The sequence below is a fragment of the Prinia subflava genome, chromosome 3 (assembly GCF_021018805.1).
Source record: "Prinia subflava isolate CZ2003 ecotype Zambia chromosome 3, Cam_Psub_1.2, whole genome shotgun sequence".
Lineage (NCBI taxonomy): Eukaryota > Metazoa > Chordata > Aves > Passeriformes > Cisticolidae > Prinia > Prinia subflava.
Genome location: NC_086249.1, coordinates 7,299,938 through 7,372,026, shown reverse-complemented (window position 1 = coordinate 7,372,026; position 72,089 = coordinate 7,299,938).

Genomic DNA, 72,089 nt, shown 5'->3' with positions numbered 1-72,089 from the left:
CCTCTTACTATTTAAAAAAACATAGCTCCTGTCAAACTTCATCCCAAAAATCTGTCAGTTCATTAGGTAATCTAGTTGTCAAAAACCCTGAGTAAAAAATGTAGCATAACTGAAACACTTTATTGTCTTACTTAAAATACTCAATACTCCATTAGGACTCACAAGAAATTTGCTGAGATTTCATCAGAGGTGGAATTTCATACAAGTCTTGTTTGCCCAAAGCTAATCTTTCTAGATCAGCATATACCTATTGTTCAGTGTGCCCTGCTCCCTCTCTGAAGAGGCTGGTTGTTTACTCGGTGTTGAACCTTTTCTTTCTAAATGGTAATGAATAATTGCCCTGGAGACAGAGATTATTCAAGAAATGAAATTTAGTACAGAAAATGTAATGAGAGTCTGCAATGTCCCACGATGTTTGTAAAAGATGCTCTATAGCTAATTCTCTAAGCAAACCTCTCAGTTTATAAATTTAGAACATTACCATTCCCTCAAAATGTGCATACACCAATTTCTTTGGAGAGCATGCTATTACTATAACATGTATTCTATGTGAGTTTTTAATTGAAAATGTAATAGAAGTTTTAATATTCTGAATGCATAAAAATCTCAACATTAAAATGTGATCAGTGACACTTACAAGCCTCTGGCCAAAACGCTGTAGTCGCATCCCTTCCTATCTTCATTTCCCCAAATTTCTTTTCTCTCTCTTACAATGTAGTGTAAAGATAAGCTAATATTAATTTACAATGGAACATTTCTGTATTAGAGATAATTTGCATTCATTTGCTTGCCCTGATTTGCTTTCACATCTTCTTGCACTTTATGCCAATGGCCTTTATGGATTGTAGTTGGAAAATTCATACAGTACAAAAGTGAGAGGTTTCTGGCACATTAAAGCCAGAGTGATTCTTCTTGCTGTATCTATAGGTCAAAGGCAAGTAGGAAAAAGAGAGTGACATACAATTAAATTGGAGTCAGACAGAGGGCAGTCAGAAACTACTGCAAAATTTTGCCACAGGAGGTGAACATATTCTTTAAACTATCATTAAGTAATTATTTTCAAGCCCATCCTACTGCATACTTAACAGTATGCACACCAAAAATAATATATGATTAATTATGTCTGTCATCTTTCCTTGGGTCAACTAGTTTTTAATTGTACCCTTAACATTTCCAGTAATTCTGCTGCACCCTCCTTTTGTCAGGCTTTGTATGTTATAGCTTTTCTCCTTGTAAAAGTTTAAAAGTTCAGCAACAATTGCTTGCTGAACTACTTCAATTATTACCTTATGTTCCTTGGTTTTATGAAGTATTGACTTTCAATCAGAGGTTCAGTTATAATAAGATTCTCTAACATATTCTGAAGCGGAAAAAGAAGGTTAAAATAAGATCCTTTTCTAAGAATTTAAAAATTCATGTATATTCACAGGTTTACACGTTCCTTTTTTCCACCTTAAACAGAAGATATTTTTCTGTTCACTGGTGAAAGAATGTCAGTGTTAGAGACAAAGTCAAGGTGAGCAAGTTAGGTGTTGGTCACTTCTCCAAAGTAACAAGTGATAGGAAAAGAGAAAAAAGCCTCAAGCTGCACCACAGAAAGTTTAGGTTGAATATTAGAAAAAAATTGCTCCACCAAAAGGTTTTTCAAGGATTGTAACAGGCTGTCCAGGGAAGAGGTAGAGTCACCATTCTCTGAGGCCTTTAAAGACAGGTAGATGTGGCACTGAAGGACATGATTTAGCAACAGTTGTCAGTGCTCTGCTAACAGATGGTCTTGATGATCTTAAGAGGTCTTTTCCAATTTAAATAATTTGTGATACTATTCTTGGTTCTCAGAATCACTCAATAAGGGCAAAGCACAAGCAGTAGAGAAAGAAATCTTATCAGAAGGAAAGACATCAGCAGGACGTTAAAACCTGAATGTCTTTGGGTGCTGGTTGATATCACTCCACCAAACAAAGTCCTGAAGGTTCAACTGTGTCACTTCAAGTTGCTGCTATGCCAGATGTCTTCTCTGTTCCTAGTCAGAGACTACTGTCCATCACCCAGCTGTGCTTGGTCCGTTTCATGATTAACCTTAAAAGCCTTTGGCACTGCTGGGATCTCTGAGGAGAACACATCACAAGACTGAAGAGGTCAGAAATGCAGTAAACTAAGAGATAGATGGACATCTCTGCCATGGAAACCGTGACAGTTCTCTCTTGCTGGTCTGCTCCTGCCACAAGATTTCTGTGACAGATTTCCCACTTTCTTGTGATCCTCTAACTCACTTAAGACTTGGCTTTCATGGTTTGCTTCTCCTGATGCGTCTTTGGCAGTTTAGTGAGGAGAAAACCTGCAAAGCTCATCAATCATCAACACTGTGCTGAATAAAAGGCACACTGTCATGAATTTTACACTTTTATGTCCATCATGTACCATCGTATACCATGGATGTGTGTATTTACCAGATTAACCCAGATTCATTCCTAGTACAAAAAAAGATTTGGATGGATATTAAGACAAATTCAGCCTGATAAAATGCAAAATCAAATAACTAATTAGCAGATTTATCTGGCATATAGGTAAAGCCTTATAAATTAAGGGCCTTGTAATCCTTGTAGAATCATGGTTCAGGCCTGCTACTTTGGCTAAGTGGAAAAGAGCTGTGGGAGGGTGACTCAGCTGGAACAGGGGCAGAGAGAGGTGAGAGACATGAGAGGCTTGCTGTGTGATTCCTGCACGGCCACATTATGCTGTGTGGTGGTTGGTTGGCTTGGGCTTGTTGTGCCTTAAAACTATGTAGCTGATAATGGGCTAACTCTTTAAAAAGGACTGGGTTTTGCAATAAAGCTGCTCTCCTTTGCACCTGCCTGGGGACTCTGCTTCGCTCTGCTTCGTACAGACTTAGAATAAAATACAAAATACAGAGTTAGAAGGTTTGCCTTTTTAAGTGATTGCCAGCATATCTTCTGTATGTAATTGAGTTAAGAACTGACAAGGAGAGTTCTGTATTCTTAGACCTGCACGCCATTTTTTCAGAGAAGTTACTTCCTCTGTACTTTAAGCCCTAAGTGGGGATCTCTAATTTGGAGAAACTTAGTTATGAACTCCTTAATACACTAAGAATTCTACTGTGCATGAAGCACTCTGGGGACTTCCTGTAACTTAGAGTATTCATAATTTCTTTTAATTAGGCTACTAACTTATGTTCCTTTTATAAATGTAATGCTGTCTGCCACGGCATAGATTTTGCAGAGCAGAGAGGTTTCCAAAATGCCATCTGAATCTTCAGAGGGCAAATAGTTAGCACCTAACTAATTAGACATTCAGACATAAAAATTAGCCTGTTTTTTGATAAATAAGAGGAAAAAATTTATGATATGTGGCTTAATCCAAGTTCAAGGCTTATTTCTTTGCTATTTAACTTTAGAACTAGCTACAAAAAAATTTCAAAGATAAGTGGAAAGATGAGTTTTCGTTTACTGGTGGTTGACTGACTACATCAGATAATCAGAAAAGCCTGTTCAGAACGAGAACCAGCACTCTGGTCTGTGCTGCTGGAAGACCTCTCTCGCAGCAGGCAGGTCTCAAATGAAACACTAAAAAAATATTTCTGAGGGATGACCATAACTGAGCTAAATCAAAGCACAGACAAGCCCTAGAGAGGTTTTACCAAGTAGCTGGGTGTTAGCTTTGTGGGTGATTACAGCTCTGGACCTTCCCTGATTACCAGCTAAGGGATGTCAGTGTCTGGGAGGGTGTGGAATGTCTAGGAGATTAATTGAATCCAGAGCCTTGTAATCAAACTCACTTTCTCTTCAATCATTATCAGCACCACTGCAAGGCCAAGTTACTTTCTCCACTGTGTTACCTACTCACTGCTCCTTCAAAAGCAAAAGATTGTGATGCAAAGCTAAAACTCTAATATTATAGATGCATTGTCTCCTCTTCAGGTTAGGAGCAAACTAGATGATACAGGTGATCACACAGATAAGATTGTAATCAGCAACTATTTGATACAATTCTGAGGATTTTTAATTTGTTATACAAATCCCATCATTTCCTCACCAAATAAGCAAGGCATATGCACTAAGGGACAAGCTAAAGAACATACATTCCTCAGAACAGTTTTTGTTTAAGACATCAAACCATGGGTCAGTTGGAAGTGGTGTTCTCATAGGCTTCATAAAGTGCCTTGTGAAGGTGCAATTTTTCCAAAAGTTGCTTAAGTAGGTTTATGCTTAGTGATGAAATCATACACTTTTTGACAGTAACAAAATAGGGAATACATTTTGCCTTTGACCAGAATTGAACTTAAAATGTTAGTCCAACAGATACTCCACCCTGAAGACCCTGGTTTCTTGTAGAAGAACCAGGTATGTCAGGCATCATTGTTATTTATGGCTCTGCAGATTATGCTAGATAGCACTAATATAATACTCAATGGTTTTGATAGGATGAAATCCATAATTGTAACAAGGTATTAAAAAACATGACCAGTTTAAATCCATCAGGAATGTGACTGAATGTAAAACAACTGAGGAGACATAGTTCTGAGTTGTTATAGAGGGATATCTCATACTATAACTTCATGTCTCTGAGGAGTACCTACATATATATTGGTTAATTTATTCTGGTGGAAGAAAATTTATTTTGATATTATTTAACATCTTCAGAAAGTTAAAATGGCAGAATTGAAGTAAAATGGAAAATAATGGTCACAGTTACACTTTCTTGCCTTGACAAGAAGGGATAGCAAATGGTAGTTACTACTAGTGGTATAAAAGACCACTGTAATTGAAAGGAAATATAGAAATACTGATATGACAACATGTAACCACAATGTGAGCCAAAAGTAAATTATTCTTTTATTTTTATTTGTTGCTAGGTAGCATGCAAGCTCAAAAATTACTAAGCAAAACATTAGCAAGATATTTTTCATTAAACACTTAATATTGAAGTCAGCTGTTGGAAACAGAGAAGCAAACTGTGTGTGGGAGAAAGCAGATGTGTTCCCTCTCTGTGAGGTAGGCTGAGAGAGCTGTAAAGGGTCTACAGTCTTTGCAAACATGGCCAAGAGGTCACAAGCAAGCAGGATGGAATTTAGGAAGGGTACTTTTTCTGTTAGGTATAACTGGCAGATGCTGTAGAGGAAATAACACGACATACAGGGAGGTAAGGAGGACAGTGAGCTTGGGGAACAATTCTGCAACTATTCAGCCATTGCCCTGGCAGTGGAACTGAGAAAAATGCACAGTTGTTGACAAAAAAATAGAAATAATTGCCATAATGTGGACAAAACAGAAAAAATAGAGATCAATTTAGTTAATATACACAAAATATAATTGAAATTTCTGGCAAAGGACTTAAATCAACAACCTTCCAAAATGGAAAAAAGGTTAGAGTTATATTAGTATAATATTTGCAAACAGTACTGCACCACACCCACAAATGCTGATTACAAAAATGGAAAAATTTGAATGTTGGGTTGAAACTTACACTTCCAGCAAACATATAAAATTGTATATAAAATGTAAAATGTAAAATTGTATAGGATGTATATGACATTCGGGTCTCTACAGGCAATCACATCAGCCAAGAAAGGATCAGATGAGAATTTACAAAAATAGTGTTATATTCATACACACAAATAATTACTTGCCAAAAACATGACACGAGTCAAATCAAAATCTGACAGACTAGCACCAAATCTTTCAGACCTCCTGTGGAAAAAAGACAAGCATGATTAAATCTAGTGTTCTTGCATGCGACATAGCCAAAATTTCATTTTTGTTGAAAGATGGAAAGATGAAAGTTCAGAAATGCACTTCTGTCCTTGATGGTCTCAATTCTCCAGCTTCTTTTCTTCCCTACATCTACTTTACAGGAAAGACTCAGTTTACCCAATTTTTTTAGCAAGAGTATGTCCCAGCCTAGAAAGAAGAGCGTACATCTGGCAAGGCAGAGAAATGCTGCCTTGAGAAATACTGGCAGAGAAATACTGGCAACGTTTTCTTCTCATAAGAAAAAAAGGGTTCTTCCAAACTGAGGTAAACTGAAAATAGATTTTTGATATTAAGGACAGTGTGGAAGATAATGTACAAAACAGGCAAAAGCACAGCATTTTTTTGAACACATTATTTTTTTTTCAAAATATTCACTCAGCATTAATTAGAGCTCAAGCTGTTGGCTTCCAGTCTCGAGTTCAGCCTCTTTCTCTCCCTTTGCCACCCACTGTGGCCTGTTATTTCCATTATAAACACCCATAAATCTCACCAAGTCTAATGGGCTTATTGCAGTCCTGCATATGCATCAAGGGGAGGATGAATGTCTCTACTTGTGCCTTTAGATACCCATAATTGTTTAGTAACATAATGAGATAATGTTTCTAAAACAGCAAAAAACAGTGGGTGTTTTTCTACACCCTTTAACATGATCTAGAGAGCTTTTCAGATTAAATCATTCCAGATTTCAGCTGTGGTTACTAGTTTCTGCAGGCAAAGTAAAAGCAAATTTGCACCTGAAGACAGTAAAGGTAGGAAGCAATGGAGAGCATGTAAGAGCTTTCTCCTCATTCCACTGAAGAACTACAAAAAAATGCTCTGTCACCAATAAAGTGAGCATATAAATGGATTTGTGAATTTGAAGATGAAGATGAATGTGAATTTGAAGATGAAAAAGTACAGAAAAGGATGATCCAGAAAATATTTTTTTCTCCATGAAAAATGAACAAAAGGACTTGTTTCATTAGATTAGAATAGTGAAGGATGAGGAGGAATAGGATTTCTGCCTTTAGACACAACAAGGAAATGAACACAAGGGAGAGAAAAAACCCATTTGAGCTAAAGGAGTACTTTGGCACAAGAACAAATATACATAAGCTGAACATGAATAAATTTAGATTTAATTTAGAAATGGGCTCTGAGCCTTCCTGCCTATCAGATTTGGAAAAGGTCTTTCATTGAAAATAATACAGACAGAAAGAACTTGAATACTTATAAGAAAAACAAGTAAGTTTTTAAAAGAATTGAATAGCATCGTGCTGCAAGAGATTAATTTCATAACCTAGATGCTTCTTCCCCAACTTCTTTGTGTTCCTGTTTCTTCCCCTTTCTATACTCACCATGGAGACCTCACAAAATGAAGATATAAATCCAGAAAACAAAATACCCCCCAAACACCTGGAACTCAGTGAGACACACCTAGTTATAAGGGATAATGGCACCACACTTGCTATAAAAGTGCTATGAATTAATAATATTTCAAATTGACTAATAACATTTCAAATTGACCTGCATGTAACACTGGAAAAAAACTATAAATTGTGTACATCTTGGTAATTCTCTTGGTATCAATTGGCACTGTCTCAATCTCAGGCCATGACAAACATTGTCCTTCTAACTTAAAAAATTACTTTCAGGGTCAGTAGGATCTGGCCCAGTGCTTATTAAAACAGCAAGTGCATCTCTTTGTACGTTTAAAAGCAGATCAAAAGAAGCAGGGCATTTTGTTGGCAGTAGTTCCACTTACTGGATGTCATCAAATTGCTGATATTTACTATTTAAAAGACATGAAAATAATGACAGGATTTAAGTGTTCTCTAAGTACTCAGTGTTAGCTTTATGCTATAGTTGCTTGAAAAGACACAAATACCATTAAAACCCACCAACCAAACCTTTATAAATTACTGCTAAGTGTAGAACAATGCTCAAGTTAATTGACTTTGCATTTTCAGCAAGCACTTTGCCAAGTAATTATTATTTATCTAACAATGGTTTCAATGCAAATTGATGGTGCATATTTGCTATTAATCTGAAGTCATTGCAAAATACAAACAACAATTACTTTCTGAAATTACCACAGAAAACAAAGAGAAAATAATTTTGTCACTGGTTTACACATTTAATTTATAAAAAGAGAAACAAACAAAGAAACAACCCTAAATATTACTGTTTCTCAGCCCTCAGTGCCAAATTGCTATGTTAAAAAATAATGAAGCTAAGCCAAAGAAAAAAACTTTTATGTGTGTACCTTGCCACAAAAACAGATGCATCAAAGATCCATATGTGCTACAGTACCTCAGTTTTCCCTCATGCTTCTCTGGAATAATCCTGGGAAAGCTGCCAGATCTCAGAATGTTGCACTTCCCAGACAAGAGGATCACCAGACCATGGAACACCAAACCTTATTTAGAAGAGACAAATACATTTAGAATATTAATTACTTCTCTATAGAAGATTACATTTAAAATATCTGGGGGAAAGATTTAAAATATGGTTGGGAATGATTGTTTCATATAACTAAAATGTTTGCTGGGAGACTACACTCTATAATCAGCACTTATCTCATTGAGCATAATCTTTCAACAGCATTGAAGCTGATAGATCGAGATGGAGCTCTTTGTCTACACCCTTTGAGCTACTCCAGCTTTACAAATTACACTGTTCCCCACCAAAACTCAGCTGGGATATGTACTAGCCAAGAACAAAGCTCCAGTCAGAATTTAGATAGGGAGAGAATAATGACTTGGAATCAAAATTAACAGCAGAGAGAGAAACCTGATCCTTAAAACAATGGTGTAGGTAAATAACTTCACTATATTGAGATACTGCTTATAAAGAGACACTCCTAAAGTAAGAAGACACATTCCATAGCATTTTTAACAGATCAGTGACCTAAACAGAAATTCTTAGAATTCCTTTTTGTCCAGCCTACCATACGGGAGCAGGAGGGTCAATGGTTGAACTCACATTGCTGTAAACACAGCCAGAGGTTCTCAAAGGAAAGCAGTACCCAGATTCAGCCCAGTGCTTGGGAGCATCCCTCTGGGGCTGTGATCACTGCAACACTGCAGGCTTGTACACGAACCTGCTCATGCTAGAAAGAGCAGACCCACTCTGACCCATTCACCCCTATGATTCTCTTTCAGTCAGGCCAGGAACTGTGCCTTGAGCAAACTCAGGGCATTACCCCACTGAAAAAACCTTTTCTTCATTATTTATTTATTCATCTTCTGCTGAGGTATCAGCTGTCTCCCTTCTCAGGGCACCTGCTCTGACCTCACTGCAGATACACCAGATAGTACAAGCCTTCTTGGAGAACACAAGTGAAAATTCAATCCTGCTCTTTCTGTGAATCATTTTTAAACTTATTTTGCAACTTCAAACACTTTGTTATATTTGAAAAATTTCTAACTTACCTTAGAACTTCTATGGAAAATAAAATTTTAAAAAGAAAAAGAAATTTAAAAAAATAAAGAATCTCTCATCTCTTTGCAATTCCAGCTTTCTGATCAAATAGCTCCTTTTTCAATGGGTTGTAGTACCCTGAGTGATACTTTTATGTTTCCTAGCCAGCAAAGATATAGATTAATTTCACAATACAGCGATCATCTCCAAAACAACATCTGAAAAGTTACAATACTGAGGGATAGATAACTCAAGATATATAGCAAAACCCAATCTAGGGATTTTCAGATAAATCTACTGAAGAAGGTGTCTTGGTTTAGGGGGGAGTGAGATTTCCAGGAAGTTGTGGGCAAACCAACCAGTGGTCAGGGTCAGGTTTTATGCTGGCACCTGGAGTAGCCACTGTGAGGTTGGACACGCCTCTGAGACACAAGGAGTTAAAAGCAAGGACTTTAGAGGGATTGGCCCTCTTTGGTTCCTGTTGTGAGGTGAGCACACATCTCTCCCTTTCCCCCCAGCTCGTGGGGCTGGGTGGAGGAGGGGAAAAGCCATGCGGGGCCTCTTCAAGATGGAAGGGTGGAAAACTGTGGAGGTGCCCTCTGTCCCCGTTCCCCCACCCAGGAGAGAGAGAGAGAGAGAGAGAGAGAGAGGTTAGAGGCTGCCGCTTCAGAGCTGCAGAATTGATATTGGCAGCAGCCGGCAGAGAAGAAAGAGCGGGGAGTGGGGAGAAAAAGTTCCCGGCTGTGTAGAGATGTGCTGAGCCTGCGACCCTGCCGGGAGCCAGGAACTGTTAACTCTTTCTTGGCAGACAAAAACTTTTCTAGACATTGATTCTCGTGGCTGGTGGTTTGTAAGAAGAGAGAGAGAGACAGCCTGGGACTGAGATGACAAAGGAAGATTACAAGAATCCCAGATGGGCAGTGATGAAGAGGAGTGGCTTTTTGGGCTGGACTTTTCTTGCATAATGTTAACCATAGACTGAACTTGAGTCCCTTTGAACATAAACTGCATTTGGGTGGATGCAGTCAGCTCGACTTTGCTGCAGTGACTGGCACTGTAGGAGCAGAGCGAGCAGAGAAGAGGGGGAGGGTGTGGTGGTGCCCTCTGCCCTCAGGGGAGATCTCTGTTCTTGGAACCCTCGGCCCCAGGGGAAAGACGGGGAGAGCTCGGCATGCAAGCATCCTTAAAAGAGCCCTGTATGCAGCTTTGGTCCATGGACAGTGGTGAGAGCACTGGACATGGAAAGGAGGGTGTCACCACAGCAACTTCTCCGGGTGGTGCCATGGGGGACATGGAAACACATAAGGGGTGGACCTGTGTTTTCTGGGGGGCAGTCTATGGTGTGAGAGAGACTCCTCTCTCCCTTGCTGAACTGAAGATTAGGGTTTTTTTGAGTGGTGATTGTTTGATTCAGAACCCAGGGTTTTGGTTTATGGAGGGTAACGTGTAAGGGGTGAAAATTGGGGAAGGAGAAGAAATGTTCTGGGAAGTTTTCATTTCTGGTTTTTTGTGTGTTTAGTTTTTTGGTTTTTGTTTTTGTTGGTTTTGTTTGTTTGTTTGTTTTTGTTGTTGTTTTTTCTTTTCTATTTCTGTTCTTATGTAGTTTAATAAATTTTTCTTTCTGTTTTCAAGTTTTAGTCCTGCTCTGCTCTGTTCTTGATCACATCCCACAGTAGTTGTTAGGAAAAACATATATTCATGGGTGCATTAGCATCTGGCCAGTGCCAACCCATGACAGAAGGAAAAAAGAGGAGCATAAAGCCTTGAATAGTCATTTTTCTATCAATATATCCATAATGTAATATATATTAGTGGCACAATCCATGCCTGACATTATATGGTTGAAGTAGCTTTGAATTTGACTTTTATATATAAATATACAGTTATACACAATTGTACACAAACCAGGCTGAATTCACCACTCCATGCAAAATATTAAGCACATAGACTAGGTGTGCAAACTGAAACATTTTTGTGAGATAAAATAAACACATTCAGCCACAGGAAACTAGAACTCCCTGTTTGGGGGTATTCCTAGTGCCTCCCTGTTCGTTATGAGAAGACACATTCTGCTGCCATTGGTTGCACTGCTTTGCCAGATGAAATCCAGCCATTCTCTGAAAAAACCCCAAACAGAACACAGAGCATGACATGCAAGAAACTAAGGTAGAATGTGACTTCTAGGAGACTTTTAGCTGGCATTGGAGACAAGACATTGATTAAACTCCTGTTTTCTCCCTGAAACAACAACAGGACATATCTCAATATTGGTACTTCATTTACATTTCTGATGAGTTGGCTAATAGAGCAACAAGAAGAGGGGACAAGAGGATGCTTCCCTGGCTTTCTCTGATGCCTGTATATGCATGGTTGGATGTGGGCTGTGAAAATTCTGTTTGAAATAATGCTTCCTCAATTTCTCTTTCCTACTGCATGATATGCAGTACTTACAAACTTCATCCTGGAAAACGGTTGCTCTCATCTAGAAACCTTCAGACAAATGTGCTTTGATTCCTCAGCCAAACTGCATGAAAAACTTGGAAGAGAGGTTTGTTTTCTTCTACAAGTTTATTTGTTTGTATTTCCTGAATAGCAAATACATAGTACTCACAAGGAGTGCTGGACAATCTCCCTGGCATTAATACATACAATGCCTGTTCACCTGCATGTTAACTAAAATACTGAGTCCAGATTAACTTCTAGTTTGCAGATCCTGGATATATTTAAGCAATGTGAAAGGAATTCTGATGAACACTGTGGCCCATTAGAGGCTATAGTTGTCACGAATCACATGATAGCAAAGAAAAAAGCATATTTTTTTTTACTGTTATAAAGACTAAAGGATGAATGTAAATTTTCCTTCTGCACTGAAATTAGGTTTTTTGTCATAAAATATTATGTGAATTATTTTAGGAAAAAGAATGCATTATAAATGTACATAGTAATTTAAGCATTTTCTTAATCCCTATAAGCTTAAAAATCAGTTATACACTCATAATACTGGGATTTTACTTGGCCTATGCTGTAACAAGAAGTAATTTTTAATCATAACATAATTGGTTCTATGTTTCTGGGGTGATATTAGTCAGTGTCAGCATTATGGAGAGAGATATGAACATCAATTTTTTTCAGGCTGCTCTCAGGAAGGTCTAAAAGACTGAGGACAAAAACGAATGAGATTCTCTATCTGAACATATGTTTGCATTCTGTTTAGTGGGGTTTTTTGCACCATTTCTAAAATAATTAAAAATAGATCACAACAGTATAAGGCAGAAGCAGAGTGCTGAGCTAATATTTTGAATAACCCCCTATGCTTTTCTGTCAGTGTTTCAGCTTTAGCCCCCTGAAGCTCAGGCCAGATTTCTGTTTCGTTAATGGCAGAATTAAACCACAGGGATACTGTCTGTAAAAGAGGTGTTCAGATGTCCTTCTAAATATTCAGAAACAGGGTACCATTCAGTTTCTTAGGAATTACATATTTCCACTGCATAGTTGCTGTTGAAGCAAACTCTATAGCACACAAGTATAAGTAGTGTATCTCTGCTGAGCTTGTGACGAGCTGAGTGAGCATCAGCTGCTTGTGAAACAGAAATCTGTGGACTGTACCCAAAGTAAGCCAAATCCTGTGCCTTGCTGCTAGCAGCAATTTTTTCCTGCAGATATTATTTGGCAAATCCGTAAATCTAAAATTAAATCTTATTTTTGCAAGTAGAATTGGTTTATGCTAAAATAAGCTGAAATTATGTTAGGTGATTATCCCTGAGTTTGTTTGGTTTTTTGTTTGCCTGTGAAATACAGGCATTGGTTTAACACATTTCCATTCCATGCCTTCATTCTCAGGATGTGGTTAATAGTGATGGGCCAGCTGGCTTTCCCTCAGTGAAAAATTTCTGAACAGATTCAGAACCAAGGCCCATTTTAACAGCTCCCATACCACTTCTACCAGTTTTAGAGGTTTCCACCAAGACTTTCTCAGCAGGGTACCCTGTCACATGCTCTACACATCTGTGTTCACATAAAATTGGGCCCATCTCTAGGCACAAATACTCCTGGCTCCTGGTTTAGCACATCATTGCTCTCTTATATCAGGTTTTCCTGGAGTAAACACCTATGTCTGAGGGGAGCTATGGCAGATAGCCATAAACTCCTCTAAAGGAACAATGAGAAATATAGACTGTGTGCTTTATAAAGCTCTGCATGATATCTCTGGGCAGATCTCGTGTACTCCAAATAAAAGTCATCCTCACACCATGTTTCTCCTCCTTTTGGCCCAGCAGCATTAAATGGAGAAATATAACTCATACATATTTTTCTGAAAGGAAAAGTTTGTGAAGAGCTTGTATTATGGTGCAAAACCCCATAAATCATATCAACACTGAAACAGACGTGGTATAAGACATTTATGTTCGTGTGTTGGCTTCTTTTTCTTTAGAAATGTTTATTGTTAACTGAAATCCAACTAGAAAAGGTAATATTCCTTTTGGAATGATATCCACTAGTTACAGAAAAATACGACTGCAGCATGTAGGATGGGTGTTTCAGTATGTTTTATGTTTTCATAGTATGCCTTTATATCTGCATGTATATATATGCGTGTGTGTGTGTGTACATATATATATTTATGCAAGCACACAAGCATATACATTTAAAATATTCCTTATCCATTTCCTAAGAAACAGATTTCAAAAAATACTCTTCCTTTTTTTTGCCTTTTTCCCTCTGAAAAAAAAAAATTCTAAGGGCAGAGAAGCATGGCCAGGATTTAATCAAATTTAGGACCTGCAGGAGTAATGAAAAATAAAGCCTTAAGAACCATTGTGCTTACAGGAGACAACCAGGTTGGAGGTGTGAGTGCCCTTGGTGAGCTTAGCTGTCATGATGCTACATGATGGGTTTCAACACAACCAGCTTTTTCCAGGAGGCAATTTAGTTGTTTCTGCACAGAAATCAAGCTGCTTTTTGGGTTCAGATTTCATAATGTGTTCTCAACAGGACAAGTAAAGTGGACCAATCCTAAGTGCCTTTTACCATCATGAAGAAATACTGCACACTCATGAAGACTATTTGTTGCTGGGGGTTTTTTTCCCTCGGAAAGTCACTCCACAAAGCAGATGTTCTGATGATCTAAACATCTTCAGCTGTTAAAAGTAATTCACGAAGACTTAAATTACAATGGCAAAATTTGTATCCTTTTCCTTGCATCATGCCAAGTGGCATATCTGTAATAACTCTAACTCAACCTGCCACACAATTGCTTAACTTCATCTGGATATTATATCCTGCACATTAAAGGAATGATCCCATTCCTTTGATATCTTTAAGATGCAAAAGTTAAAATCAGATTTACCCGATTTGTGATCCATTGTAACACAGTGTCCATGGAAGTTTAGAAATGAGCCAGACAGGTGCTCAGTTTTCAGGTGCTTGTTTTATTCTACTTTGTTCACATTTGTCTCTTTGAGTTTTGAGTGATATATGAAAGCCCATAAAATTGGACCAAAGATACATGTAAGTGGTATTCAGGTTTCATTTCTAAATGCAGACTTTGCCCTTCTGTGGATCTGACAAATGTACCTCTCTGTCTGCCAGCCATTTCCTCTGGTAAAGCTTTTAAAAGGGCTTTTACCAATCACTGCTGGCATTCCTAGAAAAAAAACCTCCGTGCAGCATGAAGGGAAGCACCTGAATGTTTCAGTAGCCTGAAGGGATATGTCAAAGAAGAAATGTTCAAACAACAAGATTTATTAAAGTAAATGTCCAATATCTACCACAGAAAGCTTGACATCGCTTACCCACAGACCATTTGGGAATATTCCCTTATTCTCTTTCTCACTCTCTTTTCTAAATTGGGATTTATATGTAGAAGGAAGGGATGATGACTGAGGTCTGATATGACATTTATCTTCACAAGTGAGAAGACTAATAAATCATCAATGACATTACCACAAGTGAGTTCTGAGGTCTGCTCACAAGTGAAGATAAATAACATAACAGACCTAAGTCAGCATATATTACATGAAATGTCTAATAAGTTTCACTCTCAACATAGCTGGATTTGATGAAGATGACTGAACTTATGTTGCATTTCAAATCCACCATCCAAAGAAGAAGAAATTAATTTTTCCAGCTGAATAAAATCACCACTAAAACAACCTTAGTATACGTTCCAGCCTTTTGCCAAGCTATCATGCTACTGCTCTGCAGAGCTACAAGGAGCCACGTGGTAGTAAAAATCAATTAAAAATGCCATTACAAAACACAGTATCAACTCATCTTCAGTGCATGAAACATACCTGACTTTCATGATTTAGGCAGTATCACATGCTTAAAAAGCCATGTCTGCATGTTCCTGAAATAAGTACAATGAGCTTTTATTTTAGGCTTTGCAAAGGATTGCAGGTTTTCACAACAGCTTGTGGCCCTCTGTAGGGTCAGTGGTGGCAGCATGGTTGAAAAGTTGAGAGGTTTTAGGATTTCTAATTTGTTTAAGGCTACAATAGTCCTTCTAGAAAGTGAGATCTACAACTGAGATATGCCAAAAGCATTTCTGAACCAGTGGCTAGCAGTGGATTTTTAGGCAGTGTACCATAATAAACTGGGAAAAGAGAATAATATTTCTTCTGGCTTTTGAGTAAATGATGGCCAAGAGGGTCCCTGAGCTGGACATAACATCTGGATCATCATGTTGAGGAGGGAGATGTTTAATTTGTATTACAACATTTAAAAACCAAAGTTGGATACTAACCTTAGCTTATCCTTGTGATCCTACCAACATTCTGCAGTGGAAAGAGACTAATTTGCAGCTGAATTTTGTCTTGTGTGGAATTTGCAGGTCTCAAAACTAGTTTCTGAAAATTTGAGAGTAACACAGTTGTAGGTCTGTGAAGAGTAACGTTGCATAAATGTACATCCTAAATCTTGTCCAGGTGCATAAATCATCATGTCTTTCCCCTTTCTCACACAGTTTACAGATATTAAAATGTCTCCAAGTCTGTTGTCAGGTTTTAGTCTAAAAATCTCCTGGAGTAACATTCCACTGAGAAACAATTTCCCTGCAACAGTATTTGTATTTCACATTAATTCAGTGTGCTTGTAATCAGGTGCCCTCACAGTAGAAGATGGTCTGAGTGGCACAGCAACTAAAGAAAACTGCTTTTCACATTTCTCATAATGTGTTACATTGTGGCCAAGTTCAAAATCAGCAAGAATTCAGGTAAGCGCTAATCAAAGTATTCAGCAGCCTTCAAGTATAAGAACAACAGAAATTAAACAGTCTTATGAGTGTAGGAGTGTTATGCTTATGAGTCTACAATTTAGTTTTCGTAAAGGTAATTGGAAACTAATATTAATGAAAACAGTTCAATTTGCTTACCCAAAGCAATTGTAGAGAACTGAGTAAATGGGGTAAAAAAATTGGAACAAAATTTAAACCACTTGCAAACAACATTAGAAGAGATTAATCTGTTTTCATTACCAAGGTTAAGACATTAAAATACCTGGGAAAGAGGAAACTAACTGAGAATTTAAAATAACCATTTTTATTGATATTCCCGATTTTTACTGTTATTAAGAATTTTTAAATTAAACTTTTCCTTTTGAAAACATGTGAATAGCACAGAATTGTCTCAGAGAGAAAGGGAGGAAAAAAAGTTGTTGGTATACACTTAACACTGGTCGGTGAAATCCTATGTAGCTTAGGCCAAGCATTAAAAATAAACTAAATCAATCAATATTTACACTTCTAGATTTTTTTTTCTTTCATACTCTTTGAGGCCTTCAATAGTGTTCAGGTTATGGATTAAAACTTGATTTTTTAAAATAAATTTGACAGCAAGATATACATATGGAAACCAATTCATTGAAAGATAAGCAATATCAAGAAAATTCTTGCTTAAAAATAAACAATGAGCAATATTCAAAATTTAGCTGGAAAATTGCTATATTTCTTCAGCTGAGATTTTCTCTATATGTATAAAGATGTGAATTAGCATATATTAGCATATATTCCTATTTTTGCTATTAAAAGTTTTTTTAAGAAAAGCTTTCTGTTTCTGTTATGAAAACAACCTAGTTGATAACCAGCTCCTAGGGTTTCTCTGGAAGAACTGCAAGAAAAGAAGAGGGTGCTTTGAAAATTGCAGTTGTTGTGAATGATAAAAGAAGAGGCCCTATGAGAATTTTCAATATTTAAATAACAATTTATTTCTTCCTTCATCTTCTGGCAAAAGTAAACAACAGTAAAAGTGCTACTTAATTCTTTCCCACCCTTCCTCACTTCTGGGATTGTGGCAATCATGGAATTCACAATGCAGGAAAATAATGCCTTTAAGAAAATATATTAGATCGTTTTCCTGGCGTGTTTAACTAAGTCATTAATTATAGAATTACAGAATATTCTGTGTTGGAAGGCACCCACAAGGATCACCGAGTCCAGCTCCTGTCCCTGTGCAGGACACCCCAACCGTCCCCCCACGTGCCAGAGAGCATTGTCCAAACTCTCCTCTAGCTCTGTCAGCCTTGGTGCTGTGATCACACCCTGGGGAGCCTGTTCAAGCATCCAGCCACCCTCTGGGTGAAGAATCTTTTCCTGTTGTCCAGCCTAAACCTCCCCTGGCACAGCTTCAGGCCATTGCCTCGGTCCTGTCACTGCTCAGCACAGAGATCAGTGCCTGCCCCTCTCCTCCCCTCCCAAGGAAGCTGTAGCTGCACTGAGGTCTCCCCTCAGTCTCCTCCAGGCTGAACAGACCGAGTGCCCTCAGATGCTCCCCACACAGCTTCCCCTCCTTTGGAGCCTCTCTAGTAGCTTAACACCTCTCTTATGTTGTGGCACCCAAAACTTCACACAGTACTCGGGGTGAAGAGGAGCAGCTTATGGATACTCGTAACAATTCAACAGGGTGCCCTTGGGACTGAAGCTCACAGCTCCAGGGGGAAGATGAAATATAAACTTTATTTTTAATACTGATATATTTCCTGCAATTTTCATAAAACTCCTTTATTTGGCTTTTGACTCTGCCAGTAATGAGGCTTCCCAGAAATATATTTAAAAAACAAAAGGGGAAAAAAAAAAAGAGAAAACCCACAAATTCTGTTTTGCTTTTAATGATTTGAAAACTGGTCTAGAAGAACAGCATGGAGATCACTTCTTTTATATGGCTGTAATATCTATGCATTTCACTAATTAGGATTATATTTAACCTGCCTAAAGATATTTCTTGCACATTGCACTATTTCTCACTCTCTCTCTATTCCATTATTCTTTGTCATAGTTTTCCTTTATTGTGCAATGTTTTGATAAACAGATTATTGTTTAAGCCAAACTCCAGCTAATTACTTGTCTAAATAATGTCTATTAAATGGAGAACAGAAAAAGAAAACAAGCAAATAACAATAAAAAACCCCAAACAAGTTCCTTTGAGAAAACTGAAATTAATTTCCTGCAGGATTTTTTATTTGCTACTTCATTCTTTCATCACATACATATAACTGCTTTCCTAATGGAAGACTGTGAGTATGGACCAGTCTTGATTTCACACACAAACATACAGACACGGATCTGAGGTTTGAGATTTTTCATTCATTTTACTCTTTATAGAAGAACAACTGCAGTTGGAAAGCCATTCTAGTGAGTCACCCAGCTCAGCTCAGCACAGCAGAGGTACTGATTTGGTGGCTTACACACATCCTGGGTGTGTGGTGTCTCGTCTAGCACTGAGCAAACCACTGATGACAACTCTCAAACATGCCTTGGCAGGCTGTCCAACTGCTTGTCTATAGTCACAGTCAGAAGCTCTTTTTCCCTCCTCCTAAACTTTAATTTTCACATACTGAAAGGAAAATTTGTGCTTACATAAATTCAGTAGGTTGGTAACAGCTAATACTGAGTTAATACCATCAAGCAATTCCTTACAGGGAAACCTGCAAGAAAGATGAAGAAGGACTCTGTCATTCTTATGCTCTCTACAAGAGCATGTAGTGACAGGACAAAGGGGAAATGTTTTCAAAGTGAGAGGAGACTTAGATCAGATATTAGGAATAAACTCTTTACTGTGAGGGTGGGGAGGCCCTGGCACAGAGAAGCTGTGGATGCTCCATCCCTGGAAGTGTTCAAGGCCAGGCTGGATGGTAATCTGAGCATTGGTCTGGTAGAAGGTGTCCCTGCCCATGGCAGAGGGATTGGAATTAAATCATCCTTAAGGTCCCTTCCAATCCAGGACATTCCCTGATTCTATAATCTTATGGATATATCTTCTTTTTCTTTTCAAACTTTGCAATTGAACAATGAGGCACCATACATGTATTGCACCTGTAATTTTGAGACATACATTTATGGCATTTAGCCAGCAGTTTTGACTAGTTTGTCATAGTTCAATAATTCAGCTTTAATTCTCTTTCTTAGGGTTACTTTTGATACGCGGACAAAAAAATTGCCTTATACAAAAACACTTTGAAAGAGATAGACACAATTTAGAGTACAATACATGATTTCCTATTAATAACTCAAACTATTTGTGTCTGTGTATCAAGCTAAGCATTAATGGTCTCACCACCACCAGTGAGACATCTGGTGAGCCTCTGCTGCCCAGCCGGATTTTGGTCAAGTAGACAAGGGTCAACCTCCACTGTCCCTTGAAAAGGATTGGCTCTTGATGCTGCTACACATTCGTTGCCTGCACGTCTTGTCCCTACCGTTTATAAGTGGTTTCACGACAGGGTTTTGTTCTTTCAAGCCATTGAGCTGCTAACTATTATTTTCTCAATTGTCTGTCTAGGTTTTGACTGGCCTTATGTTGTTTGGCTCTGACATACCTCCCTTCCAACAACAGTTTCTCAGTAAAACTGCACCAAGGTCACAGAGTTGTGCTGCAACAAATCAAACCCTGAATAACAGGCAACTCAGCCCTTGGACTGAAGGTTATAGAGGTTTTAAAGGAGATTGTTTCATTGTCTCGTTCTCTTACATTTACCATACGTAAAAACTAGCATCCCAGCACTTGTCATATCATGTACTGTCCCTATTATAATAAACTTCACAGGTTATGATTGACTTCTGTCTAGGGATTTCTCCTCTGTGAATCAGTTACATGATGCTTTTCACTTTTGGTACAAAACACATCACTGGGAGGCTAACTTTTACTTCACCAGATTATTGTTATATCCACTGCCTGCAGGTCATAGCCCATAACTTGGAAAACATTGCCTGCTGCCAGAACAGCCTCTCATAAACTCTGTTAAAACACAAAAAGAGACAAGATCAGGCCTCCTGAGTCCTAAGAATGAATTAGATATTGAATCTGAAAAATATTAGAAATTCATTAAGGAAGCAGATATTTTCAAAGATCCATTGAAATTAAGCCACGAGTGTGGAAGTTTTTCACTAATTATAGCTGGAAGGAAAGCTGAAGACATTTTTACACCTAACCTATATAACTCCACTTGTAGCTAAGTGCTCAATTGAATTTCTTATTAACACAGTCACTAGAAATCAATTAATCAGCATCAAAAACAACCTTACTGTCTAGAACAACTTCAATCCAATGCTTTCCTTCACTTCTGAAAAAAAATTGAATTACCTCTTACAAACTGTATTTCTTGCAAGCTCCCTTTTACCTTTAAAAAAATTTTACTCAGCATTTGAAATGTGGTGCTTTTAGGAAAAAAATATTGGTGTTTGCAAGCAAATGCAGTTATTTAATATAATTGCTATATGTTTGTTAATATTTGGTAATTTCATTTAAAATACCACTTTTTAAGTTACTTGTAATTTTGGCAAACTTACTTAGGCACATACCTTTTCTGGATCACATACTGGATCTCATGTTCACACAGGTATATCAGAAAATTTCACATAATTAGTTTAGCAATTTTATAGGGATGAAGGAAGTGTTGTTTCACCTTCCATCCTCTCTGCAGCAGATAGGTCTCTCATGTTTCTGAAATTTGGCATAACAATTCCCAGTCTGTCAAGAATTCCATGTAAGCATTTGCTCTGTGTTCCTGACCATCCTGCAGCTCCCGAGCTGGAGTATCCCGCCTTGACCCCAGGGCACACCACAGAGAGAGAGTCTAGGGCTGGGGATGGGTGGGGTCAGAAGGAGGGAAAGGGAGAGGAGGGAGGGAGAAAGTCGGAAGCTGACTGGGATGGAAAACATGGGCTGAACTCCAACCATGATGTTTCCCTTTATCTGTAGTACTCTGGCCTCTTTAGTTACATAGTGGGTACCTGGAGATAATTCCAACAATTCTAAATTTACTTTTGCACTAAATTATGATGAAAATCACAACCCCTCTATTGTGTGATGTGAAATATTAAGAAGTATTTAGACTCAGAAAGTTATCCATAAGACGGAATTTTAATTCAAGCTAAGAGCATCCTGTATTCACCTGAGTATATGCAAGTCACGCAGGAACAAAGTAAAACATTTTAATATTGCTGGAACTGCATTTTCAACCAAAAATTGTTGTTGAACTGATTTAGTATGTACCTATATAGAAGATTAAAATTTCTTTTTATGAACAGTTTTCAAGTCTGCTGCCTTTAACCTATTGTATTTAATAGAGCCTCTGGCTTCTTTCATTCAGGTTGCAAAGCCCTTCGTCTGGCAGAATTTCCCATTCATGTGCTATAAGGCGTTTTGCCAGCTGGATGTTAGCAGAGTACACAGAAAGGAACCAGCCAATTCCGTACAATATTTGCTCTAATCTTTATTCTCTCTTTCATATTGCTTCTTTTCCTTCTGTTCTCTGCCTCCATGGAATTCTAAATCTTCATACAGGTCTCAGGTTGTTGATAATGTGGAGTTATTATAAAGCATAAAATCCCCTTTTCCTAGCATCACTCTCCAAAGGAAAAGACTGACTTTAAAAGTCCTACACTTAAAAATCTCCAACCCAAATCTCACACCCCTCCAAAAAAACCAAACAAAACTAACCTTAAACCCATAAACACACAAGAACTAGAGTTTGGAGATTTCTATTTTGATAGTCTGGATACACTTTACCTTTTCTTTTTTTTTCGTTTTTAATTCAGTTTAAAAATTTTAGCAGTACCTAGAGAGTTCAGAAATTACTTTATCTCTTTTTACTCTCACTTTATGACTCAAATTTTAAAGAACTGTCGCTTAGGGGGGAAAACAGCGTTGAACACTTTAAATCATGAAAATGTATGAAAGCTCACAAGATTGATCCCTTAACTGTATTTCATTTTTTGAAAACATCCATTCCTGTTTCTGTTGTCACTATCAAATATTCAACACTTAGGTAGTGTCTTGCAAGCATTAGGAAAATAAGTAATATTATCATATTTTACATATGTAGGAATGATTCAGAAGAAGAAAATTGGCTGAACATGAGCTAGGAATGTGCCCAGGTGGCCAAGAAGGCCAATGGCACCTGGCTTGGATCAGCAATAATGTGACCAGCAAGACCATGAATGTGATCATCCCCCAGTGCTGGGCTCTGGTGAGGCCACACCTCAGATCCTGTGTTTAGTTTGGGGCTCCTCACTGCAGGAAGGACACTGAGAGGTGTTGGAATGTGTCCAGAAAGGACAAAGGAGCTGGGGAAGGGTCTGGAGCACAAGGCTGATGAGGAGCAGCTGAGGGACAGCTGGGGGGCTCAGCCTGGAAGAAATGAGGCTCAGGGGAGACCTGATCACTCTGTACAACCACCTGAAAGGAGGGCACAGCCAGGTGGGGATTGGGCCCTTCTCCCACTTAACAAGTGACAGGACAGGAGGAAATGGCCTCAAGTTGTGCACAGGAGGTTTAGCTTGTCTATTAGGAGAATGAAGAGGTTGTCAAACAGGGGAACAGGATATCCAGGGTAGTGCTGGAGTCACCATTCCTGGGTGTGTTTCAAAGACATGCAGATGTTGCACTGAGGGATGTGGTTTAGTGGTGGCCTCAGCAGTAGTGCATTAATCATTGCACTCAACAATCATAAAGATCTTTTCCAACCTAAATGTTTATCTGATCCTATAATTCTAAGAGCTAATCCTTCGTGAGGGCTGCAGCTGGGACCAGAAGTGCAGCTGAAACTGGACAAGAGACTCCTTGTTTCCTACTCAGCCCCAGTGTGCTGGCAGGAGATATGTGCTGTGTCCTCCTCATGGGTATGTCTCCAGCCCTGTACCCATTCCTGGCACTGGAAATCCAACACCAGGCACTTCTACCCACTAGTCTGTTATAAGTGGCCTGGACATGCCCAGGGAAGGGCAGGTTCACCACACATAACCACAGAGCCCAATATTTCCACACCTGTGGTAGTGGATGTTTCTTAACACACAGTAAATCTGTCCTCTTGCTCTTCCACACACAAATCTTCTTACTTTCAATGTCCTCCAGTGATACTGGTACAAAGTAATAAATCTGGGATGTCAGAATTTGCAGCCTTCAATGGGAAGCAGCACAGGCACCATTTTCAAATGGGCTCAACTTGGACCCACCTGAAAGTTCAGCCCTAGCACCTGTTGCTCTCCCAGCAGGATATAAGAAAAGTTTTAATACATTAGTGTGTACTGGATTCCTGTTGTGTGACTGAAGGAGAGGAGTTCTAAAGAAAAGAAGTTTGACTGTCTGAGAAGGGGGGACGGAGGTGAAGAGAGATATCATCCTGAGGAAGAGCATAGATAATGCTTGAATGAGCATATCTGAGGATCATAATATTTTCAAATATTTGTGCTGATTTTGGTTTTTTGTATTTTATTTTTTTTATAAAATATTGTTACAAAAATGTTTTCAGACTTGTGAATGTCTTGAACATTTTTTTTTTTTTTAGTTTTGAGAAGGATTTAAGTAGTAGCATGAAGCTGCTGTGAGTAGCTTCTCATGTCTTTTGTTGAACTTGGATAAGGCAAGAAAAAAATGTGGGATTTTTTTATTTGCTTTTAGACTTGGTGAGTGTCAATGTTTTATGATGCAGAAGCTATTCTGCATGACTTATTTAAAGTTATGAGAGAAGCCCTTGTCAGTTTTAGTTTTTCATATTAAGTACTGTTCTTCTCACGTTGTTTTATCTGCCTACCCTTCAGGAAAAAGAAAGAGAGTATAAAAATGAAAAACTATGGTCCAAAATCTTCAGAACAATAATGTTGTTCTGTGTTCATTTATTTTTGAGTTGTTGATTAACTACCAGTGTAAATTCCATTAAAAGTGTGAAATTAGACTTTTTTTTTTTTCTTATGTAATTCTCTAAACAATAATTTTGCCTCCTTATTTTCCTCCATTTTCCAAGGCACTCTTTCAGGCCTTTAAATGCTGGTTATTGTAAGATATTAAATTATTAGAGTAGCTCTATTTAGAAAAAAAAAACTATTGAAATATCTGAATTTGATATCTCATGGACAATAAGTAATTAGATAAGCAGATTGATAGTGGAAAAAGCAGGTAATGAGAGATGGTTTAGAAAGACTCATTTGCTGAAGCAAGTCACAAGCGGCTGTTGGTCTAAACAGTTCCCATCTGGCAGAGATTTGTAGGTATTGCAGAGGTAGGTTTTAAAGAAGGATTCAAAAGAGGATAAAGTGATATGATCTCCAGGATTATCAATGACAGATTAAATAAACGGGGATTAAAAGTGGAAGACAAGTTTAGAGGGTTTTTTTAAGTACTCTGTACCTTTAAGCCCAAGACTTACATTGTGAGACAACCAATTTGTCCTCTTTAGTAGTTTAAAAGATTTTGCATGAGCAGTAGTAGGCTGGAGGGGTTTGTTGGTGGTCTTGAGATGTAGATGAATGCTTCGTCTGTGTAACAGTTTCCTGTTTAGGTGAAAAATCAAATTTCTGAGCATTAAGGGTACAAGTTAATAGTGAGTACTTGCCAGGCAAGCTCTTACTTCTGTGTGGGTGATGGGGGTGTTACAAATGAGTGGTTTTGATCACTTACAGAATCACCATCAACAGTATTGTCAAAGGCAGGTTTTGACAAAATTTGTGAAAGTGTGATAAGGCTCTATAGCAAGGCTCACTGTTTTACTTTCTGCATAGGAAAAACATGCAGAGGAAAACTGGCTCAAATTCACTTTAGAATGATTTGCATGGAGAATGGGGATGCAAGGATAAGGGAAGCCTTCCCACTGAGTCCTGAGGTTCAGAACAGACACACTCACCCCCCCCTTGCTTTCTGAGCTCTTGACAGTCTGGATGTTGTTAGATCTAGTCTTAGTCTCAGACTTGGTCAATAGTTATGTCTAAAGGACTTAACCAGCACTTAATCATTGATGAAATGAATGTTTAGAAAGTGACTCAGTAGGATGTATTATAATTCAGTCCCTGTAGATTTGAAATAGCAATGTTCATACTATTCTTCCAAGAGAATACAAGGATCAATTCACGTATGTGCATGTATATATAATATAAATATATGAAGGTATCTGGTCAGAAAGTTTCCTTGACCTCAGTGAAATACTCACATTGAATGCCCTTGCATTTCTCAGTCAACAAAGGATTGAGCCTAGAGGAGTGAGGGCTATTGGCCCAGATCTTATTGTCAGCTTTTGGTGGTTTTCCTCCAAGTATTGTTGACTTGAGAACTGCTGACTTCTGAGAAGTGTCACACTCCAAAGCTGATGCTGGCCCAACCTCCAGCCATCCAGGAGAGTTTGAAGGGCCTCACCTAAGACTGCTGTTAACAGAGTTCAAGATGGTTGTCTTTAGTCATTGGTCAGTTTTCATCCAGGCCATAAACTGGGTTGGTAACCACTGCAGTTTCTTTGGAAGTCTGGTAACAATGGCACAGTTCCACTCAGGCTGTGATTAATGGAAGTGATGTTCCAAGGCTGTCAGGGGCGACTGATTATCTCTTGTTCCCCACCTTAGTCAGGCAATAGCTATCCCTGACATGAGCAATATCTGCTCCCACCTTAGCCATGTAAAGTATGATCAAGGGACTTTACACAGTTGGAACCACTTGCAAACTACCTTTACCAACTCTGCGAGAGCTCAGGTCTTGTTGGCTGGTGTGTTTATCTGTTAAATTGTCATCACACTTCCTGATATTTATAGCAAAATATCAACTATTTTGACAAAGGAATGTTTCAACAGTGTTCTGTTGACTCTTGTTTATTTTTCCTTTCTACCTCTTTTAATTTATCCCCAGCTGGCAACCAAGCCCCACCCAAGACACTTTTTTACCCCCCTGCATTGGGAAAGTAAAAGTGGGAAAAATTTGAGATCAAGGCAGTTTAATAGGAAAAGCAAAAACTGCACACAAAAGCAAATCAAAACAAGGAATTCATTCACTACTTCCCATGGGCAGGCAGGTGTTCAACCATCCCCATGGATAGCAGGCCTTCATCACATGTAATGATGACTTGGGAAGAGAAATGTCATCACTCTGAGTGTTCCACCTTTATTGTTCTTCTCTCCAGAGCTGTGTATGCTGAGCATGACACCATCTATTATGGAATGTCCCTTTGATCACTTGGGGTCAGCTGCCCCAGCTGTGTCTCCTCCCTGCTCCTTGTGCACTCCCAGCTGCCTCACTGGCAGAGTACTCTGAGAAGCAGAAAAGGCCTTTGCAAGAAAGTACTGTTTAGTAATAATAAAAAATACTTCTAAACACAAAGCCCAAACTCAGTGCTGGATGCTGTATATACTATATATAAAAATACTTCTAGATACAAAGCAAAAACTAGATACTATGATGAAAATCATATCTAGCCCAGCCACAACCAGCATGAAACCCAATCCTTCATTTGGAGTTGTAATGAATTCATCATCTAGATAGTGGATCTGAACAGAAATATTTATGTCATAGAAAACTCAGAAAATCCCCTCTAAGATGGTTTTGTTTGAAATCCTGTATGTCTGGATCCTGGTCCAATACACAGCTGTCTTTGTGATCTAATTACTAATATCTCATGTTCATGAATAAATTTAAAATCAAGACAACCTGGTTTGTTTTTTTTTTTCTTTGCCCTCCTTGAGAACACAGACTTTGCAGTCCTTCTATAAGTGTCTTAGAGAGTTAAGTTTTATCTAGAATTTGTTGCAGAACACTGTTTGTGGGAATGGCTTCTATGGAAGTAGATTTTTGGATTAAAAAGAAAGTGCAGTAAAAGCATTCTTCAGAATGCTTCATTCTACAGAACTGAATGGTATGCTTGAGGTGATACCATTAAAAAGTCCAACGAGCTAAGGAGATTTTTTGAAAAGTGCTTAAGGGGGAAAATGTCTGCAATGAAAACCTGGATAATCCAAAAATATTCTGCTTTCTCGCTTTATGTGTATGAACTGCAACAATTAGTTTGCTCTGGGCTACTTATATGCAGAAGAGGAGGAAATTGCATAACCAGAGCTGGAAGTGGGGAGGGAGCAGGGAGGGGTGGGTAAGGCAGCAAGAAAGCTATTTTTAAAAGAAAGCTGATATTTTCTAATACTGGAACCCTGCCTGGCAGCACCTTGTTCACTGCTGTTCCCCTTGGCTTCCATTTTTAGTGGTTCTATATCTGTGGTGCCTCTCTTCTGCAGTTCTGCTATCTGCCCCTTTAAACATCCTTCTTGCAAGACATTTCTGCAATGATTGTGTAGTTGTGACCACAAAAGACAAGTTAAATACTAGAATAATAGCAGGCAGTGTGTATCTGTAACTTAGCTGAAATAAAGATCACAGCTGGGGAAAGGCCACCATGAGTTTCTGACAATACACAAAATGTTTCTGTAAAGGAATTGCAAACCATCTTCTTTTGTACTCTAATCAAGGAAACTGCACTCTTCAGACTCTGTGAAACAGCTTTTGAAATTGTACATCTTTTCAGTGATTTTTAAGGGAATTATGCCTGCTTAGTCAAGACAAAGTAGTGAATTAAGCTAAATATTAGTAACCTTTTGTTGTATGTGTTGGGAAGTAAAACTGGTATTAACTGTGGCTATGCAACACACCTGTGGGTATGTGTACATACACCCAGGTGTGGGTGTGTTATAAAAATACCCATTAAATAGCATGTTAAACTAAACTAAACTGGTTTGAGTGGGTAGAGAACCAAGACTCTCCTATTAAGGGATCTCGACATTCACAGAAACAGCTGGAATAATTTCATTCACTAACTAGGATCCCAGATTATCTCAGAGTAGAAGGGACTTCAAAAGATCCTCTAGGTCAAACTTCTGTGGGAAAGGGAGTCTATAATAGATTATCTAGCACCTTGTCCAGTTAGATCTTGAAACACATACAGTGATGAGACTACTGTATCCCAGGGGAGGTTATTCCAGTGGCTGAATGTTCTTTCTGTAAAAAAAAAATCTCTTATTCTGAGATGAAACATCCTCTTGGGTTTGTTGTCCTTTGTTTTCCATGTAGGTCCCTTTGAAGAGAAAGTCTCTGTCGTTTTTGTAGCTGCTTTTTAAGTACTGAAATATTGTGATGAGGTTTTTCTTCTGCCCCAGCTTCTTCTTCTCCAGGGAGGGAAGTCTTAACTCCTTCAGCCTCTACTTACAGGGACTGCTCTTAGACCTCTGAGCATCAAAAGAATGCTTGACTGGAATGGGATTATTGACAATACTCAAAATTACTACTTTAAAACCTTTATATATATATATATATATATATATATATATGTTTTCTTTCTGTTTAAAGCCTCAAAAATCATGGTAAAATAAAATCCACAAGAATTTAAAAATGCAAATTTACTGGGAGTTCAGGTTTACTTTTAGACTCTGAACTTTTACACTTCATGTTTTTAACCTTGTTTACACACAGGATATGTCTGATATTTCCACTTTTGAAAAGGGATTTTCTGGGTTACTTGTGTGATAGAAGAAACTTTTGGTAAAAGAAATATCAGATGAGCAATATTTCTATTATGGATTGTGTAAATACTAGAGATTTAGCACAGAATGAAATAGGGAAAGTTTTAATTTTAATTTTGAAGCCCACAGTTGGTTTGTATAAACTGAGTCTTGTTACTTTCTAGAATCCCTTTTTTTGTCTGTATAGTGTGTCTTTTCTTTTAAATGTAGCATTCTGAAGTATTGAACTTGTACTAACAAGATAAAGTTTGAACAGTAGCTCTTCCTGTGAAAAGAATTAACAGGGTGTAAAGTCTTGTCAGATGGATGAGAGCCTCTCAAGCTTTTGAACATCATGAGCCTTAAAGCTTCAAGCATCAACCATGCCCTTCTCATCCTGAACAGCTTTAATTTCCAGCCTGGTTTACTTGCAGAAAGGAGTCTCTAATCAATCGGTCTGTCTTTCTGGCTGTGAATCAGTCTTGAGATACTTTCGACTGAGCTAGCAAATTCCAAACAAATTTGACAGGAGGGTGGAAGCATCAAGTACTCTCCTCTAAGTTTTCTGACAAGAGGTGAACAGATGGTGGAAAGAATACCTGTTTAGCACTGTCAAGGAGGAGACAGTTATAACCTGAAGTTTATACTTTACTCAGTATTGTGGAATATTGAGTGATGATCAGCTTTCTGACTTTCTTCTAGTTTCATCACTAACTAGAAATAATGAAACGAATTTTTTCTTTGGGTTTTGTGTATATGTGGATGGGGGGCGGGGGGTTGTTGATTGGCTGGTTGGATTTTTTTTGGTGTTTTTTTTTCCCTTTTCTTTGAAACACTTGTAAATTGTCTTTGTCAGATTCTACCTGTGAAAGTATGATCACATTTTCTGCACAGCAGCAGACCTGCCACATTCTGGAAGATAAGTGGTGGACAGGTTTTCCCATGCTGTTTTCCTCTGGTAAACTGTGTAAAATAAGATGGGGAGTCATGCTTAGTGTCAGATGTGATGTGTGGTGTTTTATGCAGTCCTACTCTTCCAGTTGCCTAATCTCTGGATTCTGTTGTAGTATACAGCAGAGTTCCATCTTTCTTTAAAGGAAATCTAATCACATGAGGAAAGGTGAACTCCCAGATCTAGTATTGCATGTTTGGGTTGGAAGGGCAGCCAGGCTTCAATAGCTCTCTTGTAATGCAAGTGGAATCAAAATATGCCTGAAATATTGATAGTTATGTGATACTATAATTTACTTTTTGAGGCAAATAGCCCAGATATCTGAAAAATACCTGCCTGCTCCTAGTTGTTCTGAGTTTCCCTTAGATCTCCCTACAAAAAGGAAGATAATCAGCTCAAGACAAGGAAGAACCTAAGTAACCTGCTTCAAGTAAATATTTTTTTCTAACTACCCAATTAACTTTGACAGCTAATTCTAAGAGATTTAAGTCTCTTCCTGCTTGTCTGACAATTTTACTGAAGGTTTAGCAGGTATTTTATAAACCTCTGAAAAATCTAGTTGGGAAAAAACCTCCCACAGTCTGTGCAAGCCTTTCAAGGGCACTACTCTAAAGAAGTGTATCTGAAACATGTAGGGCTTGAAGGCTGTTTCTGTGTTGTGCAGGCATAATCGTCGTTCAGTGCTGGGTTGTCTTTAAGCTGCGTGGCTGGAGTGGTGCTCCGAAAGGTGATGGGGTGAGGAGATGGCTTTTTGTTCTCTCTCTCTACTGCTCTGCTCATTATCAGTCTCCAGCTTCTTTGTGTACCTGTGTTAGCTCTTCTGAGAGTTCATTTGCAGTGACTGTCCTACTGGGGAAAGGAGTGCTTGCTGCAGCTTTTGTGTTTCAGCACAAGCTGCTGCAGTGCGTATTTGTACTGGCGACTGTGTAGTGACTGGAGTTGCCAAGGAGAGGAAAGGCCACTTTGTGGTATAAATCCCTAATCCCTGTGGTAAAATAAAAATTAATTTTTCCCTGAAAAATTGCATGTAGAACTTAAAATAGGTTGGAAGTCTACTGCATCCTTTCCAGTCTCTGGGTGGAAACACCAGGATATCTAGCAGGGTTAATAGAAGTGAGGATACCTCATTACTCACTAAGTGAGTATCGTGGTTTCTGCTCTCTTCAGAAGAAACTTGCTTCTTATCCTGCTCATGGGGTCTAAAGCTGGAAACAGTAGAAGCCAAAGAACATTTCTGACTCCAGGGACTTTTCAGGCAAGGCACTAGGGTTATATAGGAACACCACGCTTCTGAGGGTTTTCTGCTTTGAAGTGCTCTGTCCTTGGTGCCACATGAGGATTCTGAATGTGGATCTGAACTGTTCCTGGCATCTTTTTCTAAGGTTTCTTAAGGGAGGCTGGAAAGTGCATCAATGTACTTTGTCATTATAGTGTGGCTCATTGCTTTTTCGTGGAGGCAAAGGCAAAGACTGAGGTGAAGAAAGCTGCAGAATCCTCATGTCTGCTGCAAATCTGCAGCCATACCTGTGGGAGAGACAGCAGGTGATCCCTTAAAAGCAACATCTTTCTGTGTTCTGTTGCCAATCTGGTCTTTTATGTAGTGGAGGTAAGACAGGAGTAGCTAACAAGGATAGATGTGCACCTGCAATGCCTCACCCCGAGCTCTGCACTCCCACAGCACTCAGCTGTCATCAGCAGATGCTTTTCACCAGAGTGCAGCTCCCTGTAGGGCAGGGAATCTGAGAGCTGGTAGAGGGGAGGGTGGAGGTCTGAGGAGATAGGAACAGGAGCTGTGCCTCTGCAAAAGAAGGGAAGAAAATGGAAAATGTAGTCACTGAAAAAAAACAAAAGGAAGGGAAAATGAGAAACTGTCCCCTTGAGCCACACATAGAATAATGCTCAAAGAGAGGTCCAGCAGTGAAGAACAATTGTCCCCAAAAAGCAATGGTCTACAGCCTCAAGATCTGTGATAAGGGTAATCCAAAGTCTGTAAAACTCTTTTCATGCATGAATGAAATCTGTGGTCATCAGCATAACATCAGCAAGGATTCTAGAATAAGGCCTTAAATACAAGTATCTAACTTGGGGGAAATTCAAATGTTTGAAGCCACAGAGCAACAGCTCTAGCAGCAGAACTTGAATGTGGGATTTTTTATTACTGTAATTTTAATGCTTTAGGATTAGATTGGTGACATTCTCTTGTTGCCTGCTCCAAGGCCTACATATCATTGCCTCTTTCCACTGTCAGCTCTAAGGTAGGATTTTTTTGCTTCCAGAATAAAGAGTTAAAGGGACAGGAATAGCTTCCACACTTGCCAGCAACCTAATAAAATATTGAGTAGAGAAGGAAGTGGTAGAAACAGTAAAGGACCTGTGGGAACAAAACTACATAAAAGGACCTCAAATTTACCTCAAAGCACACTTCACTGGAGAGTGGATTTTCAGAAGAATGTAAAATTAGCCTGTACAGTTGGCTTCTGGAGAAGACTGCTTAGCTACAGAGCTCAATTCTAATGCACAGTAGAGTGGAGGGGAAGAGGACAAAGACCTCAAGCAGAGGGCCAGAAGAAGGATAAGCTGATGAGAGAATATTGCTTTGAAGATGTAGGTTAGCAAAAGGACATTGTCAACCTTTCAGTATGCTACAATTTTGTGGCATTTCACACCCTGCATGCAGATTGTGCTAAAGCCTTTTACAGAAATAGAAATCTGCAGCATGTCCTGTATCCTGCACCCTCACTCTTCTGTGGGAAGTGTGACTTGGGGTCACAGTCCTTGCTGGCATCAGCAGGTTCAGTTTGCCTGGAGTCAGTGGAGCTGAACACTTACTCTTGGCAGCAGTAGTTTGTCCTTGTAGTTTTTGGGGTTTTTTTCACAGCAGAAAAACAACAATTAACATTGTTGACAACATATATTCAATAAAGGTGATAATATCACGTGTAACAATCTGGGTACATTATCCACTTATCTCTGTTTTGTAGATTATGTTTGTCATCTATCAGATGGAGAAATACACTTAAGACAAATAAAACTACTTTTTTTCCTTTTTTTTTCTCTCAGAGAATAATTTTGTAAATGCACTGGAAGAAGAGGTTTGCTTTCCTTACGCATAGAATAAACTTCTTTTTTTTTTTTTTTTTTTTTTTTTTTTTTTTTTTTTTTTTGTCTGAATGAATAATTTTCATCTTCCTGTTGCTGTGATCTCAGCTCTGCAGAAGCACGATTCTTGTGGATGGTAACAGGGATTATCTAGTGATTATTGCACAGAGGTGCATGCACAGAATATTTCAATACTATTATGTTAAGCACAGATGCTGCAGAAGCACAGCTTCTTGTGTTATTATTTTCCTTCTTCCTTTCCTTTCTTAATTCCCAGCTATTGTCTGTGTTGGGCTTGTTAGTGACTGTATCCAGAGCAGGTTGGGGGGGTGGGGAATAGAGAATAGAATTCTAAAGTAGATAAGACATAGCCACCTCTGATATCTAATGTTCACTGCCACAGGCCTTTGATGACTGCACCCCCAATGGCAAACCTGGATGATTCTGGAGTGTTTGGGGCTGTCTTTAGTTTGGAATATAGGTATGTGGATTTTTGGAATAGGTAACAGAGGGATGTATTTCTTGGAAAACATTGCTTCTGACACTCTCTTCTGTGATGCTGCTCTGGACAAATATTACTGTGTTAAAGACAGGGGGCATTATCTTAACCTTGGTCTCAGTGATGCTTTTGACTAATTACTTCAATTCAAAATTCAATTTTGTAAAAACAAGAAAAATTCTGGGAACAGGGAGGAGGTGGGACAGGGTCTTTGGGGCACAAGGAAGAAGAGACAGATGTCTAAGAGGGAACTGTGAGACACGGGCAGCTGGAATTCTGGAGGCTGTGCATTGCAAATAAAGCAGGAGGGGGTTAGTGGAGATGCCACTATAAGGGGGGGGAAAAAGGGAAAAGGAATGAGTGAAGTTTGAAATGGGCAAAGCGAGTTTAGTGTTGAGAAATGAGCAGTTCTCAGGCAGCTGCACAGCCTTTAGAGGAGCAGGCGCCTGTGTTTCTTCCCCACTCTGGACAATTGTCTGCTTATCCTGGGTCGTGCTCTGTAGCAGTGTCAGCACAAACACAAACCTATGGTACAAGATCTGTGCAATTTATCATAATGAACTGCAGATCTCTTGAGGTACCACAAGAAGCTTTGACTAACTGAAGCGTCTGAAGCTTATGTTGAGTCAGAGTCTGCAAAACAAAAACCACACATGAGGGAATTCATCAATAGATACTGTAATTGAGAATAGACAATATGCAGGACTTGTGTTCCAAAATGAGTATTTATCTAGTTCTTAAAAATATCGGGGAAGGGTGGGGGGAGGGAGGGTACCAAATTAGATATAGTCTATCTGGGTTCAATAAGCTAAGAAAGAAAACAACCCAATTTTTTTCCTTACTTTCTCTGTTATCTGGAGACCTAAGGTGTGTTTTTCTTATAAAAGAGAAGGTAAGATGTAAACAAAAGGTCTGGATAAAATGATGGGCAAGTAAAAATGGAACATAAAAATCCAAACAATAAAATATTCGGTTGGAGAACTAGACATGGCAAGCACTTGTTATTCCAAAATTTACTTAAATGTCTAAATTCATCAAATGTTTTCTTGTCTGTCAGGATAATTAAAATATTTGGTGCATACAAAAATATATACAGTTATTTTCCTCTCTTACCTCATGTTTTTGACAGAGCTGTCAAAAGGAGGAGAGGAAAGGAGAGGAAAAAATTATGGACAGTTTTCATGTTGTGGCACCTGCGAGTGCAGCAGCACAATGTTTTTTTTCCACAAGTGGTAAATATAAAATGTGCTCCAATTATAAAAATTCTACACTATACCTTTAATTGTGCTGGGGAAGCTGAGAAAATTCTGAGCAATTTTCCTTGATTTCTGATCAGATAAGCTAACTGAAACAATTAACTCACATCTGCATCTCAGTGAGGTCTGGCAGATAGAGATAGGCAGTTGTCTTAAAGTTAGAAAAAGAGGCTGAAGCTCCAGTGCTGCCAAGTCTCAGATTAAGTCATAGTTCCTTCTAGCAATTTAGCTTTTGGGAAGGTGGAGGGAAGGATTTTTTCTGGCCTCTCTGGCTATAAAATATGAAGGATGTCTCAGTCTGTGTGAGCTATGATGGGTCCCTGTTGTGGGCAGTGAACAGGCCTTCAAAAGGAGCCTCATCTTCGCCTCTTTCAGCATCTTCATCTGACAACCTGTGAGTCATGCCCAGGGTGCTCCTGTCTCTCTTACCTGGCTATAAAACCTGTAGGACTGCACCACAGATCTCTGCATGTGAGTTAAGGTTCTGTCAGGCAGAGGACTCCTTACCTGTCATGGTCAAACAGGGCATCAGAAACTGTGACTTGCCTGAGATTTGGCAGCATGTCAAAACTGGAGCTGCTTAGGTTAGGGTTAGGTTTCTTGTCTGTAAATACTGGTGGATAAATCCCACAATGACAGGAGCATGGGTGAATTCTCCCCTTCTTGCATGATGTTCAATGCGTAAACAGCAGTTTCTGTGTGCCAATGTGAATATTCTATTTTTATGTCAAGTAATTGTCATAGATTTATAAAGAATGGACTTTGGTTTAAAAAGCCCTGCAGACAGCAAAACAAACCTCCAGCCAAACACATCTGACTGTAGTATTTCCTGAACAAACAACAAAATGCAGAATTTTCCACAGCAGATATAATAAACCATATTTTCAAAGTTATGTTGATGGAGTTGAATTGTCCTTACCATGTAACACCACTGACATGCACATGTACAGTAATCACTTGCATTTGTAAATTGAACTTCCATAACTATCAGCACAATATTTGAATATCTAGAAGAAATGTGTTTCCATTTTGCTTGAATTTTTTAATGAATCCATTTGAGAGAGTGTAAGCTTTATCACAAGTTGTTCTAGAAAGATGATCTGTATTAGGACTGTCTGAAAAAGTAAACAGTGGGTTCAAGTACCTCTATCAAAGTGGAAAAACTTAACAAGTGTTCTTTTGGGGCTTTCTTCCAAGTTATGTAAATGAGAATTAAGATTTATTTACTTCACTAGGATAGAATTAGTCATTTGCATATCATCATCATTATTGCTGTGGAAGTGGGAGGGGGATGCAGTGTTAATGACATTCACAGCTTGTCATAAATTGAAAAGAGTTGGTAGTGCCAACTGAGAAGATAACAAAGAAGCAAATAGAAATACAAGCCAAGGCACTTAAATGTAAACTAAAAGGAGGCAAGAGATAAAAAATGTGCTCTAATAGAAATGCAGACTGCTGGTGGACAGTAAAGTTGGATGAATACTGGAAGCACTAGTTCTTAAATAATTATCCCCTAAGGAAATGTCAGCACTTGCAGCTGGTAAACTATTTAGATGTTTCAAACAACTAACGGATTAGAAATGCATTTGTCTTGTGCTGTAGCCACAAAAAATGGACTTAAGTCTCGACAGGGAGACTGCAGGTATCTGTCACAGAAGAAATCTGTCTTTCGAGAGCTTAGATATACTGGGCACTGTAATACTACCAATTAATGGGAGAGGTGGAAAATCCTTGTGAAGTTTGAGGAATTTCTCAACATAGGAGTAAGACTCAATCCAGTCACTCCTTTGAGATCAGGAGCTCCCAGCAATTTGCTAAATAATGAAACAATTTCCAGCTCCTCCAAGAAATTGCTGCGGTTTACTGTCCAGTCCATACAAGGGGTGATGTAATTAGGGAAGGGAATGCCTTAGTTGATAATAGCAGCAAAACCTGTGTCTTGCCAGCTTGTGGCAATTGCTTTAGACACGAACTTGTAGTCCAGTGTTGGCCATCCAAGAAAACGATAAACTAGATTGATCAAACATGACAAAGAAAGAACATTGGAGAAAATGGGAAGCAGTAGAAGATTAAGACAATACGGAAAATGGGAGAGGAAACCTGTCTTACTGAAATAATTAGTGCAACCAAGTGGTTCCATGGTAAAGCTCGGGGAGGACTGGAAGCAGTGGCTATCCAAGTGCTTCAAGTGTGGGTGGCACTGTGCAGCCACTAAAATAATTATTAATGCCTGTCCTACCTCTAAGAAATTCTCAAACATAAAGTCTATGGAAAGCAGCCATTTTTTCCCATTCCCATTACGTGAAGACTTCATGTAAACAATGCTTTCATGTCCACAATATGTGGTTATAAATATCTGCTAGTTATAGGAGACCAATTATCAGCATGGGTGGAGGCTTTTCCATAAAAAAAAAAAAAAGCAGACACTGGAAGAGTAATAAAACTCTCCTTAAAGAAATTATTCCTAGGTATGGAATAGAAAAATCTGAATCAGAAGAAGGTCAAGTTTCATAGCAGGAACAATCAATTGATTTTATAAAAGATTAGGAATTAAAAAGATTGTAGACCCTTATCACCCTCAAGCATCTGAACAGGTAGAAAGGACGAATTATCTATTAAGGAGACAAAAGCTAAAATTTACACATATATGGGGTTAAAATGACCTGTAGGACTAAATTTAGCCTTATGGGACCCTTGAAATGCCCCAAGAAAATGCCTTGGACTATTGCTTGATGAAGTTCTTTTTGGGAGACACTTGTCTATACTGGGAACTTACATCCCAGCCCAAAACATCTTCTTGAATGCAGATGAGCATTTGACACACTATGCCCTAAACTTACAGGAAAGTTTCAAAATTAAAAGGGATCATGATTAGTGGTACTAACCTATGTCTCTGGAGGTACAGGCACATGATTTGTAGCCAGGAGATAAAATTTTATTAAAAGTGTTTTCCCATAAATCTAAATGGGAATGTGGGAGTGGCTGCAGACAGTCTTATTAAATTCTTACTTTACTATAAAAGTTAGAGGACAGGAATCTTGGATCCATCCCTTGCATGTTAAGTGGTTGTCAGAGGGTCATTTAGTAGATGAACAACAGTGAGTGCAGGAAGAATCCGACTTGGTCATTGTTTTAAAAACTGAAATAGGTTTCCATTTTTTCTGACCTAGTTGGGTATGAGATTTCCAAGTGCCTGAGGAAATTGTGGAAATCCTACATGTAAAGTTAGTAGTCTTTGCTATGCTTTTTTACATGAGATAGTATTTATAAATTTGTACAGCCTTGTTACAAAGAGGGAAAAATTTTATTTCAACAGATCAAAAACCCATAGTCCAAATTACTGATAAAACTCAGTATTGGATATGTCCTTTCATTCCAAGCCACTTGGCTTTGAGCACTCCTCTGTTAGGGATCCCTGTACCAAATAACATCTCATGGACTCTGTTGTGTTCAGATATTTCTTTCTACCAAGACCACATACACTCAGAACAGTGGGAGGACGCAGTCCCAGAAGCAAAGAACAAATGTGCAGCATGTAAAACATTACCTCTGCCTTACTCAAACTATGCTCCTATAGCAACACTACTCCTGGGAGCAAGCTTGATGATTGTAACCAAACAATGGGCTTATAAATAACAAGAAGAGTTGGGGACTTTTCCATGCACTTTGTCCTGTACCTGAGGGCAAAGGGAGATCTGGGATATGTGGTAAGAGAGCTTACAAAAAAGTACCAGGAGAGGGGTCAGGAATTTTTGTTTTAGGAGCCTCAACTGCTAATATTTTTGTTCTCAAATTTAGCTGTGATATCACAATCATGATGCAAACATTTGCTCATAGGATCAAATTCAGTAATTTATTAGTAACAAGTCCAACTGCATTCCAGTTCTTAGTTTTTTAAATCTAATTGGGATTGAGTGAATTAGAAAAGGACTTAGTTAACATCTCAGTGGCAATAGAAACTTTAGGCAGTAATGCTGCTGATGCAATTGTGACATTTCAAAAAAAGATTTCACAACTCTCTGAAATTTCACTGAAAATAGAATGTCAGCAGACACTTTCTGAGCCTCATAAGGAGGAGTGTGTACAATTATTAATACTAATCATTGCATGTTTGTTGACCAGAGTGGGAGGATTTCAGGATTTCAGCTGCTGTCTGGAAATAGTGGTAGCAAGTAAAATTAGTGCATAAAATACAATTGGATAATACTTCAACAGGCTTACAAGAAGTATGGTCTTGGCTCACCTGCTGGATATCAGATTTAAGAGCGTGGGCAAAATGAATTCTTTATGAGTTATTGATTTTTATAAAAATTTTTTGCATATTGTTTGTATTTAACCTTGTAAGTACTCAACTGTGCTTACACCTTAGAAGCTACAGTATTTTGCTCCCATATATTAAATAGCATGAATATTAATATTAATATTTTAAAAAAGAAAGGTAGGACTGTTCTGGAGAGGGCCTTATAAAGTTAAGAATTAGCAATAGTAGATGGCATGAGCAGTAGATTGTGATATCTAAACTATAACTTCCATATTGCAGCTGCTGAGAAGATAACCACAGAACCCATTCAAACCAGTCTAAGATAAACACTGTATCTTGTGGGAAAATATCTCTTCTGGGATGAAACAACGAACAAATCAAACCAAAAATGTGTAAGGCCCCAGATCTTAATATAACTTTTGGTCCAAACTATTGTTTTAGGGACAGGAAACTTGGATTGTAGCAGTATAACTATGCAGGGATTTCTTTGTTCAGGTTTCCTCTTTGGAGGCACACAGCTCAAGCTGTAGCACTATTAATAAAGTGAACTTTATAAAAAAAACCTCCTGCTGGCTTCCTGACTCACTGGGATCCTGGAGTGTAATACTGTTATGGTGGCTGGCATGTAAAATTTCCATAACATCAGGTCAGTCTCGTGATATTTGATGGGCATATAGAGAGGTCGAGAGTCAAAAGGATTATGCACACACAAGTTGTGGAACTAAGAAAGGAGAACTCTTAAACTAGCTTTTTTTCCCCATAATATGTTCCTAAATGGAAAAAATAAAAAAAAATTTAAAAAAGAGAGAGAGAAAACCCAACCACTAAGGATAATTCCAAAGCATTTGAATTAAAGGATCTCTACTTTTCATTTAACTTGCTAGTCATGCTCTAGAGAAGCAAACTTTCCACCCAGAAAAACAAGATCTATGTTTTTAGTTGTATATTCAAGTGTGCCAAATTTGGGTCATAGATTTAATCAATAACTTAATAGCCCAAGTATTAGAAAGCCTGCACGTTCAACATGGGAAATTAGACTCTCTAGCTTAATTTCTCTGTGTTAGTAATAAGTTTCTTGTTTACGGTTTAAAGGGAGGAAGGTTGATGGATTTTTTCGTGGGTTTTTTAGGTTTGGGTTTTTTTTTTTTTGGTGGGGGGGGGTTTTGTTTTGCTGGGTTTCAGGTGTTGTTTTCTTTTTTTGGGTTTTTTGTTTTTGGGGGTTTTTTTTTGGTTGTTGTTCTTTTGGAACTCACTAAACGAGTTGTCTTTGCAGTTATAGTTTACAGTGTTGGTATTTGAAGGTGATTAACTGAATTAAAATGTCCAATAGGACACCACGGTTTAGATACATGCTTTGAAATTCTAAATCTAAAAACAAAAAAAGAAAAAGAAAATATTGTGTGACACTATTATGTTATCCAGGGATTTTTCTTTAATCAGAAAAACTATATGTGTGTTTAAGATAGATTCTCCTTACATAAGCACTTACACTCAAAGTTTGTTTAAAGAATTCATGAAACTGCACATGGAGAAAACACATCTGCACATATACACGTGAAAGGCAAATTATTAGCATGTACTCTGTAATCCACTATGCAGCTGTATTTGAGTAAGGATCAGATTTCCCTGGCCAGCTGAAAACAGAATTCATATTTTCCCAGGCTTTGATTCTCCTGTGAATTTTAGGAGCTGCAGATTCTGTACCCAAGCTGACCCCTGATCTTGGACCTGAGATGTTATTCCGCACTAGACTGGTGGTGGTGTGGGAAATCCATAATTTGTCTATTGGCACTTTCTTTCTAAATTGCCTCAGCACAACATTTCTCATATCCCCAAGCAGCGTTCTGTCCTTTAATGGGTGAACAACTTACAAAATATTTTGCCCCAACACAAGCTGTGCTTTTCCCCCCTTCCATGGAGAAACTTCCCTGAATTTATGACTTTTTAAGAACGTGACAGACAGAGGGAGGTCAACTGATGAGTATATATGTCATACATAGCAGTGATAGTGCATATGGAAACCATCTGAGGTGAAAGGACATTTATCTTTTTCTATACCAGCAAGCTGTCTGAACATGATGCACTTAAAATCTTGTAGGTATTCCCTACATGTTCATGTACCTTCTATGTTTGCAAGCACAATTGTGAATTTTTTCAGGGCTAGAAAAATTATCTCCTGTTTTTCTGTTCACACAAGTTCCGAAACAGTACACACATTCACAAAGTTTATCTCAGGGATGATGTCTACAGCTTGCTGTAGACAGTGAGGGGAGGTGCTGAATGCAACTTGCAGTTTCCACTCTACTGCTTTTAATGTCAAGGTACAACCAAGAAGTAAGATGGGGAACAAAACCTACTAAGAATGAAGAACTAAATGAACTGACTTCAACCTCCAGAGTTAGAAAAGGTTGGGTACAGACATCCCAGTAACCTTCCAGTATCTGCAGGAAACTTGCCAGGAAGCTAGAGGGAACTTCCTCAGGGACTGTAGTGACAGAGTAAGGAATTATGGCCTCAAACTGAAAGAGGGAGAATTTAGGTTACATATACAGAAGGTTTTTTGGGGGTTGTTTTGTTTTTTACTATGAGGGTGATGGGATATCAAAACAGGTTGCCCAGAGAATCTGGGGAGGACTCATTTCTGGGAGTGTTAAGAGCCAGATTGGACTGGGCTCTGAGAGACCTGGTCTGGGGAAAATATCCCTGACTGTGGCAGGGGGTTGGAACAAAGTTAACTCTAAGGTCCCTTCCAACCCAGGCCATTCTATGATTCTAAAGCCTGTATGCTACAGGAAGACAGAATATAATATATTCTGTCTATATACAGAAATATATTATATGTTCTTATACACTGCTTGAATTTTGCAGTTAACAGTCAACAAGCAGAATTTTACAGGCCATTAGTCTATAAGTGAATTATGGCCCCTGGGTGTTGTAGAAATGAAAAACATTGTTTCATTTAAGAAATGCTCTTTTCTTTGCAATTAAAATTTCATTATGATATTTAGACACATCAGTGTAGAACATGTGCCTAGTAAATGAATCAGCATTAAAAGACTTTAATATTGCCTTTGGAACTGTTGGTCTCAGTATTTATGATCTACAAAATGAAAGAATTTAGACAAAGGATAGAATCTTCTATTGTCTGTAGTATTAAATGATTTTATATAATTGTTAACTTTATCAAAATACGTACACCCAAGAGCCCTGAAGACTGTTTAAATCGTATGTTGCAAAACTGATGTTAGCCAGTTAAACTGTAATCATTTTAAAAAATCCTCAGAATGAATTCAGCTATTGTGAATCATTCATCTGTCTGCCATCCAGGAAGGCTAGAAAGGTTTCTCAACCTTTGGAGACTGTGTAAGGTACAATTTAGATATTAAAATTGGACAAAAGAGAAAAGCCACGCTCGGAGCATACAAACAAAGCAAACCACAAAAGCCAGAGCTTTCAAATTTAAATAAGTAATTTAAAAGATGCTCTTGCTTTTCAGTTTTCAGGGTTTTGTCAGCATATATCTGAGCCATAATGCTATTAAATGCAGGTTTTTGTCTACATCAGCTTTCTGACTGAAACAAGATAAAAAGCTGTTTGAATTCATTGTTCAGGTGTATTTGTAGAGCAAAAACCTGTCCCACACAAGTGTGTCAAGCCAGATTTTTTTCCCCTTCTGTTTGATTCATGAGACACAGGGATTGTGTTTCCTTTTACACTTAAGACAGAGAGAAAATTTTTTGCATTTAAAAATGACATGTGGATATATCTCTTTCCTAGCAGCTACTTGATAGCATGTTCCTTACCTTTCTTTCATAATATTAAGTTTTTTCTAGAAAGATTATTAAAGACAAGTATAGTAGTACTACTACCACCATTAAAATTGTATGAGGAAATGCTATTATGTAAGCAGATAAACAGAAAAGTCTCTAAAGAGATCAATCCTTAACACATCAGTTGAGGCTTATCCAGCAAGTGATTTCTGCTTTTTGCATATATGAATGATGAAGAACTATTAAAAGCAATGAAATCTAGTTTGGGAATCTCATCTTTAAATCCAGTTGCTTCAGTATCATTTCAGACTGCCTCACAAACTGGACAAGCATTGTCTATATTTCCTTTCTTCAAAACACAATCTGTTACTGCAAAATATCAGCTCTTCATTTTTTTTTTCTTTTGCTCTTTGAATTCAGTATTTAAAGCATTTGCCTGAAGCTTCTTTTCAGCATCCATTCAACGTATCTCTTCCCATATCCATAGCAAAATGCTAACAGCTTATCCCAAAGCTTGTGCTACACTATAGCCATGCTTTCTCTGCTTGTGCAGAAATATCAGATTCCTTAAACTTACACTGTTAGCACTTTCTGATTTTTTTTTAACTTATTTCCCTCTACTCTCCTTCAACTTCTCTAATATTTTTTTCTGTGTAGGTTCTTGTGAATTGTAAGGTTTCAGGTTCATGATTCTTCTTTAATAACCTTTGTGGGAAATTTCATGTCCACATGTGTATTGCTTCCTGAATCTCAGTCAATAACTTAATGCTGTATTCTTTCTCATTTCTTCAGTCCTAAATCTCTGTTTCTTGATGTTAGTCCAGTGTAACTAAACTTACCAAAGGTAAAACAAATGCACATACCTCTCTGGAGCTGTTCAGCTCTTTATATTTTTGATTTCCTCTTACACTGGGAATAATGTGTGGTTCAGGGGTATGATGAGGTTGAGAATTGGCTTTGTGGCTTTTTAGTTTGTTTTTCAAGCAGTGTCACGGGCTACTTGACAGCTGTGAAGACCACTCCCCATCTCTTGTCCAAACACAGAGTTATATTTCCCAAGTAATCTACCTATTTTAAAATCCATGGCAAAATGAAACCATGTACTTATTTAGCTAAAACCTCACAACATAAATGAATGTTCCCCACCCCCAAATGCACATAATTGCACTAGGTGAAAAAGTACATTTTTCTTCTCCTTTTACTCTGTTTCACCCTGGAAACAGGGGCTTGAACCCAATGAAAGTCTTTTACATTTAGGTACTGCTCAGTGAGGTGCATTAAACTATAGGGCTATGAGAGCCATGTGGACTCTTGAGCCAGGAAAGCTCAAGAGCAACCACATGATAGAGAAGGCTTAGGCTGGTTTTGGTATCATGTTGTCTTGTTTTCTTTTAATAAAGGGAACTGTTGACAACTTGAAATGTCATGAGACTTATTTAAAACTTAAAATAGATTCCAAAAAACTTTCTTCTGAAGACCAAGGGTGTAGAAGTAAACACGGCACTCCTTTAGGATAAGTTATATCTGCAGATCCTTAACCATTTCTCCAATGGACTTCCCATCACTAGAGGGTGATAACTTTAAAGCACTATATCCAGTGCTCTCTTCTGGATTAAACAAAGATGGTAAAAAATGCACAGGGAATCACTAAAGTGAGAAGAAAAATGCCTTTTCCATTATCTTTCCTGCTGATTCTTGGTTTAAGGAGTTAGGATAGTAGTTGCTAAATAGGGAGCAGAAAATACTATTTGGCGGATTAGTACCTCATATGCAATGCTTTTATTCCTGAATGGTTTGTTCTGTGGTGGACTAAATTTAGCTTAATTTGCTTTGCTTTCAGTTCCTTTGTGTTTAAGGAATCACATTAAAAATCTCTCAGCTTAAATTCCTTAGAAGAATAGTCAATGTTCAGCTCCCTAACCTGGATTTTTCCTTTGTAACTTTGTTGATCAGAGAGAGGAACTCTTCTTCCCCAATCATCCCCACCCTCCCCAACCTCAAGTGACAAGAAATTATAGTTTAAGGCCTTAGAAATTCTAGAGGAAGGTATTATAAGGAGCCTTATTTTTGGTACCATTTGCATATATTCAAGACTTTACAATAGAGAGAAAAGCATAGAGATGAGAAATATTGAACATGGCCTACTTGTGTAGGACTTAAGCTATAAATTATATCACTATCTTCTTGCTAAAAAAACTGACATCAGCAGTAAGGAAGACAAATGTCATATATAGACTGACAAGAGACACAGTGTCCTATATTACAAAGAATCCCAGAATGAGTAAGGTTGGAAAGGACCAACTGGTCGTCTGCTCAAGCAGGGTCAATCCCTGGACACAGCACAGGATTGTGTCCAGATGGTTCTGGAATATCTCCAGTGAGGGAGACTCAACACCCTCTTTGGGTGATCTGTTCCAGTGTTTGGTAACTGCCCAATAAAGGAGTTCTTCCTCATGTTGAGGTGGAACTTCCTGTGCATCAGTTTCTACCTCTTGCCTCTCATCTGACCCTCATGGAGCACATCCTCCATTCCCCATGGCTCCTGCACTGCTCAAGCAGTGGAACTGAGGGAGAAGGAGTGAAACTGAGCCTGGGAAGGAGGGTGAAAGATATTTTGTCTTTGTTTCTTCCCATGCCACTCTATATTTTAATTGGTGATCAGCTAGTTTTCCCCAAGATGAGGCTGTTTTGCCTGTGGTGGTAACTGATAAATGCTCCTTGTCTTTGCCTTGGTCCATGAGCTATTCCAGGTTAAGGTGTGCCCTCTTGCCCTGTTGAGGAGGGGGATTTGTGAGAGTGTCTGTGTGGAGACAGCCAGTCAAGGTCAACCACCCCAGTGAGAAAGATTTGCTCAATGAACTTGGGGGGAGATCAACATAAAGGCTACATCAGAAGCCATGAAAGAGGAGTAACTACGACAGCTGTTCTAATAAATTAAACTTTTCCCTAGGCACTTTCACAGTCTTTTTTTCTTAATATGTCAGTCACACCTTCCAGATGTGTCTCTTTTAGCTCTCCTCCCCCTGGGATAAAGGACAAACAGTACAGCAGCAATATTATGTTGCTCCCTGTGTAGCTGCAAATGTCCTCAACAGCCGGGGGGAAGAGGAGAAGGGCTTGTGTAAGAAAACAGAATGACTTCTAGAGCTTTAGTCCACATTATCAGGACTGATACTTGAATATCATCAGAAGCATTCAACTGTCTGAAAACATATAGTGATGGTACTCTACGTGATTTTAAAATAACTTTATGAAAACTGGCTGGGGTGTTTTTGAGAAGGTGGTAGTATTTGTTTGTTTTTTAACATGAATGTAATGCTGAGGGAGTGAGACCAAAACCAGACTTTGTTCATTATGACTGTCACCAACCCTCTGTCATTGGGCCAAGAATTACACTGTCTTCAGTACATGTACTGCTGCCTGCGAGCTTGAGGCAATTCCTTTAAAAGGTCTTTTTTTATTTTTCGTTTTCTTTTTCACCTCTGTTTATCTGATAAGGTTGCAGTTAGATCATGATGTTCCAAAAATATGTAACAGCTACACCTGTCACTGGGATGGTCTTTATCTGCTGGCTCCCTTGTCTGCCAGCCTGCTGAGCTATCGATCAAGCTTCTGCTACGAAGATTCTGAAATGATACACTTTTGACAATAGAAGAACACTTTATTCCCATTACATGTAGCCTTAAGTATACACATTACTCATACCAATACTGTCATTTATTGACAGTGCTGAACTGTCAGTGATCTAGTTAGCACAGTTTGGTGCTGCAGCTTCAGTTACTAGACAGAATGACATTTTGCTCAAAGAGCTTGTTATTACATTTTGATTTTATACAAAGGATTACAGCCAAAACACAGGCTGGTTTACAAGGGAAAAAGAAATACAGCCAGGAATGGTTTACTGTTTGCACAGTGTTTCACAGAATTTGGATATAAATCTCAGCCTCTAACAAACAGGGGAGTTCAGTTCTGTGGGTTGGAGTTTTTTGTTCTTTTAGGTAAGCTTACATCTATAAATGTGAAACTGTTGAATATTGATGAACTTGAAACTAATAGAAATGTTAGCTTCAAATTACATCATTTAAGAGCCCTGTGCTAGAATGGAAACGAGATTCATAACTGTCATTTGAATACAGTGAATTCTGTAGAGCTTTGTAAAAAAATATGAAGAATCAGTATGAACATTACTAACAGAAATTACAAAAGGGAATGTGCAAATATGTGTTTAACAGGGGTTAAGACTGGCTTGTGTTGGCAGTGAAGAATATCATTTCCAGGACAGCAATTCCAGGATACTGTTCCCAGTAGTAAAATGTAGAAATGTTGTCTATACTAAGGTAAGAAAGTCTTCACCTTGGACCATACTATAGGTGATTTGCCAGCAGTAAAGAAACTCACAAAATGTGATGAGGACCTGACAGCTGCCATCTCTTCTTTTCTTTTCCTTCTATGTTATATGTGTGGACCTGGCCAGACCACTCTGGTACATTTGGTTTTTCGTGCTTGTAAGTGTTAAAGGCCATCTTGATTAAAGACACAAACACAAGAAACCCTTCCCCTTCATAAGGCCCTGCACTAAATTTTTGCCATTCCAAACTTTTAGTATCTTGATGCTCCAGAAAGGCATATTTGGCAATTGACTTTAGGAAATCACATAAATTTTAGAAACTGTAAGAAAATCTAGCATGACTTTTAATGTACTTTTTAAGTGCTTTGGCCAGCTTGTGATTAGACTAAGGCACCAATAAGGCTCAGTGTGTTGGATTCTAGTCTTCCAGTAATTATTCAGATATTGTTTTTAATGCATATTTAATAAAAAGTGGGGGGGATGCCTTCTAAAATGAATTCTGACCTAAAACTCAGCAATGTTATGCTGTATTAATTTGACACATGAGCTGAGTCTAGGCAATTTGATTTGTACTGTATATTTTTACCAATGGCCTATATACCATCTGTTATTTCCCTCCTCAGAAGTTCAAACATTTTAGGTAAAGTCTCCAAAGGTGCATTTGACTTTTAAAAGAAATGGTCATTTTGTTAATTGTCTGGTTCTAGGGTGTTTAGAATATCATTGGATCATGATTTTGTCACATGATTTTGGGTACACCACTAGTTAGCGAAGTGCAATGGGTTTTTTTGGTCTAAAATACAAGCTCTTAAGGAAAAGCCAAATGAAAGACCAATTGCACTTTAATGTAGGAGGGTAAAGCAGAGATGATTCTAAGTGCTGTAGGAGAGTCACGTTGAGCCTCTTATTGCATTAATGAGACTTCTGGCTTAGTCCATGAATAGAAGTTAAACACAAGTCTGTTAAAATGCAATTGTAATCACTTTTTAAATTTGGAAAAATCTGCATTTAGGTCTCTTTTCTCATCCTACCTTTTCAATACATTTAGTAGGCAAGTTGGAATAGTACAGCTTTTTTCCCAGGATGTTCCTGATTTCTACTGACTGGTGCACATACAAGATTTTTCGTGACTGGTGGGAGGAGACCTGAACACACATCCACAGTTCTCTTACATGTCAACATGTTTTGAACAAGAAGAAGTTCCCATGTTTATCATAGCAAATCATAAAGGCTGAATATACTTGCCCTCCTTTTCACTGCACTTCAAAAAATTACACAAGTGCAAGGGACAAAGGATTTACAAGGATTTACATAAGTGCAGAGAGAACTCTGTGTAGTCTAATAAAGATATCTTCTTGTCAGATCACCTTCTTTTGTACACATCCTATTTCTTCAGTGTGGGTACACATACCATTTAGGAGCAGGCACATCAAGTGGGATATTGAACTAGTGTTGTCTCAGCCTGTTCTTGGTACCACTTGTGCAGGCGTCTGTCTTCCAGACGCTGCTTTTTCAGCACAGGAGAAAGAGTCTCTCACAACAGACAGCATTCCATAGCTGTGCAAGGGTGGGAGTGGGTAGATTTGAAATCTTTTTTTTAGGGACACTGTCTCGGGTCTCCACTACCTTTAACCATAATTTCTTTTTCTAGAGTGAAGCAGCAAACTTGATCTTTCTCTTCTCAAAAGTGTCTGTTCTCCACTATCAATAATATACATTGAAAAGAATTGTCAAACCCACAAACAAACAAAAGTACTCTATGAAAACTTATGAGAGCTTTGTGAGAAACTAGATAGAAAAGCTAATTAAGGAAGGGAGGAGAGAGAGAAATTAGGGAACTGGACAAGGTAACAATTAATAAATTTTAAGCTTTACTCAGGTCATGTTATTTAATATTTCTTTTACTCTATTTCCATTCAGATGGTGCTCACTGTATAGTATCAGGACCTTTAAAGTGGAAAAAAATGTAAAGATATTCAGAAGCACAACAGACTATTTTGGCAGGCTGCAATGTCATAATGCCTTTGGAAATCACAAACTTCTTTTCCTTCCAGTTTTATAACGTGTTAAGGGATTTGTGCAAACTGCATCTTTCTTAGACTATCTTAGCTGATAGCAAACCCCTCAAATTCTTCCTAAGTCTCTTTTCTGTGCTAGAGTAGGTTTTGTGGTTTGGAAAGTATCTTCTAACGACATAGTCAACTTTTATAGGAATGTTTCCTGGCACCCATTTCCATCCAAAGCTGTCCCTTTAAACATGTCAGAGTTAAGAAATTGCAGCCATGAATTAGCCATCTGGTAGCTGATGATTCATCTCTGTCCCTTAGAGATAGAAATCTTTCTTTGCGTTTCCTCAGAACTGGGGTGTGCATGTGCTCACAAGAGAATAAACTTCCAGGGGATTCACTAAGTTCAAGACTACAGTCTTCCTCACCATACTCTTCTGAGGAAGCACTGGTAATGACAGGTGTTTCTAGGGCCAAATCATTTCCACGTGAGAGCAAAACCACTGTGGGTTTTGAAGCCATAGATTTCAAAGCATGCAGGGTCATCCACTTGATGTTAAGTTGCACTGAAATAGAGCTGCAAAGATTTCTCCTACCTGCCTGTACATGCTTTCAAACACCCTTTAGCATTCTTTAATGGATAGGGGGTAAATTTAAGATATTGGTTGAAAACGTTTCATTTACTCTCTTGCCCTGTCCTGCCTTTAGTCATTAAGAAAATTAAATACGAATGAGGGAGGACTGGTAAAAGATCATTCCTCAGTTTCTAGAAGTCTTTAGTTTAAGGAGAAATGACCCCTTGTTATTTTACTAGTGTTAGCGCTCTTAAAAATAAAAACTAAAAAAATAAAAATAACATAAATATTCTATTTCTTAATTTACAGAGGAATGTGATATTTGTATACTGAAAGGTGATAACTATTGAAGTTATAATTAGAATGGGAAGAGGGAGGAAATTGTATCGTAATTAAGGTTGAACTGTCCTTTAAATTCATCTCCATAACATTTAAATGCATTCATTAACTCAGTGCATAATTGGGAGGCATGCCATTAATGCAATAGTTCTGAATGTTTATCAAATTACTTCCAATCATCGGTGTATCTTGACACCTGGCAATCCAGTGTATGGACATCAATAAAATACTAATTATGAAATACTAAATGTAATCACTCTGTAAGGTCTAAAAAGAAGCATCGCTGTTTAAATTAAATTAAGTAAATTTTATTGACTTAATTATTGAAGGATGAGCTGTTCCAAGCTGTAAAATTCTAAACTGACATTTCAAATTACTTCCATACGTATAATTAATGCCAATTCTTCTAAAAGCAAAGACCACAAACAAATAGATGCCAGAGATAATAGGTCATGCAAATTAGCACATGCTTCCTCACTGACTGCTGAAAAACAGTTCATTTGGAAATGGGTTATACAATATTTTTTCTTTTTAGTAGAGACAAAAACCCCACAGAAGATCTATAATCTTAACCTGGTTGCTAAGTAAGCCTTCTCTGTTTCTCCTGTAGTTAGATAAACTACAGTTGTGATAGGAAGTGTTGGTTAACAGCTCAGCAAAATATGCATGTAATGCACAACTCAATCTGGTTTTTTTTTTTTTTCTCCTTCCCTCTCTGCAATCTCATTTCCCTGTGTCTGGGCTCACAACTAACCTGAAGGCAACGTACTTGATCATTACTCTTTTCATTCACAGAGTCTATTGCATTAATAATATAATGATGATAATAATAATAAAATTCATTAATAAATAATGAATAATTAATTAATAATAATAATGATATAATTCAACCTGTGTTGAAGGAAAATGTTAGTATCCTAAGCTTACAGCTATTTGAATAATCCTAGACTTGTTTTCGACTGTGTTAGGATGTATTTAACCCCTGCTTAGATTTCACTTCTAATAATGGATTAATTAAGTATCAGCATGCTATAAACTTTATCAGGAGTTATTCCCAGTGAAATGATTAGTTTGTAAAATTATTATGCAAAGATGCAGTTTTATATTCAGAGTTTTGTTTTCTGCCATACAACAAAGGGTAAAAAAGCAGTTTGGAGGGAATGTTGCTTTGTCTAGGGTAGAATTAATCTTCACAGGATCCAGTATGGGGCTGTGTTTTGGATTTGTGCCAGAAACACTGTTGATAACACAGGGATATTTTAGATAATGGTGAGCATGAGTTTCACACCAGCTAGGAGTGCTCAAGGTGCTGGGAGGGGGCAGAGGCAGGACAGCTGAGCCCAAGTGATCAAAGGGATATTCTGTGCTATGAGGCACCATGGGCAGTATTTATGGCTGAGGGGAGAAGAAGAATGAAGAGGAGAGTGATGGCACGCTTGGAGTGATGGTGTTTGTCTGCCCAAGACACCATTCCACGTGATGGATCCCTGCTCTCCAGGGATGCTGAACACCTGCCTGCCCACCAGGAGCAGTGAATGAATTCCTTGTTCTCTTTGATTTGTGCAGCTCTTACTTTCCTGTTAGACTTTATCTAAACCTACAAGTTTTCTACCTTTTTCCCTTCTGATTCTCTTCCCCACCCCAATGTGGGCAGTAGCTGAATGGCTGTGTTTGGTTTACTTGTTACCTGTGGTTAAACCATTACAGGAAATTATGGGAGGCACAGTTTAGCAGATGTGTTGGAGCTGTGGCAAGGTTTTGGTGCCTCACAGAATTTAAGGGATGTTTGCTCTCTGCAGGGTTTTTAAAAGGCATAATGTTGAATTTCTTTCTGCTGCCACAGATACTGCACCAATGCATATGAAAATAATCTGTTTTTCAGGTCAGTTCTTTAGCACATGATTGAAAGCTAAGCTTTATTCTTAAATATAAACTAGCTGGGACAAATGGGGCAGAGCTAAGACACCTTAGACATGTAAACATCTTGGATATGGCAGAATGTGTGCTGAGAATAACTAAAACTGTATCTGTTCTGTAGTATTTCAGAAATTAGTGTATAGTTTGAATTGGATATCTCCAAATAATCCCACACATCCTTAAATCTGTATAAAAATGCATTTCAATTTCTTCAGATTTTCACCTATAAATATCACTAGTTTATCAAAATGGATGTGATTGGGTTTTCATCCAATTGCATCATTGAAGTAATGAGGTGAAATTATGTTACAGGAATATTTTCTGTGTAAACCATTATAAATGTGAAAGTGAAGTCTTTTTGAACGCTTGGTGTACTTTCATTTGCAGTGGGTGACTTTGGAATCTGAAAAGCCTTCAGTTATTCAGAGCCCCCATTAAAATATCAAAAACATCAAAATCCTTTATTTTCCAAGGGAAATTAGTTAATTATATTTACTGTAAAAGCTATTCTCATATGAGCACACTGTTATGCAGAACCAGAGGTGTGTAGGTTCAAACAAGCAGAATGAAATTTTTACAGCCTTGTAACAAAATTAGAAGCTGCTTTCAGACAGGATCAAAAAGTTGGGTCAATATCTGTTGAACTCCGCAGACTCAGCAAAGCTTTTACTTCACAGGTATAATACCTAAAAGGATAACTGCAAAATACACAAAAATCACAAAAGCAGAATTATTTCTGCCTTATTACTGGTGGTAGTTTATCAGAGTTGATCAGAAATTTTGCTCTTCTAGGTTTAAAGGAAATTTCTTGGGCCAATATCCTCTGAGATGTTGCCCTTTAGATTTCCCTGTTGTTATATCATAATTATATAATATATCACTATTACTTTAAAGATGGAGCACTCTTTACTGCATGTATTTAACATTGTTTTCACAACCTAACTTCTTTTGTACAAGGAGTTATTGAATACTAGTGTTAGTAAATTGTGCTTATTTCCTCCCTGTGAAAAGCCCTGATATGCTACATTTCTGTTGGGTTATTTGCATTCCAAGACACACTACTGATTAAGACTGGAATGTTTCATCTGCTGGGATCTAATCTCAGAATCTGAAAACCTTTTTTCCTCTTTTTTTTTTTTTTTTTTTTTTTTTTTTTTTTTTTTTTTTTTTTTTTTCTTTTTTCTGTTGTTTCATTCATTTATTTTTAATATTTTAAAAGTAATATTTTTATACTGCCATTTCCAACACATTGATGGAACATCTGATACTGGGCTGTTCAGTTCTTCTTGTTTTCTAAATGTGTAGAACAACTATTTTCCACTGTCAGCACAGGCACCTCTGTACTTGTCTTCAGCTGAAGTCTGAGAAATCTTCTCTGGGGAAATACTTCTCTCAGTGAGAGAATTTGCAATTCTGTTACACTCTGATAAATGGATTTTACTTTTTAAATTGTTTCACAAGGCACTCCACCCAGCCTGGTATCACCTAAAATATAGGTAGAATCTCCACTCCATCGCCCAGGTTATCACTGACAAACGTGGGACATTTTCAAGGTCTCCGCTGGGGGCTTCTATCAGACTGGCTGCAAAATGTGTGCAGATATCATAAAATGACCTAGGTTGGAGGGACCTTAAAGATCATTGAGATCCAACCTCTAGACCAGGTTGCTCAGACCACCATCCAACCTGGCCTTGGGCACTTCCAGGGACGAGGCACCCACAGCTTCTCTGGGAAACCTGTGCTAGGGCCTCATCACCCTCACAAGGAAGAATTTCTCCCCAATATCTAGTCTAAAGCTACTCTCTGACAGTTGGAAGCCATTCCTCTTTGTCCTGTCACTCGTGGCTCTTGTAAATTGTCCCTCCCCATCTTTTCTGTGAGCTCTCTTCAGGTACTGGAAGGTCACCTATTTCCATAGGGAAGAATAACATGATGTAACATGTTAATTACATTATATTAATCAAGTAGGAATAGGGAAGACAGGTGCAGTCATGTAGAAAGCAACAGCACCTAAAAAGACCTTGGGGCTATCACAAAACTGAAAGATCCTTGTGTTTGGGATGAGGCTGGCGTTGGAAGTGAGGAGACATTTGGTTGTATGGCCAGAAATGCTCAGAGAGGTATTTATGGTGTTCTCTTAGGGTGTAACAGTGGGATTGGGGGAGGAGGAGGGGTATGTCTTTGAAATGTATTTGAAATTTGGGGATAGACAAAGATCTAAAGAACCTAGCAAAAAGCATGAGAGTGAAAATAATGTCTTTAGGTGTTTATTGATACCTTTGCAAGATCATAGTCCTTGGTAAGGACACTTTGGTGAGCTCGTATGGCAATTCCCCAGCTTTGTACCCCTATGAAGCTTATTTCTTCAGCCTATCTCAATGTGGATTATTATGCATTTTCTACCGTCAGAGTTTCACAAACACTGATATATCATGGCCTAGAGGAAAATCATAACTGGAAGGTTTTCAGAAGATAGCAGCTGATTTTGCTAATGAAAAATTGAAACTTAGTTCTCAGTGACTTCTGAATACAAGGTTTATTATCATAGTCCTTTTCTTTTGTCCAATTTAGTTTATCTTAGCATCCTTATTTAATGAAAACTTTTACTGAACATTTGGATAGAGAAAAGACCTATTTTTCCTTGGCCAAAGTAGCTCTAAAACCACAGTAGACTATATTTGGAAGACTGAGAGGGAAATGGAAACCTATAATGGCTGTGAATATTCTGAGCAATGTCTCCCTGACAGCATTAAAATTACTGTGTTTTGTACAGTGTGGCATATTGTAGTGTACATGAGCTGCAGGGATCTTGTCATGTTAGACTTCTCTTAAAACTCTAGACAGTTTCAAATACTTTCTCTTTAATCCTCTATGACAGCATGTGAACAATTTTTAATGAAACTTCATTCTCCTCTTGCAAAAATTACTGTTTTAGAAAACAGTGGAGGTAGTAATGATATTAGATGCATAAACTGTCAGTCAGAAGAAGAAAAGGTAAAACAAGCCAAACTTTGGATTGACACACTATAAACAAAAAAGGCTTTTCAAATTTTATAGCAGGGAGAGGCATTCATGCAAGATTACATCTTGAAAAACAGGAAGCTGAAGACTTACACCTACAGTAATTATTTCTTGCCTAGTGGAAATGTGTCTGAAGAACAGAGAGTTTCAAAACTCATAATTTTCCTAATTCCAGGTTATGAACCAGGCTTCTGGTCAAAAGCCTGTGGAGGGAGCTCTTGCTTTCAGAAAGCAGAGCTCACTGTGGGATGAAGGATATCACTGGGTTCTGACAATACTAGTGGCTGTGATGCTTGTGAAAATATTTCTTTGGCATATTCTTGAGCAAAATTATTGTCTTGGGCTTGTTTTTGCATTCTCCCTGTCCTTCTCCCATGCCAGTTGTCTGTCTCCCCACAGCAAGGCTCTTCCTTTCTCAGGCATAAACTGGGAGGTTGAGCACTGAGGCTGATTGAACACTATTCTGACTAAACCAGGAGGCTTTTGGCCTTGGCTCTTAGCAGGATCCAACTTTATGTTCTTGGGAAACTTGATGAAATTGAAAAGCTTTTTATTGCACCTATTTCAGTTTCCATGGGAACACTGATAAAACATTTCACTTCTTCTGTAATCTCTTCTCATTATCTTCCAGAACATAATTCATCTGCTACCTAATTTTCAGGGCACTTATGTCAAGTATTTTTTTTTTTAATTGGATAAAGTTTTGGATCTGCTTGTGTGCCACTCCTAAAGTCTCACCACAACTGAATTTGCATGTCACTAGTAAGAATAAATGGTTAATAGAAATCCTGTTTTGTAGAAATGGTGAGATAAGGAAAAGTAGGATACAATTAGGAACTAGAATCATAGAGTCATTTAGGTTGGAAAATACCTTGGAAAGCTTTAATAGGTTGGTATTCCACTTGCACTGGAAGGACTTCCATCAGAGATGTGATATAAACAACTGAAAGGAAGACTTTTTCACTCATTCAAAAGACAGAGAAGTGGCACCAAGGTCATGGGATATCATGTTATGGTATGCCCCGGAATCCTATGGGATCTCCAAGATCCCAAGAATTGTAATGGAGTATGAAATGTCATTCAATTCATACTGTGTCAGTTTTGTTTTATGTAACCACAAAAGTTCTGCAGTGACAGTCCTGTATCTTAGAAACTGCTCATCTTAATAAATTGTTATTAGGCAAGTATCCGAGAACCTTGATGCACTGGTGTTTTTCTGAGAGTAGCACTAAACCAAGGAATTGACAAGAATGAGAATTAGAATTTCTGAAAGTACATTGAGAGCTAAAGTAATTTTTATGTTGCTCTATTTTTATTTTTACATGAGAAATTTTTCTGAGTTGTAACCATCCAAATCCAGCTTTGGCTCTCCAGAGGTAGTCAGCAACACAGGGAGAAGCCCCAAATGAATATATTTGGTCTATGTGGTGTATTGGCCCTGGCTGAGACCACAGGAGACCTCACAGGTCTGTGCTTTGCATTGGTATCTAGAAAGATTTGAGAACACACCCATGCTCTGGTCCTGCTGGGCAGTGCTCCCACGGCACCAGGGCCATCTCTCCAATATACCACCCAGTAAGGTGGGAATGGGTAAGATCTTGGGAAGGGTCATAGCCAGGACAGATGCCCCAAGCTGACCAAAGGGATATTCCACACCATGCAGCATTTGGTCAGATATAAAAGCTAAGAGAGAGGAGAAAGAGGGAGGACAAATATTATTATATTTGTCTTCCAGAGAAACCATTCTCTGTGCTGAAACCCTGCTTCCTGGACATTATCTGCTGACTGGAATTAGGGAATAAAATCTTTTGTATTCCTTCTCTACTACATTCAGTTTTTTCTTGGTTTTGTTAAATTGCCTTTGTCTTGTTCCATGGGGTTTTTTCTATCTTATTTTCTCCCCTCTTGTCCTGTTGAGAAAGGGAGTTGTGGAGTATCGTGGGGGCAACTGGCATCCAGGCAAGGTAAGTAGCCCACAGTCCTTTTTTGGCATCCAACACCTAGCATTACAAATTCAAAGAAAGATAGTAACTGGAAAATATAATTGGCAAAATACAGACTGAATATTAGAGAGCTAAAAGATCCTAGAGAACTTCCAGTGTCATAAATGTGGCAAAAGGATGAGTGTCCGTTTGCGTGTAAATTGTCCACTTTTGTTTGGTGTTGTGATGATGATTTTGGAGCACAGAATTATTTTTTGTTGATAGGAGTGAAGTTTATGAAGAATATGTGAGGACTGTGGATTTTAAAGATTATTCTTAAATACATAATTCCCAGATAAGGGGGATGGATGGAGGGATGGAGGGATGGAGGGATGGAGGGATGGAGGGATGGAGGGATGGACGGATGGATGGATGGATGGATGGATGGATGGATGGATGGATGGATGGATGGATGGATGGATGGATGGTTTATGTGGCAAAGTTTTGGTAGCAGGGGGCTACAGGAGTGGCTTCTGTGAGAAGATGCCAAAAGCTTCCCCCATGTCCAGGAGCACCATGGCCAGCTGGCTCCAAGAGGAACCAGCCCCCGGCCAAGGCCGAGCCAAACAGCAACGGTGGTAGTGGTTCAGGAATAGCATTATTTAAGAATAGGGGAAAAATTACTGCCCAACGGGAATAAAATTCTCTAATGAAAGCATTTTCCTTTACTGGAACATGTCTCAAAGAACTGCAGCCTGTGGGAAGGACCCACATCTGTGAAGTTTGTGAAAGACTGGATGTCATGTTAAAAATGCCACCTTGGAGCAGGTGAAGAGCATCAGAACAACAGAGATGAAGTGTTATGAAATGATCACAGCTCCCATTTTCCAACTCCCTGTGTCACTTGTGAGGATGGAGGGCAAAGAGACAGGGGTGCAGTTGATCCTGGGAAGAACGGGCTGCGGAGAAGGTGGTTTTAGTTTTGCATTTATTTCTCACTGTCCTACTCTCTTATTAGTTGGCACCACATTGAATTAATTTCTCCCAAGTTGGGTCTGTTTTGCCCATGACAGTAATTGGTAAATGTTGTCCCTGTCCTTACCTCAGCCTTCAAGCATTTCCATTGTATTTTCTTCCTCTGCCCTGCTGAGGGAAGGACAGTGATAGAGCATTTGCTGGGCACCTGGTGGGCATTCAGGGTCAGCCCGTGACAGTGAGCCAGAACTGATATACTGGGAGTGGACACTGGCCTGCTAAACCATGAAGAACTGCCAGAAGTTCTTCAGAGTTCTCTTTTCTGTGTTAGGACTAACATCCTTTAACATGATTGTCATTCTGACCATATAGACAAAGCATTCAGAGTTTGAAGTCAGTCTCCAGATATGATCCCTATCATATATATAGCATATCAATGCCTTAATTTTATCTGTAGTTAAATAGCAATTAAAAAATCTAATTCCATCTGGCTTTCGCATAACACAGAGCCACATTCATCTTGGTTATCTGCTACTCATCTGCCCTAGGCAGTGCTGAATAAAAGAACTGCCTAAGGAACTGGAGGCACTGCCAGCCCCCACTCCAGGTGCTATCCTGCCAAAAGCTCTCAGATGGTCTCTGGAAAAAGGATGTTGTGTCCAGCTCCTCCCTATAGGGCAGCTATCTGGAGTGCTGTCAGAGGAAAGAGGATAAAAACAGGATCAAATTCTATCCGAGGTTCTTGCCTTTGCCCCATTGAATACCCTCTAGAGAATGAACTTTTCTTTCATATTTGCTGTCCTGATCATTTTTACTGCAGTGGTTGTTGTTCTGGGAGAGTGTAATTATCTTATCCCAGTGCATATTACATTTTTAAGTATTTTTCTCTTGGAAGGTAAAAAGGCAAGGGGTCCACAATCAGCTTTATCCAGTCAATTCCAGAGCAGAAGAGTTTCAATAAAAAATGTTGGAATAATATAGGCAGTGCAGGAAAGTCGCTGGAAGACTGCCAACCTAATACAAAGGCTGTGCATTAACCTTTCTCATACTGAAATAATAGAAAGAATTTAATTCATTTTAAAGGCCCGTTTGAGAATTTGCACCAACTGGCCAGTTAACTCTAAGTAGCCACTATGCTATATGATCACAGGGTAATATCATTTGGAAGACAATCCCCAAAAGTTGATGACAAATTAAATCTCAATCTAAAAAAGATCTTAAATATATCTGACCTTCCAAAGCTTGCCTTGGCTGTTTAAAGGAAATATTGATAAATTCAATATAGAATAGGACATGCATTTTTTTTATTAATAATAATATTCTACTCTGAAGCCATCTTGAATATTTAAAAGCACAGACTTTTGCTATTCCTGTCCTCATTTATTTTTCTTTTTGTCATTAAACTTCAACAATTGTTTCTATTATCTTTAAAAATATTATTAATGTAAATTCTGTAGTATGGCATTGCAGTTGCCTGCAATCAAATGCATAACTCATATATATTTATTTATATTTTTTCCTTCATATACACAAACATATAACTACCATATTGTCTGCTATTCTTTCTGCTTTCCTGTTTTCTCCCCTCTTTTTTTCCTGTTTATAATGTTTTTCCTGTCATAGTGTGCACAAGTCTGTTTAATTCAACCCTTGTGCCTTTCTTTAAAATCATCTGCGTTAGCAAATGCAGTGTTCCCTCCTTCATAGTCTCCTCTGGCAGGAATTCCTAGAGCAATATAAAGCAATTTTAGGCAATATTCCCATCCTCATCTAGCTTCAAAGGGTCAGTTTAGTGCCTTGGATCTGAGGATATCCACTTCTCTCAATTGATTACTTACAAAAAATCTAATAGTAATAGCAAAACCCCTACCTTTCACCCTAAAGTGTACATAAGGTGTATTTAATTGCCAAAGGTGAGTGCCATAAAAAGAGCTGTGATTTCTACTACATGGATATGGAGCCAAGGGATTATGCCCTTGACTCACTCCATAAAATTCTTCAAGTTAGATCATGTAATGCCTGGGATCAATTCACACGGCTTCTTCCCTTTTCTTGAGAGCTTAAATCCACTTCATGGAGAAGTAGTTGAATACATGCTTGGCTTCATATTGCTCTGGAGTGAGGTCAAACTCATTGCAGTTGTTCCATCTGGGAGGGTAGGTGGTCACTGAGCCTGAAAGAGCTCTCAAAGAATTCAGAAAAACTCCCTGTACACTCTTTCAGTATTGCCTGGTCCATGGTTTGTGCTACCCGTTTATTGCTGACAGCCACAAGAATAACAAGGAATTGAAACTGGAAGCAGAACTGAGTGAAGTGTGACACTGCAGGTGGACCAGGAGCTGCTGACAGGGAAGGAGCAAAGGTCCAGGTACACTTTATTGACATTAGTCCCTCCAAAAGGTGTCATTATATTAATGGAAGCATAAAAGTACCTGAACTTCATGTACCTTTCAGCTTCCTGTTATTTAAGAAAGCGGTTTGCAGAGTCTGATAGCATGTAAAAGCGTAACAATTTTTTAATTAAATAACGGAATTTTTATATTTTTGCATGACAGAGTATATCCACTACATCATTCATTTTGACTAATGGCAGCATTTACTGTTAGATTGTTAAGTCAAAACTGTAATTAAGCCTCATATCTTAAGCATTTTATAGTTCTTTGTGATAAAAAAGTTTTCTGGGTTTGGAAGAGGAGGATTACCAGTCAGAAGTAAGGGCTGGCTTTTTAATTTATTTAGTTTTGTCTGTAGTAGACAACAATAACTTCATTTGTGGAGCTACAGTTCAGAGTTAGGTGTTATGTACTTTAAAAAAAAACAAGCATATCAGTAAAATCATGCAAGTTGAGGGAAAAAAAAAATCTACTATTAAGTGCTACCCTTAACCTTCAGATGAAAATTGAAGGCAAGCTGATTTCTGCTTTCTGCAATAATAGGTTTAATTTCGCCATCCTAACTCAGATGCAGATAAAATACCTACATATGCTGTTGCATGTTGAGATTTCTTGTGAACTGTGTTTCAAGACACACGGGATTTATATTGAGCAGGCAATAAATCTGCATAGCATCACAAGATGTTGAAACATTCCCTGCCTGATCTATGCAACTTTTGCCAGTTTTTATTCATGAAAACCTACATGAGAAATACCCCTTGCCTTCCACGAGTGAAAAGCAGGCTTCCCTCCCAAAGCATACAGGGAATGTGGGGCTTAAAGAGGAGTTGCTATCACAGCTTTGACTGCAGCAGCAAGCTGAGACCATTTGTTCAGGGCTGCTGTGCCAAGGTGTGGAGTGGAAATGCCACTGCTTTGACCAAAACCGTCCTGGCTCCTCACAATCTTGGTGGAGGTGAGTTAATGCAGCAAATCTTCTAAGGATGCTGTTCCACAGGGCCCAGAAATGTCACTGATCTCCCTGTACTGAAGATATGCAAGGTCTCACATGCTGCAAGTCCCCTTTGGCTTTTGTGAGAAAAGGCATAATGTGTGCAGAGATGAACATTTATGTTCTACAGTAAGCAAAAAAAACCCCTCAGGATTTTCTTGGTTTCTTTTTTTTTTTCTTTCTTTCCTTTTTTTTTTTTTTTTTTAGATAGCATATTGAGTATGTGATGACTATTTAACACTTACGTCATTCATTTCTGGCAATAAAATGTATTTTTATGTATGCTTTGCCATTGGTTGAATGACAAAGTGGCAGCAAAATATTTCTGTTTCAGCTGAGAGATGAGTTATCTGTGCTCCAAACAATTTTCAGAACAGACAACACTAGATCCACTGTGACTTTATGCAAGCAGCAAGACTGATTTTCTGGGTAATTGTGCTACTTTGCCTTCTTGATTATGCATACTATCTCTGTTATTATGGTCTATTTGGTGTTGGAATGTTTCTAGAAGCTACTGCTGTTTAGAAACAAGCTGTTATCTGGGGTCAAAGAATTATAAATCTAACAGAAAATGTGTAGATAAAAGATTTTCAACAGCAAAGTTAGCTGCAATGTTGACATACTGTTTCTAAATTGATACAGAACACAATTTACAAAGATATTGAACCTCATTCCAGCAAACACTAGATGCAACCACACATGTAGGAAAGATTGTCTTGCTTACGCTGTGTAGCTTAACCCAAAGTCCAGAAGCTGGATACAGCTCAATCCTCCAAATTGCAACCAATTTTTTCTTGGCATCTCTCCAAGGGCCCAATGGACACCGGCATTCATTAGGATGCATTGCTCACGTGAGTTTTAATTGCCTTTCCTGAGGGTTTGACACAGGGCTGCATCCTTTCCCATAAACTGACAGCGATTTATCCCTGCTTTTTGACTAGAATGTCAGTTCACATGGAACACACACCTGTTATGTGCTTGATTCAGGGGTAGAAAGTGCCAGAATTGCTCAGGCCTGAGCCCCACAGGGGCTCCATGGGGAAGGAGTGAGGGATGGCAGTGGGAGACTCCTTCCAGACAGGGATGAAGGTCTCCATCTGCTGACATAACCTTCTGCTCAGGAAGGTTTGCTACCTTCCAAGGACTCAGAGAGGAGGTCATTGTGGGGCTGCTGAAGCTCTTTTGGCTCTTAGATGGTCCTTGTGAATATTTTGGAAATCCACAGGGATGATGGAGGGGCTACAGCTCCTCTCAAATAAGGAACAACTGACAGAGATGGGACTGCTCAGCCTGGGGAAGTGGAGGCTCAGGGTGGCTCCCAATGATGGGCATAAGTACCGAAAGGAGGGATGCCAGGAGGATGGATGCTGTTTCAGTGGTACCCAGCAGCAGGACAGGAGGCAATGGGCCCAAACTGAAATGCAGAAGGTTCTCTACACCATGTGGAGGACCAAGCACTAGAGCAGGATGCCTGGTGGAGTGGTAGTCTCCATCCCTGGCAATGTTCTAAATCTATCTGCACACTGTCTTGGGCAATGGGATTTCAATGGCCCTGTTTGAGCAGGGGGGTATAGATCAGGTGGCTTTCAGAGATGCCTTCCAACCTCATGCATTCTGTGAGTTTTCTCATATAATGTAGTCAAGTAGATCCATTGACCACAAGGCACTAAAGTCAAGGTAATGCAACTGGGTAAATCTCTGAATATAAATACTTTGTGCTTTATTTTTAAAAGTAAGAATAACTCCTCTTGAAGTTGATACTTTTTCCTTCCTAGACTCTCCTCATGGATTTAAAGAAAAAAAAAAGTCATTCTAAATGTGCTTGTAATTTGACAAAAGCCACATTTGATAAAACATCCTTAGTAAATCATTTAAGCAAATAAAAAAATTTAAGCAAGTATGATAGGTATATGATTTGCATGTTTATAGACAAACAGAAAATTAGTGATTTTGGAGGTTGTAGGCATGTAAAAATGCATAACCTTGCATTCACTATCATGCCAGGAATGTACCTGCATGGATATTAATCTCAAATATACTGACAAGGAACCTGGATATAGAAATGTGTTTAGAAAAATACGAGGAGGAGAGGGGGAAAGGAGTATCTTTTCAAAGTAATTGTTTTTTTAAAAGGTGACCAATAAAAAGATACTAGAGCAGCAGTGTTTCAAATTGAAGGGTTATTTCAGCTAAGGTTATTATATTGTTCTGAAAAATTGACATACTTGAGATTTTTTTTCTTTGGTACTAGTGATATGCTTTAAGTACTCTTATAATGTATCATATGTCATGCAGATTTTCTTTATATAATTATCCATGGACACTGTACAATCATGAAATTTCAGGAATATGTCTCATCATTCTCCTCTCAGAAGAACAGCAGATGGTGTTTGCTATTGGGTTACCCCAGAGAACTCTTTTTTTTTTTTCCCAAGCTTGAGTTTATATCTGAGTGTACACATAAATTCTATGATTCAATTTATATAAGCATGCAAGGCATAAAACTGATAATAGCATTGACCTGTAAATAACATGTTGCTTTAATAGCCTTAAATGCTGTTATTCCAATCAAGATTTCCTGTATCAAAAGTGAAGGGTGGAGGTGAAGTGCTGAGTTAGAGGGGGCAGTTAAGTGAAAAAATACTTTCTGTCAGAGAAATAGGATTACAATTAAAAATGCCATGGAGAAAATTGAAAATATGTTTTGGAGGCCAGATTGCAAGTGCTCCTGGGGGAAGTACAGAGGCAATGTCTCTACTCCAGCTGTCCCTTACTCTGGCAACACAGGAGGGACTAACATCAGTACAGGCACCTAAAGAGAGGCTCTATTTCCATATTAATTGCCTATTTCTACATCCCAGGGGCCCCTGCGGTGATTATTTTTAGGGCCAAAATTTCATTGCTTATATTGGAGGAGTAAATGCTTCAGGAATTGCCAACAATTGTCCCGTTCTAAGGTTAATCCTCACTGTATAAAACTCTCTGAGATGTCAAAAGCAAAGCAAACCCAACCCCCAGATAACACTCAGCTACATTCCCTAGAGGAACTATCTTATGGTTTAATGGTGTCTAAGTTAATTCTGATATCATGGAAAATGAAAGAAATTGATTAATATCACAAGCAGTGAGGAAACTAACTTTGAAAAAACAAAAAGATTGCCTCAGAAGCTATCCAGAGAAGTACAAATGTATCTGAAACTCATATTCAAATTACTATGTCTGTTACTTATTATTTTTTTCCTGGTGCCTTTTACCTTTTTCCTATTGGCAGCTTTCCTTTCCTTTCCTTTCCTTTCCTTTCCTTTCCTTTCCTTTCCTTTCCTTTCCTTTCCTTTCCTTTCCTTTCCTTTCCTTTCCTTTCCTTTCCTTTCCTTTCCTTTCCTTTCCTTTCCTTTCCTTTCCTTTCCTTTCCTTTCCTTTCCTTTCCTTTCCTTTCCTTTCCTTTCCTTTCCTTTCCTTTCCTTTCCTTTCCTTTCCTTTCCTTTCCTTTCCTTTCCTTTCCTTTCCTTTTCTTTCCTTTCCTTTCCTTTCCTTTCCTTTCCTTTCCTTTCCTTTCCTTTCCTTTCCTTCTCTCCTCCTTTTTCTTATCTCTATATATGAAAATTTAGTAGATACTTTTGAACAATTCTGAAATAGGTAAAAAGCTCATATTTCAAAAAAATTAAGCACAGTAGAACATACAAGGGCTTGGGTGTTTTTTTGGTTGTTGTTTTTTTAATAGGAAAAACATGAGTAAGATTAGTTTAACTAGTATTTTGCCATTGGTAGTATGGCCTTTCTCCTTTTATTTGTGAAATAGATGCATTAATGGGACATGTCACCAGTCTTGAATTTTGAAATATTGTAATTACCCACCTATACAAGAAATTAATGCAAAGATGTATGCTGGCATAACTTGTTGTAATTTTCTTTAAAAAGATTGTAAAAATCTCAAGGGTATTTGTTGGTATTTTCTTGTAAAAATTGCCAATGACTTTATCCCTCTCTTTCTTCTTATCTTAGTCTGCAAAGATTATCAATTATAGTCTATGTGGGAATGAATTTGTAATATGTTATTACTGAAAATACAATGGTTTTAATATTCTTTCAAATATTTGTTAGCATTTTACTGGATGCACCCTCCATCTCTCTGCTGCTTCCTACATCCCACTGGTGGGTTGAGCAGGGTGTTCTATAATATGACATTAGCTTTGATCCTGGTTTTTGTCAGTCTAAAAACACCAAAGCAAATGTGTGGCTTATGCATTGCCGTTGTCTCATGCACAAAAAATAGCACGGAGCCCACTCATAAAACAAGTTGCTGATGAAAAAGGATTGGGTTTTTTTCAAAGTATTCTGCCATCTGCAACTTGTTTCAGGAAAAGGAAAACAAACTTTTCTGTACCTAATTCTGAGTTCTGTGTAATCAGTCAGTATATTACACTGGAAATGGATGACACCACCAATTCCTCCAGTACAGTCACATGTTTTAAATTGTAAAGCAGGTACCAAACTGAAAGGAAAAATAGTAGTGTGTATATATATATATATATTTAAGCCTGCAATAAAAGGATTTGAACTGAGATACATTGGTATTTATCTGTCAAAGTCAAAATGTGGCCATGAAATACTTCCAGTTAGCCTTTGAAAGGACTTAATTGGATTGGCTTGAGTCATGTAACACAGTAGCTGTGTTTGCCAGTTGCTTCCCTTATTGCCTGTGAACTCAAAAGAAAAGAATCATAAAGATTGATCATCCACAATTTTAATTTAAATAGAAGGACAAGCTTAATTAATGAATGTTTTCTTCCCCTTCATGACATGGCAGAATCCCGTGTTTTTTACTAGGGCATTAACCCACTCCATGTGCTCTTAGAAATGCTCTTCATTTAGGATAATCTCTGATAGTAATTTGGACTGTTCTTAAAATCAATTTTAAAGAAAGACATAACTCAATAGGAATTATGATCCTGTTATTCAAGTACTCACTTAGAAGCTTATTTTGTTGTTCCAATAAGATTATTGTAGCAGAAGGGCATGCAGAACTTGAATGGGCAGTCTAAAGCAAAGAATTTATCATTTTAAGTGTCTGTCTTGTGACACAATATAAATATAATATATATATATTTTTATTGTTTAACTTAATAAAAACAAACATTATGGAATATGTATTCCTCCTACAAGAGAGATCTCTGGTGCATAAAATTTTAAAAGGGACCTATTTTTTTTTCAAGGTGAATTGCCTGTGGGAAAAAAAAAGTTTTCTTTAATTGGTCTGTACATTTGAAATAGAAGAAAAATAGATCACATTGTCATGTTTTTTCTTGGTATTTGTTCATAACAACAGATCCCTGTTGCAAAGGCTTTCTCTGGGAGTGGTAGATGTCTTTGAATTATTCTAAGGATTCCTGTTTAGAAAACAAAGCCAAACCTAAAAGTAAAGTAGAGATTATTGAATAAGAAGACATAGACTGAAAAAGTGAAAATTTACATAAATGTATTTTTCTATAAGCTTTTATAGAAGTTTAGGGGAAAATATTAAAGGCTGGCTGTGATAACCTACAATGTTACTCTTATCAACAGTAGTGCCAGCTAGGCTGTGGGAACATATTGCTGAAGAGGGGTTTGAGATGGGAGTATGTTGCTGAACTTGTGAGAATATCCCTCACCAATTTAGTGCCATGGGCAGGGGCAACTTCCACTAGACCAGGTTGCCCAGAGCCCCATCCATGCTGGCCTTGAACACTTCCAGGGATGGGGCAGCCGCAGCTTGTCTGGGAAACCTGTGCCAGGACCTCACCACCCTGACAGGGAAGAATTTCTCCCTAACATCTGATCTAAACCTGTCCTCTTTCAGTTTGAAGCCATTCCCCCTTATCCTGCCACTACATATCATTGTGAAAAGATCCTCTTTTCTGGTCCTGTTAGGTGCTGATATGAGGCTGATATAAGGTGTCCCAGGAGCCTTCTCCTCTCCAGGCTGAACAACCCCAATTCTCTCAAACCATCTTCATGTACTACTGCATGTAGTGCATGTTTCCCTTGAGCCTGGTTTCCCAAAATCTCCACCTCCTCTTGAGCTTAACTGAATTGAAAAGATCCAGCACATCTGGAAATCATGGCTGTAAATACTTCTGTAGTGAAAACATAGATGTAGAAAGCTTTTATGTGATAATAGCACTTTAACTGCATCATTCAACAATCTTCAGAATTACTCTTTTTTTTTTTTCCTCTGAACTCTGAAATCAGAAAAAAGGGAAGAATATTTTTCTCTCCTTTTTGAATAATCTGTCAGGAGTATATCAATCTTGATTTTTGGAAGAGATAAATCTAATCTAAATTCTGTATTATAGCAAACATTGGTCACACCAGTAAAAATGGGAAGACAGCAGATACCAGTAATATCAAATTTACCACCCAGCATGCTCAACAAAATGCTAGTGTTTCAATAGGCTGTGTATTTTGGAATTACTCTGACAGCAAACAAGTGCTAAATGCATTAACCATAGAAAGATATGCCATCACTGTAACTTCTGGTGTAGAGCCAATAAAAATAGGCTTCCATAAAAACACTCACATTAAATATATAAATAAAAATTAAAAATAAATAAATAAAGTGACAAATTGAAATAATGGACCAATTTCTTTGGGCTTTAAAGTAAACAACAGTATTTTTTTTTAACCAATCCTGCTGTTTCTTCTCCAAAATTGTAATTACTTACAATGCAGAAGAAAGTTTTATCTGCAAAACTCTTAAACAGCAAATTTCTGGAAATGAAAATAAAGTAATGTAAAGGAATCATTTGTTATCCAGCCCAATGCTGTGAGATGCTTTTCTGTATGTGTTGTACCTGCCACTCAGATATGTTCTCAAGCAAACTTATATCACACCCTGATAGTGACAAAAGAAACTTTCTTTTTACATTTTTCATTCTCCTAAGCTGCAATAAATATCTGTACTATAAATGACCTTTGAAATAAAACATCCAGAGCAGTGCTCCATAGCTCTCATAAAGTCTAATTAGTTGGATTTTTTTTTTCCTGGAGGAATGTGTAAAAGGGAACAGTAAGTAAAATTGTACTGCTGCTCTTTATACTTTTATGTTAAATAATAGAAGATTTTGAAACCCACAGAAAGGGAAGAGAATCTGTATATGTCACTCTGTATGTGCAGCTCAGCCCTTTCTGGGTTTAAGAGTTCTGGTAAAAGTTTGACTGAAGCTGATTTTGTTTGGGTACATCTTATAGCCTGCAGTATTTGTGATCAGGCAAAAGAGAAAATCCTGCCATATACCCCAGGGAGGAAGTGAAGTGCCTGGGGAGTGTGGCCTTTGTCCCTTCTAACAGGCTAAGATATTTGTAGCCATGGAGCTGCAGACATGATTGCTTTATAGTTCTTGGTGTCTTTTTGGCAGCAGAGATTTTGGGAGCACTGGTGAGGCACACACCTTGCACACCTGGTGAGGAGCCAGGAACAGACACGCAGATAAAATTAGTACCCAATCCTCTCCAGTGGTGTTTTCAAATTTATGTTAATTCTGAAAGCTAGTATTATTTTTGCTTCTATTATATCTGTTCTGAGCTTTCTGTCAAGGCTTTAATTCCTAAACCTTCATTAAGTACAGAAGGGGCAAAATAATAAAGATGGTGATATGCAAAGACACATTTAAATGGGCTACCAGCACAGAGCAGTTGCACTGGATTTATGCCAGGCCTTGATTTAGGCTGGCCAGAGTTTAATGGCTTAAGATTTCTTTGAGGATGACTTTTTATGGGTTTTGTAGAGTTGTTTTACCATAGTTATTCAAGGATATCTTATACTTTGAAGCACTTTTCCTAAAAAGATACCTTGTGTAACAGAGAAGAGCAAAAGAATGTTTGTGTGGTAAAAATACTTTTAATTTTACTTCTGAATGACAAGATAAAATATATTGAGCATCACCCATCCTTACTCTGGTAAGAGAGTTCTTGGTAAAAGACCTCTCAAGGCACCTTGATGCCACCAGTGGTTGGGGTATTAATTTAAGTTTCACCTCTATTTCTTTATTTCTAAATTTCTCTTTAAGCACATCAGAGCCTGTTTTCAACTAAATGTGCAAACAGTTTGAAAAACAAACATATACATCTGGTTTTGATGTTGACTCTAACTTTTCAGAAATTACCTTCACAAATTGATGATTATTTTTTTAAAGAGATTATTTCTTGGCTTTCCAGATATATTCCAAATAGTTATCTTTAAGATTTCTGGGGTGGTAATAAGTCTGCTCTAATTGGAAAATTAACTCTCCCTTCTTTCACTTTGTTTTTAAAACTGGTGTAAGTGATATAACAGGAACGTTTTTATTATTATGTAGGGGACTATTTTCCAAAGAAGGAAAAGAGCTGAACTTTTCATAAAGATTAGTCTATAGGTCACTGTAGTGACAGCTCAAACTAAAAGGTGCTGCAAGTAGTATATTTCTGCTGTAAGTAGTATATTAAGTAGTGTATTATGGGATGAATTTTTAGCTTTCTTCTCAAGTTGCAAGTTTACTTTTCCTGTGAAATCTGGGCACGTCAAACATTTTTCCAGTCCCACAGTGGTACAGTTTTGGGGACAGAATCTGAACATGAATATTCCATGTCTTAACTGAGGGGTTTTGATTGCTATAGACTCAATCTCTGCTTTTGAAAAATAACTCCCAAGAGAGATTCAAATTCATGAGAGAGTAATAAATTAGCCAGTAGTTTGAGTTTCTTCCCCCTCTTGTTTTCCCCTTGCTCTTCTTGATCAGAGATTCCATCCTTGTCAAGAGACATCTCCCAGTTCAAAAGTTTTGATGAAATGAATATGTTTTCAAAGGAAAAAAAAAAAAGACTGATATAATTGTCAGAATGTTTCTAGAGAGCAGAGTTTCTAAAAGTTTAACAAACTCTTTTTTTTTTCTTTTTTTTTTAATTTTTTTTCTTTTTTTTTCTTTTTTTTTAAGTCTGAGAGTGACTAGATTGGTAAAAGCAGTGAAATTATCTAAATCGTTTCAAAGCTCAGAAAATTCATGCAACATTCACCATATACAGGAGCATACACTGAAATTCTGAATCTGATAAGAGGCAATAGTTTCTACGTATTTTTCCAAGATTTATCTTATAATTTTTTTATGGGCAAATATGGAGCACAATGGTATGTACATGAAACCAAGGATTTATTGTTAATACAATGGAAATCTTAAGTTTAATTATTACTAATCAAGATGTAATTGTTACAGAAAGAAAAGCAATGTAGATAAATTTTTAAAAAATAATCTCCTGGGGCAATTTTCTGCTTTTTCTGCTGCTCTGGTTCCCAGGGTCAGGTTTTTCATGCTGATGCTGGGAGGAGGTGTGCTGTGGAAGTCCTCAGTGCCTGAAGTCCTTTACTGACAGGAGTATGATGCTGATGTGGATTGCTGCCTCTTCCTCGGTCTACAACCCACTTTGGATTAATTTGTAACAAGGCTGTGTTCCCCTGCACTGTCTGTGTTAGCTGAAGATTATTCTACTGTGCACAAAGTGCTTGTTAGCTTAAAAACTGCACTTGTATCACACAAGACAAACAAAAGCAGGACAAATTAGCCATGGACACTTAGTCTGAGAAACTGCTGTCACAGCAGAAGTGAAATGAAACTGCAGGCAGGTCAGGAGAAGTTCACAGAGCCTGCCACAGGAGTGGCAAGCCTTGCTGCTGAGACCTTGCTAACTCAGTGCAGTGTTTCTGGCAGTGGCAGTGCCATCCTGCAGGACTGCAGCCCTCGGTGACAAGGAAAGCCTGGGCTGTGAGTGCCTGCAGAGGGGACTGCCCGGCCACTCTGCTGCAGTGTGTTCTGTGGTACTGAGAAATAAATCCCTGCTCAGCCGAGGATGAGCTCAGGACACCTCCCAGCCCATGCAGCGCACAGATCCTAGGGATTCTGTGTTGTGAGAACTGGTTTTCAGGAAACTGCAAAGAAGTGGAGCAGAAGCCAATAATTTTTGTCTTGCCTCTAATGCTTTCCTTGCCTAGTCACCTCTTAATTACCAGTGGCCTGGACACAATTTTCCAAAACCACAAGGCAGCTACAGACCCCGAGGCTTGCAGACTCTTCCAGAAGAACTTTTTAATCTTTCAGGGTTTGAGAAGTAGTTACAAGCAGCTGACAGACTCAAATTTTGATTAATCAACACTTACATTCTTGATGCTTTTCCAGGAGAAAGACCACTAAGTAGCTGCTCTGTCTTACAATTGAAATAACAGTTGCCATCCCTTGAGGGTGAAGGATGCCAAAGGCGAAGGCAATTAAATCCTTGTTATGCTCTGCCTGTTGGCAAAGCTGATAATTCACAGGTAGTTTGCTACCTGCAGCTTGAATAACGAGGTGTACAACATTTACAAGTCAGGGCACTAAAATGGACATTGCTGTAGCATTCAGCTGCTCTGCCTGAAGATGAGAGGTTTCATTAAAGCAGTGACATATATAGTGCTACAACCAAGGAAAAAACATGTGAATCATTGAAACTATTCTATGGAATTACAAATTACAAATGTAAAAGCATTTACATTTTGCAGTTCAGAGAAAATTTAGTTTTGTTTTATTTATAGGTCTATGTGAATTTTGTGGGATTTTTTCTCTCCTCATTTCCCCTCTGTGTTTTCTTTAGAGCTCAAAACAATAATAATAATAAATGATGGGCAGTGTATAAAACTGTCCAAAATTAATTATTCAGAGATAATATGCACACAAATGACATTATTAAAAACTGCATACAAAGAACACAATTAGTATTAAGTTATCAAAATAATTGTTACTGTTGCAGTATCTGGCAGGTCCTCTAAGAAAGAACCCAGTTGTTCCTCAACTTCTATACAGTTCCTGGTGTCAAGAGAAATTCTTA